Source organism: Peromyscus leucopus, chromosome 8b (genome assembly GCF_004664715.2).
Source record: "Peromyscus leucopus breed LL Stock chromosome 8b, UCI_PerLeu_2.1, whole genome shotgun sequence".
Taxonomy (NCBI): Eukaryota; Metazoa; Chordata; class Mammalia; order Rodentia; family Cricetidae; genus Peromyscus; species Peromyscus leucopus.
This window is the reverse complement of record NC_051086.1, coordinates 89,686,880-89,757,993: the sequence shown is the minus strand read 5'-3', so window position 1 is coordinate 89,757,993 and position 71,114 is coordinate 89,686,880. Positions and strand designations below refer to the sequence as shown.

Here is a 71,114-nt window from a genome sequence, read left to right as displayed (position 1 = left end):
AAACTCTGTCTTGAAAAACAAAAACAAACACCCAATGACTGGGCATGCTTTAGTGAAACATTTCACTATTAGGATAAGAATCAGTACCATATCAAGCTGATGAAAGAAAATGCTGGTACTTTCAGGAGGGGAGGCTAAAATCTTTTTAGATTATGGATTAGCCTATAGAAAAATGTCTGCCATGAATCAGTGAAGGGGAAGATGAATAGGAATCTCATACAACTTAAGTAAAACATAGCTCTCTGAACATACGAAGATAGGTTTCTTCTGTATCCCAGAATCTAATCAATATTTATATGTATAATCCAGCTATCATTTGGCTTAAAAGGGTTTATTGGGAAATGTTATCAATTATACTATTTTCTACAGAGAAAATATTTTATTGTTTAAAATAACCCTGGACTTTTAAATTATAACCTGTTTTTATGTTAAAAAAATATAATTAAAAAAAAAAAATAGTATCTTAAGTGAATAACCTAACCAAAGCCCAATGAGCTGATTGTTTTTTATTTAAGCATTAGTTGGATGTACACTATAACATAGAGTCCCATGACACATGCCTATAATCCCTGCAGTTGGAAGGCTGAAGCAAGGTCAGGAATTCAAGGGAAACCTAGGTTACAAAGCAGGAGGCAGCCTAGGCCTCCTCAAAAACAAACAAAAAACTAGCGAATTGAAACAAATACCTTAAGGGATGGATATAATCTTGAATCCTTCAGAAGCCAAAATCAAGGTGAGAAGGAGGTCCTAAAATAAGAATTACTAAATTAAAACAGGTTCTCGAATATACTCTTCAGAGCTGTGGCTCACTGCTTCCATCACATAAATTCCAAAGCCAACTTACTCAAGCTCCAAAAAACAATCCTCTGAGCTAATCTTTCCTTCACAGGAAACTTGGAAACAAATTTAAGAGAGAAGACATTTCACTTGCAGAGTATATCTTTTTTTTTTTTAAGATTTATTTATTATGTAGACAGTGTTCTGCCAGCATGCCAGAAGAGGGGACCAGATCTCATTACAGACGGTTGTGAGCCACCATGTGGTTGCTGGAAATTGAACTCAGGATCTCTGCAACAACAGCCAGTGCTCTTAACCTCTGAGCCATCTCTCCAGCCCCACAGGGTATATCTTACAGGGCTGACCAGACAATAAAGACCATTCCCAAGGGACTAGCCACATATACCTTCCCATCAGCAGCCAGAAAAAACAAGGCAGACAACACTGACTTAAATAAAGTTTATTTAAAAAAGAAAAAGGTGGTTATTTTTGCAATGTCATGGTTGTAGGATAAAGAGGCAGCATTATCTCCTTAACCATGTTTTTTTTTTTTTTTGCTTCTGCACAAAGGTAGCTAATTATACAAAAACAAGTCAGAAGACTTTCTCCAAATACTAGTAAATATTAGGTTTTATAGGCCACATATGGTCTCAGTCATGAAAGTCTTTCTTTTATAACCTTTTAAAAATGTAAAAAACCATTTTAGTTTGCCCCATACAAAAAAAGACTGGGCCAAACATGGCCTGTGAGTGGTAGTCTTCTAACCCCTGGTATAAAATATCTATTGTATCTTGTCAGAGAAATTGTTCTCTTGAGGCTTTTGATAGCTGTTGCCCAAAGTCAAGTACAGGAGGACTGTGTTTACAACTGGACGTGGCTGTAGAGGCAGAACTGGAGTTTCTGCTCACCCTTGACTCCACTCACTCATTCCATAAGTTTGTTAACCACCAACTATATATACACTTAAGTATCTGTGTTAGCAAAATTTCCAGTGTTTTTCTCTAAAAAAGTAATTCCTTCAGTTTCTCTAAACCAGGAATTATTAGGTCTTAACACTCATGTTGCAGGTGTGTCCAACCTGTGGCCTAGGATAGCGTAAATCCAGTCTAACACAAAATCATAAACTTACTTTTAAAACATGATTTTTTTTTCCGAGTTTTAAAAAAAGTCATGTCACAATGTCAAAAGGTTGGACATGCCTGCAGAATAAATCAAGATTAAAATCAAAAGGGGATTCAAGGGAACTCATGATTTATCTTGCTAACAATGATAACCTTAAACCCCAAACTGACATATCCTTCTTAAGGTCACAGACTACATGAAAAGTATGTAGCTCTCTATTTTAAAAGATACTTGACTCTCCCATAGGTTAAGTTCTCCTTCACTGCTGGGGATCGATCCCAGGGCCTTTTATGCTAAGTAGACAGTCAACACAACCGCAGCTTGAGCCCAAGCTGACACATTTTAAAAAAAAATGACTGGATCTATCACACCCCAAATGCCATCTTGCGCTTTCCTAATTTGATGCCTTATAAAACCTGGATTTATGTAGGGCTCTTCATTAGCTACTTCAGTCATAAACACTGCTACCACAAGTTAGGTGTAGCCGTTTATGCTCATAATCCTAAGGCTTAGAAACTTAGGCAAGGACACTGCACCGAGTTCAAGGCCAGCCTAGACTACAGAATGAAAGAAACCCCGTTTCAAAGCAGAAACCACTACATTTTGAGGCAAATATTGCCAAGGGAGCAATTTATACTTTTTTTTTTTTTTTTTTAAATCTCAGAAGGAATGGTCATGTTTCCTTCAGGATGTTAGCTTTCTGAATCTGGCTAATTATACAAAGTGAGGGAAGACCTTTTTTAAAAAAAAAACAAGCCAGAAGAGCACAGGATTTCAGTACTAAAACAGAAAAGTTACCCTAATTCCAGATCTTTGGTAAAGATACTAACTATAATTGATTGCTCACACCACCAAAACATGGCACATTTTGTAGTTACAAGTGATTGTGATTTTTCCTTTTGAACATGTAAACAAAGGGGGAAAACCTTAGGAAATTTGGGGAAATGCATTAGTCTCAGTTCTCTTAAATACACAGACGCACAATCAGTTCGTGGGCGGGAGGAAGGGAGTGGGCCGAGGTTATCGCTTGCGTTCCCCCTTCTGGGTCCTTTTCCTCTCCTTCTCCTTTCGCTCCTGCTTGGCTAGTTTATCCTTCTCCCTCTGCAGCTTGTCCTGTTCCTTCTTCCTTTGGGACTCATCCCGAAGCGAGTCTCGCTCCAATTTCCGAGCGTTGAGAACATCTTCCACATTGGTGTTTCGGAAGAGAGCTACTAGAGAGTTAAGAGATGAGTACACATTCCTCAGTCTTGATGCCCCTTCTCCACACACTGAACCCTAAAGGCACTCTAAGGCTCCTAGGATGAAGAAAGGGTCTTTGGTTTGGGCTAGAGATGGCTGCTCAGTGGTCATAAAACTTGCTCTAGCAGAGGTTGAGGCCCAGACAATGGCTCACTCCCATGTAGAACTCTAGTTCCAGGGGATCCAGTGCCCTCTTCTGGCCTCTGGGGGCACCAGACATTAGGGGCGCGAGCACGCGTGTGTATGTGTGTGTGTGTGTGTGTGTGTGTGTGTGTGTGTGTGTGTGTGTGTGTGTGCAGCAAACACTCATATATTAAAAAAAAAAAAAGAATCCTTGGTCTGATGGGAACTCCTAAAGTTACAAGTACAGACCTAAAATGTTCCTTGGATTAAAAGAAAAAATCTCATTTGGGCTGGGCAGTGGTGGTACAAACTTTTAATCCCGGCACTCCAAAGATTTTTTTCTTTTTAAATGTATGAGTGTTTTGCTGCGCGCACGCGCGCGCGCGCGCGCGCGCACACACACACACACACACACACAGAGAGACAGAGAGAGAGACAGAGAGAGAGAGAGACAGAGAGACAGAGAGACAGAGAGACAGAGAAACTGTCTCCAAAAACAATAAAAAACCTCATTTGGACAACTAAACCTGAACTTTGAAATATTTTATAAAAATGAATTTCATTAACAAGGACATCCAAAAAAGTACAAATAAAGTTTATACTTATAAATAAAGTTGATCCAATTAAAAAAGTAAAATCTCGCTCCAAACTAAGTCCAAACAGTATTCTATAGAATGCTGGGCTGAGTCTAGGTTAAGTCAATAAAGAGAGCATCACTGTGGCAGAAAAAATGCTTATGCACTTGGCACTATTAAAATGCTTTCAAGTAATTAAGGTTTATTCTTATTGAATTTTGTTAATTTGGGCTTTTTTTCTAGACTAGCGTTTAAGTGAAAAGCAATGTTATTTTGTCAACACTGAACTTATAAGACATGGAATAAGTTTAACAAAAGTTAGAAAACAGTCAAAAACTTTATTCCTTATTTCTTTCACCTTTAAAAATAAAATATCAGGGGCTGGAGAGATGGCTCAGCAGTTAAGAGCACTGGCTGCTCTTCCAGAGGACCTGAGTTCAATTCCCAGAATCGACATAGTGGCTCACAACCCTCTGTAACTCCAGTTCTGGGGGATCTGATGCTCTCTTCTGGCCTCCGGGGCATCAGCACACACATGGTACATAGACACACACAGGCACTAAAAAGGTAGAATGTATCAGGCAATCTCCTCTACATTCTTGAAATGTGACGTTTTTCTACATTAGGCTAGAAGATAAATGAGTTTCAGGCTGAGGAGAGAGCTCAGCAACAGCACTACCTAAGCATACCCAAGGCCCTGGGGTCAATCCCTCACACCAAAAATGAAGTCCTGAGATACTGATAACCCACTATAAGCCCTCACCTAGGAGGTGAATTTCTAGATTTACCTTCTTAGGAGTATCTCAGAGTAACCTGTTAGTGGAGACTTTCCTCAACACACATTTCAATACTGATTGTATTTTCAGCTTCAAGCATTTAGTATCTGTATTCTCTTTGCAATTACAAGGTTTTGAGAATAAAGATAAAACTTTAACATTTTAATTTTCCCCCCAGTCCTGGGTAAATCAGAGTTCCAAGGATTAGAACTTTTTATTTTCTCTTAGGCATCCTTCTAGCTGGGTGTGGTGGCTCATGCCTTACAGGAGGTAAAGGCAATTCAAGGACAGCCTCCAATATAGCCATTTTAAGTTTATCCTGGGCTAAAAGAGACTGTTGTCTTAAAAAACAAAAACCAGCTGGGCGGTGGTGGTGCACACCTTTAGTCCTGGCATTCGGGAGGCAGAGCCAGGCGGATCTCTGTGAGTTCGAGGCCAGCCTGGACTTCGAAGCTACACAGAGAAACCCTGTCTCTAAAAAACAAAAAACAAAAAACCAAACCAGGTGAAGTCCAGTGTGGTGGCCCATGACTTTAATTCCAGCACTCGGGGAGGCAGAGGCAGGCAATCTCTGAGAGTTCACGGCCAGCCTGGTCTACAGAACAAGTTCTAGATCATTCAGGACTACATAGAGAAACCGTGTTTCAAAAATCAAAATCAAAAAGCAACCAGCCAGGTGTGGTGGTGCATTCCTTTAAGCCTAGCACTCAAGAGACAGAGGCAGGCAGATCTCTGAGATCCAGGCAAGCCTGGTCTATATATAGAGATTTCCAGGCAAGCCAGGACTACATCATTAAGATTCTGTCTCCCAAACAACAAACAAACAAACAAGTAGAACAAAACTCCCCACCCCCTTTGTTAGGGATGGCATATGCTTTTAATCACAGCACTTGGAAGTGGAGGCAGATTAGGAATTCAAAGTCACCCTAGCAAGTTGGAGGCTAGCACCAAGTATGTGTCAACTTGTTTTCTTTGGGTAGTGTATGCTAAGCTGACTATCCAGGCTATGCTAGGCATGGGCTCCCAGTACTGGCATGACATGACATCGTGGAGATAAGAGGGAACAGTGAGACCAAAATGACAACTGATTTCTAGAAGGGCCTTGGAGAACAACAAGGGATGGACAACGAGAAGGATACATTTGTCAGAACCGGCGTTTGCTGTCGAAGCACCCAGGTCGTCTTTCTCATCTGCGTCGGTGAGTGATGTTAAGGAAAACCAGGTGGAAAAAAGGCCACACACATCTCAAATTGAGTTTGAAAAACAGTCGGTAGACATGGTTAGGAGAAGCAAGCTGAATGCAGTGAGGACAGGGTCATGGGTGTGACGGTAAACCCGGGAGACTCATTTCTGAAAATCTTAATTTAGGGGAAATGCCTCAAGCTTCTCTAAGATCCACTTCTAGCTGGGTGGTGGCGCACGCCTTTAGTCCCAGCACTCAGGAGGCAGATCTCTGAGTTCAAGGCCAGCCTGGTCTACAGAGTGCGTTCTAGGAAAGGTGCAAAGCTACACAGAAAAACCAAAAAAAAAAAAAAAAAAAAAAAAAAAAGTTATTTACGGAAGAGAGGAAGTATGGTACTACACTGTCTATAAAAGTATTCATGATGTTCACCTCGACTGTCGGCTTGATGGGACTTAGAGTCACCATGGACACAAACATCTGGGATGTCTGTGTCGGAGTTTCTAGATGGGTTTAGCCTGAATATGGGAGGCAACCCTTCCTTGGGCTGCAGTCCTGGACTGAACAAAAGGAAAGGATGATTGACAGCAGCTCTGATTCCTCTCCGCCTCCTGACTGTGGATGCAATGTGACCAGTGGGCGCCTGCTCTGCCGCCATGCCTTACCTGCCATGATGGAGGGGATCAGTTCAAACTGTAAGCCAAATAACCATCCCCTCGTTTCTTCTTTGTATTTGGTGATAGCAGTAAGAAAAGTAAGTAATATAGTGTCACACAAGTACAAGGAATCACAGCAATTTCTTATTCTCGAAATAGTATCAACAGTCCATTAAAGGCATTATTTGTTTTACACTGAACTGTTCTGGAGTATACCAATTATGTGTTGAAGATTTAAGTCCCATGTCAACTATTTTAACATCATTGTTGTTGTTGTTGTTTTGTTTTTTGTTTTTCAACACAGGGTTTCTTTGTGTAGCTCTGGCTGTCCTGGAACTCACTGTGTATACCAGGCTAGCCTCAAACTCAGAGATCCACCTGCCTCTGCCTCCAGAGTGCTAGGATTAAAGGCGTGCGCTGACATTGCCTGGCCTGACATCATTTCTTAAATCCACAAAGGCCCAGGATCACTGTCATTTTGAAGGAGAAAATGAAGCTAGAGAGAGGGATTGCAACTTCTTGGGGGCGTGTAGACTGTCCAACATTCCTAGCCTGAGCCTTGGGAAATGGTGCTGAGCCTCTAAAAAGGATATTCCTCTTCGTCTGTCACATCAGCATACTGGGCCAGCAGGGCGGCTTTCCTCTGCCTCTCCTCTTCAGAAACCATCCTGGGCTTCACCACGATCTGTGCCTGCTTCTCAATCAAGGTGGCGATGGCCTGAACCTCATCTGCCAGGCAGATGGAGGGAGTAGGGGGACACAAGGAGAGCATGAAGGTGAAAACAAGGCCCCAAATCACTAACCCACCCGGTCAGTGCTGGTCCCTGAGGACTCAGGAGTCATCCGGGAGACAAGGTAAAGCTAAGCAGGCTTTAGGTCTTCTTGAAAATGGTTTCGATTATGTTTACTTATTGGGATGTGTGTGCACTGAAGTCCAGAGGACAACTCAGGAGAGCTGGAGTCAGCTCTCTCCTTTAGGGGGTTCCAGGGATGGAACTGGGGACCCCAGGCTTGCGCTACACTTGGTGGGCCATCTCACTGTTCTAGAGGAACTTTTTTTAAAACACCAGTACCGCAGCTAAAGAAGGCTCAGTGTTTGAAAGCACAGACTTCTCGCAAAGGACCTCAGTTCAGTTCCTATCACCCACAGAGGGTGTGTCACAGCAACCTGTAACTGCAGCTTGAGGAGATCCAATGCCTCTGTGAGCACCTCCACTTACATGCACAAACCCACACACAGACAAACAAATACACATTAAAATAAAAAAGTTGATCTTAAAAAGACAGTTTTTAATTCCATGACCTTAAAAAATTACTTATTTCATGTGCATTGGTGTTTTGCCTGCATGTATGTCTGTATGAGGGTGCCAGATCCCTTGGAACTGGAGTTACAGACAGTTGTGAGCTGACATGTGGGTGCTGGGAATTGAACCTGGGTCCTCTGGAGGACCAGCCAGTGCTCTTAACCACTGAGCCATCTCCCCAGCCTTTAATTCCATGCCTTTAATTACAGCAAAACAAACCAAAGACAAACAAATACAAATGCCTGGGCCCCAAACCCAGTAAATCATGTGATTCTATTGTATATACTCAAGACTGAGAACTAACAGTGTATACTTTTTTTCCCGAGACAGGGTTTCTCTGTGTAGTCCTGGCTGTCCTAGAACTTGCTCTGAAGACCAGGCTGGCCTCGAACTCACGGCGATCTGCCTGCCTCAATAGTGTCTAGTTTAGGTTAGATTCTTCACAAGTTTGACTTCTTTGTTTTGAGTTTTCTGTAGCTAATTCACCATCCTAATTCACAGACAAGCGCATGCCTCTCTCATGTTGGGGCGGGGGAGGATTCAGTCAAATGGAGCAGAACCTCTACCATAATTATGCTCTGCGATGAGACCGTGAGAGAGGCGGCTGAGCCGGTGACACAGCTCAGTGGGCGAAGGCTCCTGCCTTCCGGACTGTTGTCAGCGTGAGTTTAGAAGACAATCGCTGCCCCTGTGTGTGTGACGCAACTCTACCAGGGACACAGGATGGCAGCAAAGCACAAACAACGATGAAGCCGGTGTCTGCAGCGCACGGGGGCTGAGGCCAAGGGTCAGGAATTCAAGAGAGAGAGAGTCCCAGGCAGGCTGGGCAGTGCTGGCGCTCGCCTTTGGTCTTAGTACTCAGGAGGCAGAGGCAGGCGGATCTCTGAGTTCGAGGCCAGCCTGGTCTACAGAGAGTTCCAGGGCAGCTAGGCTACATACACAGATAAACCCCGTCTCAAAAACCAAAAAAAGGGGTTGGGGACTTAGCTCAGTGGTAGAGTGCTCGCCTAGCAAGCCCTGGGTTCAGGCCACAGCTCCGGGAAAATAAAAAGTTCCAGGCAAGCCTGGGCTATATACAATGAGACTTTGTTTCAAAGAAACACACACCTACACCACAATGAACATGACTGTGGTCAGGGTAGTAGACTAGAAAGACACAAAAGGAAATCCATGGTTAGTAAAATCTTAAAGTGAGCCTCTGGGTGTTTGCTGATGCAAATCATCTTAGGGAGAGTGAGTACCCAAAGGAGAAAATGAAACTCTCGCTCCCTAACAGCTGTACAGGAAAAAGCCCTGGAGGTTGAACCTGAAACAGTAACTGAGACCAGGGAGATGCTCAGTGAGTCGAGGCACTCTCCACCATCCTCATGGCCTGAATTTGATCCCTATGCACCACAAGGTGGAAAGACAGATCCAAATCCTGAAAGTTGACCTGACCCTAATACACCTCAGGAACATTCACGAATGCACGCATGCGCACACACACAACATGCATACTACACACTCACACTGCATACAGATGCACGCTACATACACACAAGCATACTACACATACACACACACACACACACACACCACAGCTTACATAGAAGAATAAATGTTTTTCAAAAAGAAAGGCCAACTGTACCTTCTTTTTTTACTTTGGTGGTGACATTTTGTGTTTCTGACCATCGTTCCACAATTTCCTTACAGATATCAAGGAGAGAATCTTCTTCCTAGTTAGAAAAGCACACCAGTTAATTTCCTAAAAAGCCTTCAAAAATAACAGCTAGCCAAGAAAGGCATGTGCAGAACACCGCTCTCCCCTCTGGAAAAGAGAAGAAACCCTGGAGGGCCTAGGCCACAGCAGAGTGTGCTTCTCATCTGAGTAATCCCAGAACTCACACCTGCTGGGTCCAGAGTGCCTGCTCTGCCCTGCCGCTGACTTAGGGTAACCCTCCCCTCCTCAGGCTTCACTTTTTTTTTTTTTTTTTTTGAGACTGGGTTTCTCTTGTAGTTTTGGTGCCTGTCCTGGATCTCGCTCTATAGACCAGGCTGGCCTCAAACTCACAGAGATCCCCTGGCTCTACCTCCTGAGCACTGGGATTAAAGGTGTACACCACCACCACCACCACCACCACCACCACCACCACCACCACCAGTCTTCACTTTTAAAGGAGGAAATATTTAATTTTTTTAATTGATAATTGTATATATTGTCTACTCTTAGGATACATTATATTATGTTTAGTTTATACATAGTTTAGCACACAACTTGAGTATGTGTATGTGTGTGTTTTTGTGCTTATGGCGTGTGTGTGTGATGTGTGAACACAGTGTGTACGTGCTGTGACTCCTGTGGAGTTAGAAGACAGCTGTGGGAGTTGGTTCCCTCCTACCACATGGGTCTCAGGAATCCAACTACGGTGACAAGCGTGGCGGAAAGCACCTTTGCCGCTGACCCACGTCACTGGCCTGATACTATCTATGTACAGAAATGGTTAAATCAATCTAACTCATAATTCCTTAATCCACTACTTACCAGTTTCTTGTAGGGAAACACTTAAAATCTAGTCTTTGAAACACACAATATGTTATTACATTGTTATTCATGACAGCTTCCATTCCATGCTACAGATTGCTAAAGTGTCTCTCCTCTTCCTTTGCCTAAATCTTTCTTTCTTTCTCCCTTTCTTTCTTCCTTCCTTCCTTCCTTCCTTTTTGGAGGAAAACTTTTTGACTAAATCAAAACTTTCGCCTTGTTTTGTTTCATGGGTTTTGTATTTTTTAAGATTTTATAGCCCAGGCTAGCCTCCAACTTGTTAAAAAGCTGAGATTAGCCATGAACTCTTGATTCTCTTAGTTCCATCTTCCAAGTGCTGGGATCAAAGGCATGTGTCATCACACGCACTGTGTTTTGCTGGTATTTAGACAGGGTCACACTCTGTAGCCCAGGCTGGCCTTGATCTGGTAGCAATCTTCCTCCCCTTGCCTCCCAGTAAGATATCCTAATTATCCTACTTCAAACTGCAACCTATCCCTACACACCCGGCCATTCTACAATGCCCCCCTTTCAAACCTAGATCGGAGTCATCTCACTGGGCCTGCGACTGTGTTTATACTGTGGGACCATTAAATCGATCTTAATCACTACCTATCATACTAACACAGGACGATAACTTAGTGGTAAAGTCTCTCCTCTCTGGAATAATACTCCACAATGGCAGCTGTTTTTATGTAGCTCCTCCAAGCACTTCAATCAGTGTCAGGAAGAAAGTAATTCCATGGATTAAGTATATATATATATATATATATATATATATATATATATATATATATATATGATAAATCAGTCAATCATCCAGTACAAGCACCAGGTGAGAGGGGAAAAAAGAAGAGTGGGGGAGCTTTTATTTATACCATCTTATATTGTATACTACCTTGAATCTTACCTCAAATTCTCACTAACAAACTCCCTAATCCCTAACAGTAAATTCATTTTGTTTCTCCAAGAATGAGATTTCTGCAAAAGTCAAGGGCCTCTGGCATTACAGTCAAACAGAACTATGACTCTGAAATATCCTCTGCAGAGACTACATTCTCTGTAGAGATGCTCTTGGTTGCTTCATGACAGGACTCCTGCCCACTACAATCGCCGGCAGTTCTTCCCAGGGACAGTAAACCACATACAAATGGGGTTCAGAAAACTATGAGAAAGTTAAACATGACATGTGAATTTGACAGACAGGGAAATCATCCTTAAAATGATTTCTGTCTCCTGCAGTTTATACACGAGGCAGCTAAGAACCTAATGTGTCTTGATAGCGTGGCCTCTTCTACCGAGAGTCTGAACGAGCACTTGCTTCTCCTTAGCAACAGACACAGACTCCATTACCGTCACCAGGGAAAATACTAAGTATGAAACTCAACCTCTTCCCAGAGTCCTTAGAAACCTCACAACTGCAAATAATACCCCCAAATCCTCACTTTCCATCCTTATTCCTTCTAATCTGCAATTCAGGGTCGAAGGGAAGAACTTACCGCGCTGTGTTCTCACTGAACCTCCAAGCTGCACTAGCTCTTTCCCTTTACAGACAGACCACGGCTTCTTGCCAGTGGGAGCGGAGACAGCTGCAGTGTTCTATGTCCAGCATGTTCTCATCAACGAACTGAGCCCTAGTGTATGTGTGTCTCTAGCATGTGCCCCATAGCCAATAATTATTTTTAGACTGGAAAAGCCTTCTGTCTGTCTATAAAAATGTACATGTATATTTATATCTGTGCTCACCATACCTTTTGATTCTTAGTAGTCCTTGAATATTGGCTTCTTTAAAAAGATTTATTTATTATGCAGTGTTCCGCCTGCGTGTATGCCTGTGTGCCAGAAGAGGGCACCAGATCTCATTATGGATGGTTGTGAGTCACCATGTGGGTGCTGGGAATTGAACTCAGGACCTCTTAACTGCTGAGCCATCTCTCCAGCCCTGTATATTGGCTTTAAGGACAACAGATGAACCCATTCTCCAAACCTGATCATTGTGACAGACATCAAAGAACAAAGCCTTTGAGGAGCTGGAGACTTTCATAGCAAGAGCTCCCCTAAACCTTGTGTGAGGACATCGAGTTCTATGGTACTTAGTGAAGACACAGCAAACTTTACTTTTGAGCTGATTGTATTTATTCACTTATGAGATTTTTATTTTATGTATTTATGTGTTTTGCCTGAATGTGTATGTCTGTGTACCACATGCATGCCTGCTACCCATGGAGGTCAGAAGAGGGCGTCTGATCCTCTGAAACTAGAATTACAGATGATTGTGATGGCCACTGTGTGGGTGGGTGTTGGTAAAGGAACTCAAGTCCTTTGTAAGAGTGTCAAGTGCTCTTAACCACTGAGCCATCTCTCCAGCCACGGAGTTGATTATTATATTAAAAAGAAAGACTGCAGGAGAGTCACAACCAACACATGCAGGGGAATCTAATCTATGCATCCAATCTAGTTGACGTCTCTGTTGGGAGTGGTAAAGCTGGGATGAACTCCATACAAATGATCAGATTAGAAAAGTGAGCATCTTGGTCACGCGATACATAAATACAGCTTTAAAGTACAAATTTCTGAATTAGCGATTCTGCCTGTTTTGTTTTTCTAGGCCCTCGCTTTGTAAGACCAAAGTTGGCCTCCAGCTTGCTGTCCTCCCCAGAGCCGGGACAAGAGACATGCACCATGGCACACCTGGCATGAATCTGCTTTTAGGTTTTCGAGACAGGGTTTCTCTGTGTCCTGGCTGTCCTGAACTCACTACGCAGACCACAAAGATCGCCTGCCTCGGCCTCCTGAGAGCTGGGATTAAAGGCGTGCACCACTACGCCCTGCCCATGAACCTGCTTCTAAGAGGCTAAATACCTTACTTGTTTTCCCAATCTGTCTCATCACACCGCCCCACCCAACACCATCAATAATTACTGAATTTCCAAATACTGCTACCATGAAAAGATCTTCACCACCAGCTTACCTTTTGAAGACTCATCTCTGAACTAGGAGCCAAGAGGGAACTTCCTACTGGCTTTTGTCGTGGGACAGTCCTAAGACTATTCCCCCCTAATGGGCAGACATCTCAAGAACATTTTATTCCCCCCTCTGAACACTGCAAACTGATGGGAATGGAATTGTTATACGTTTATGACCAAACTGCCGTTCACACATCTCAATGGCTTCAGAACACTATCGAGAACATCCAAAGGCACCCCAGGAAGCCTTGTTGCCAGGAACACGGGGATCGCACTCCTCTCTACGCACCTGCAACCTTCAGGCTTCCCCAAATCTGTCTGGGGAGCAGCAACCCCCTCCCCCTCAGAGCAGGCTTCTTCCCGATAAACCCACTAAGACTTCGTGCCGGCACCAGGAGGAGAGAGACGTGAAGTGCGGCAGGGGTTCCCAGACGTCTCCGTGAGACTGATGGAATGTGTCCGGACCACTCTACTCACCAGGAAAGCAGAGAGGATACCCTGCAGGGCGTCCAGCTTCTCTTCCTCCTCCTCCTCCTGTAGAACACCAAGGATGTAAGCGCCATAAACGGCCCGGTCCACTCCCAGCGCCTCCAACCGTCCGTCCAGCCAGGATCCAAAGCCCGCGCCATCGCCTTCACTGAGCACTGCCGCCGCCACTTCGCTGGGCGCCGCCATGCTGGGGACAGGGTCCTGCCGGACCCGGAGGCGCCTACCGCAGTGCCTGACGGGCCGCGCCACCAGCCCAGCGCGCATGCCTGGAGAGGCAGCCTCCACCCCCGCGCGCCGGGCTGGGACGGAGATCAGGGAGGTGCGCGCCTGCCAATGAGGCTCTTGGTTTACCCGTGGCCGCGTGGTCCTCCCGGAGCTCCGGCAGGTGAGTTTTTAACGGACTGGTTATAGTTGGCAACGATCAGATTCAGTGTCATGGTCAGCCACGGGACGGAGAGCTCAGAGGACTGGCGCTCACCACGACGGATTCCAGCGCTTCGGCAAGCACTTGTGGGGTGTTCTGAAGCCAGGGTGCCCCTCGAGTCTTGTGCCCCCAATACCACCGTCGTTACCATGCCAAGGCTCCCTCCCTGAAAACCCACATTCCAGAAGACGTTCTCTGACTCATCACCGTACGGAGACACACAGTAGATGCTCAACAGTTGAACTGCTTAGCAGCCTCAAGAGTCATTGCTTGCACTCATTGCCCCCCATGTTTCCACATTGAGTATCTTTGAAGAGTGCCTTAGTTACAGTTTCCATTGTTGTGATAAGACACCGTGACTGACAGCCTTGGGGCGAAAAGGATTTATTTCAGCTTCCACTCTTAGGCCACACTCCCATCACTGAGGAACTCAAGGCAGGAACCTGGAAGGAGGAGTCATGGGCACTGCTTAGTGGTTTGTTCCACGTGCTTTGCTCAGCTCGCTTTTTTTTTTTTTTTTTTTTTTCCTCGAGACAGTGTTTCTCTGTGTTGTTTTGGAGCCTGCCCTGGATCTCGCTCTGTAGAGCAGGCTGGCCTTGAACTCACAGAGATCCGCCTGTCTCTGCCTCCCGAGTGCTGGGATTAAGGGTGTGTGCCACCACCGCCTGGCTCAGCTTGCTTTCTTATACCATCCAGGAGACACCTTCCCAGGAGTGACACCACCCACAATAGGTTGCGCCCCCCATGTCAATCACTAATTAAGAAAATGCCCTACAGGCCAATCTTATAGGGGGCATTTTCTCAATTGAGGTTCCCTCTTCACAAATGACTCTAGCATGTGTCAAGTTGACAGACATCAGCCAGCACAAGGAATGTATTTTGCCCTCTGTCAGGCACTGTTCTAAGAGGTTTTCATGAAGTATCTGTTGCGATCTTCCCAACAACCCTGCAAGGAGAGACTTTTATATTTGATTAAAAGATAAGGAAATGTCGGCAGTGGTGGCACATGACTTTAATCTCAGCACTCAGGGGATAGAGGCAGGCAGATCTCTGAGTTCGAAGCCAGCCTGATCTACAGAGCAAGTTCCAGGACAACCAGGACTACCCAGAGAAACTCTGTCTCAAAAAGAAACCCAAAACAAAAACAAAAAAAGGTAATGAAACTATACAAAGCCAGAGAGAACCTAACCAGGGGACAGAACTCTACCAGCAGAATCACCAAATGTTTCGTCTTACTGCAGAATTCCATCTCTGGCCTGAAATGAATTACTTGGATCCACTGTACCCAAACTACAGAGGCTATGCAGAGGCCTTAGTCCAACTGCTTCCTTCACTGGATACTTACTGAATATAGTCACGTGACATTGTTGCAAGAATGAAAATTCAAAGATGATTGTCACAAAAGTCTGTGTTCTCAGGAGCCAATCAGATCAATGGGAATAGGTGTTAATTAGAAATAATGACAATTTTAGTGTCATAATTCTTATTTTATGTGTATGGGTGTTTTGCCTGTATGTATGGCTGCATATCTTTTGTGCCTGATGCCCTTGTGGAGGCCAGATGTGGGCAGATCCCGGGAAACAGATGTTTGTGAGCCACCATGTGAATGCTGCAAATCAAATATGGTCCTCTGGAAGAGCAGCAAGTGCCAGCCCAGAAATAAATATTTATTCATTATTTATTTGTTTGTTTATTTATTTATCTATCTATCTACCTATCTATCTGTTAATTAGTTGGTGTGGGTGGTTGATTGTGTGGTGGTAGTGGTTTTGAGACAGGGTCTTGCTATGTGTCCAGACATGCCTGGGTCTCCATCTATTTTTTTGTCTTGAACTTGTAAACTTCATGTCTCTGCCTCCCAAGTGCTGGGATTATAGGCCAGCACCACCACACTGTAGTTGAGAGAAATGTTTTGATGGAGGCTATGAAAGGATCTCTAAGCCATGAGGTTAATTTTGCCTGTTGAAGTGTGTTGGAAGCTGGGGTGGGAGAATTGAAGAATCCAGGAATACTTCTCAGCAATGGTGGAACTTTAACATTCTTGGAAAATGAGTAAGAGAGCCAGGCATGGTAGCATCTCTAATCCAAGGATCACGAGGCCAGACCAGCCTGACTAAGGTACAGTACGCCATGAAAAGACTTACTAGGATGCCTCTAGATCCCTGTAGCCGGAACAACAGGGCTTAAACAGGTGATATCCAGGAGAGATGGGAGAGAGGGTAGCGGGAATGTAAAGGATCTCTTCAAAGAATTCTGTGCTCTTCTTATTAGTATTGAGATAAACGAATAGGCACTAAATGGAATGCCACAAATACAAGTGTAGAAATGCAAAATTTTATAAGTTTTAGTCTCATGGTTTCTGAATGCTAGTAAGAATATGGCATTAAAGCTGGATGTAGTAGTGCATGAATTTAATCTCAGCATATGGGGGGCAAATGCAGGCGGATCTCTGTGAGTTCCAGGCCAGCCTGGTCTACATAATGAGTTCCAGGAGAGCCAGGACTACATAGTGAGACTCTCTTTCAGGATAAAAAAACAAAACAAAAAAGTGTATGGCATTAAAGATGTTGGGCTGGAGAGATGGCTCATCGGTTAAGAGCACTGACTGCTCTTCCAGTGGACCCGGGTTCAATTCCCAACACCCACATGGCAGCTCACAACTGTTGTAGCTCCAGTTGTAGAGGATGTGACACCTTCGTACAGACATACATGCAGGCAAAACACCAGTGCACTTAAAAAAAAAAAAAAAAGGTGTTGGTCCCAAAGAACTTACCTATTTTTTTTATCCATCATGATTTATTTTCTACAATACTTCATTCAAGACTTTGATGACTTGTGCTCAGAAGTTATATAGCCAAGAGGAAACCAAGTGTAATACAAATAATTGGTCTGAAGTCTTTGCAGTGAAGTACCACATACAAACATTTTATTTTCAAGAAACAGAAGTTGGGGGACTGGAGAGATGGCTCAAGGGTTAAGAGCACTGACTGTTCTTCCAGAGGACCCGAGTTCAATTCCAAGCACCCACATGGCAGCTCACACTTGTCTGTAACTCCAGTTTCAGGGGACCCTGACATCCATAGCAAAAACACAAATGCACATAAAAATAAAATAAAATATATTGGGCTGGAGAGGTGGCTCAGAGGTTAAGAGCACAGGCTGATTGTTCAGAGGTCCTGAGTTCAATTCCCAGCACCCACATGGTGGCTCACAACCATCTGTAATGAGATCTGGTGCAGACAGAACACTGTATATATAATAAATAAATACATCTAAAAAAAAAAAAAAGAAAGAAAGAAAGAAACAGAAGCTGGGGATGATGATACCTGCCTACAATCGCAGTACTTGGCAGGTGATCTGAGAATCAGTTCAAGGACAGCCTGAGCTACCTAAGACTTCAAAAAAAAAAAAAAAAAAAAAAAAAAAAAAAAAAAAAAAAAAAGGAAAATAAACCTCACAGAGTCAGGTGTAGTTTCAAAAAGCAAACATTTAATTTTAGCTTTTTTTGTTGGTATGTGTGTGTGGTGCACGAGTGTGCTAGAGCAACTGAGGAATCTAGAGGCTTTGGATCTCTTGAAGCTGGAGTTCCCATTGTGAGCCAGTTAATGTAGGTACTGGGACCTGACATCATCTGGAAGAGCAGCAATACACACTCATAACCACTGAGTCGTCAGCCCCAAACACAGACTCTTGAGTACCTTGTCTGGTTTCCCCAAAGAGTAGCATCTTTCATAACTGTGATACAGTATCCAAACCAACAGGTTGAGTTTGGGTAAGCTGTCACCTAGAGTCCAGGATGCTGAGTTGGCTGAGGCAAGGGAGTCCGTGCCCCAATGCTATAGGTCAGCATGAACAATCAGGACCCCATCTCAGGAAAAGAAGCAGGGCCGCCAGGGAGCTGGGGAAAGGCTCAAAGCCTGATGAGCAGAGTTGGATCCCCGGAATCCACGTGATAGGACGAGGGAATCAACCCCTGAAAGTTGTCTTCTGGTCTCCACACTCGGACCTTGGTACACATTCAAGATAAAAGTGAAAAAAAGTAAAAATTGTGAAGTTGTTATTGCTCCAATGCATAGACTTATTATTCATTTTAATTTAAAAAAAAAATCTGCCAGGCGGCAGTGGCAAACGCCTTTAATCCTAGCACTGGGGAGGCAGAGGCAGGTAGATCTATGTGAGTTCAAGGCCAGCCTGGTCTTCAGAATGAGCTCCAGGACAGGCACCAAAACTACACAGAGAAACCCTGTCTTGAAAAAACAAAAAACCAAACCAAACAAACAAAATTACTCGTGCTGGTGAGGTGAGTCAGGGGTTAAGAGCACTGACTGCTCTTCCAGAGGACCCAGGTTCAATTCCCAGCATCCACATGGAAGTTCACAACTGTCTGTAACTCCAAGATTTGACACCGTCACACAGACATACTTGCAGGCAAAACATCAGTGCACATAAAATAAAAGTGAATGATTTTTAAAAATGTTTTACTTATTTTATGTGTATAGGCATTTCACCTGCATTTATATCTGTATACCATATGTGTACCTGGTACCCATGGAGACCAGAAGAGGTCAACAGATTCTCTGGAATTGGAGTTACAGATAACTGTAAGCTGTCATATGGTCTTGAGAATTGAACACCAACCAGGTCCTCTGGAACAGCAGCCAGTGTTCCTAACTGCTGAGCCATCTCTCTAGCCATATATTATAATTTTTATTTTTGTGGTAGGATTTGAACCCAGGACCTCACTTATTCTAAGTACATACATTACCACTTGCAAAGGTCTTTTTTTTTTTTTTTTTAAAACAAGCTTACATATGTTAAATATTAAGGTTAACATTTCCATGTGTTAAATATTAAAAATATCCTATATATTGCCGGGCGTTGGTGGCGCACGCCTTTAATCCCAGCACTCGGGAGGCAGAGGCAGGCAGATCTCTGTGAGTTCGAGGCCAGCCTAGGCTACCAAGTGAGTCCCAGGAAAGGCACAAAGCTACACAGAGAAACCCTGTCTCAAAAAAACAATATCTATCTATCTATATATATATATATATATATATATATATATATATATATCTATATGGTGATATTTTATTTGTGTTGAAATGTGATTTTATTTGTATGTTAATAAAGTTGCCTGGAGATCAGAAGTCACAGCAAGCCATAAGCAGGAGTCAGGTGGTGGTAGCACATGCCCTTAATCCGATCATATGGCAGGCCGAGTCTCTGTGATCAAGGACACATCCAAGCAAGGTGACCTGAACTTTTAATCCCAATACCAACCATAGAGACCTGGAGGTCTGTATAGATAGGCAGTGACAAGGAAATCATGTGGTTGGGTTTAGAGCCAATGAGAAGGCAGAAAAGAAAGGCAATAAAATCACAGGACACAGGAAGAAGGTCTCTCTCTCAGGGAAGGCAGCAGCGAGTGTAAAGATAAGGTGGTCTTAGCTCTTGGCTACTGGTAGATCTCTGGGCTTTTAACTCTGCATTTGACTCTGTGTTTCTTATTTAATAAGACCGTTTAGAATTTCATCTACAATCCTCTTTGACTGGTTCACCGAAGAAGTATCAATGGTGCCTGTCAGAAAATATTCATATAAGCAGACAAATAACAAACAGAAGTTTATAGGAGAAAAATCAAGGCTGAAAGTGTAGTTCAGTGGTAGAGTGCTTGCCTAGATCTAGACTCTAGATGTGATCTCCAGCATTGTAAAAATAAAATTTAAAAAAAGCTGTGCTTAGTGTGTGGATAGCTGTGGAGGCCAGAGAGGGAGTTGGATCTCCTGAAGGAATTCCAGGTCCTTCTGAACCTGCCAGGATGAGTGCTGGGAGATGAACTCTGGAACATCAGCCAGGAGAATTAGTTCTGTGCCTTAGTAGACTGCCCCAGAAGACCCACCAGGACGTGAAAAGGTCAGGAACAGAAATACTTTTGAGGAAAGTTCTATTTCTTTACTTTGTATCTTTTTTAAAAGTCCTACTGGGGACCTAGGGATGTAGAGCAAGTAGCTCATTGTACTTAGAATGCATCAAGACCTGCGTTCTACCCAGACATCAAAATTAAACACAACTGTTCCAAAGCCATCTTCCAGTGTTTCTGAATTTGGTACTTTCTCCTGAGAGTTTCTGAACAGTTTGTTACTGTATACATAATGCCTATTATAGCTATAGATCCATAAACACTGTATCACATTGTTTAATGGGATACACTTCTTCAATGTAGTTTTTTTCCATGTGAGTTTATTTAAAATATCTATATTGATAACACGTCACCCTTCTCCACTCAGTTAAACCACTACATTAGCATTTTCTCGCTTGGATATACACTAGTTGATTCAATCCATGGATGGATGAACATTATTTTCTAATTTTCCAAACAGTGCTTCAGTTCATTTTTTATGGGTTTGAAAGCACATACATGCACACTCGTGTGTGTGTGTGTGTGTGTGTGTGTGTGTGTGTGTGTGTGTGTGTGTGTGAAGGCCAAGGACCTGGAGCTCACCAATTGGGCAGACTGGCTGGCCAGCAAGCCCTGGAATCCTCCTGCCTCCACTTTCCCAGCTCTGGTATCACAGGCATGAGCTTCCACACAGTTTATTTCTTACGTGGGTGCTCGGGGTCCAAACTCAGATCCTCATGTTTGCACAACAAACACTTTAATGACTGAGCCATCTCCCCAGCACCCCAATTCATTGTCATTGTGTGTGTACATGTGTATAGGAAGAGGAGCATATATGTGTGAATACATGTCAAGGCTGGAGGACAGCCTCAGTGTACTCTGGGATGCCATCCACCTGCTTTGAGACAGGGTCTCTCATTGACATGGAGCTCCAGAGTGCTTTATTATAGATGTGTACACCACGTGTGTGTGTGTGTGTGTGTGTGTGTGTGTGTGTGTGTGTGTGTGTGTGTGTGCCTGCCCACACACATACACTTAAGAAGAAGTGCAGGGGCTGGAGATATGACTCAGAGGCTATGAGCACTGGCTGCTCTTCCAGAGGACCCAAGTTTGATTCCCAGAACCCACATGGCAGCTCACAACTGTCCCTAATTTCATCTAGGAATCTGATACCTTCTTCTGACTTCCATGGGCACCAAGCATGCATGCATGTGGTGCACAGACATGCATGAAGGCAAAACACCCATACACATACAATAATAACAAATAAAAACATTTTAAGATAAGCAGGGAATCCAGGCATTGTGGCATACACATATGTTCCCAGCATTTAAGAGTCTGAGAGGAGAATCTTGATTTCGAGATGAGCCCAATCTATACAGCCAGGGTACCCACAAAATAACAAAAAGGTGAAATGCGTAATGCAGGATAAATCTTTATGTACTTATTTGTGGTACCAAAACTCAGTAAAAATTACACTGTAGCCACCAAGGTAACGCTGAAAGTGAAGAAGATTGCCATGGTACCACCCCAGCCTGGGTTCAGGTCCTGAGACAGGGAAGGGGCACCTGCGTGAAGAAATGAATTGTTTCACATAAGCGACCAGCCCTGAATAGCTTGAGCCACCTTTATTTATACTTCAAAAACAAGTACATTTTTCCCTCCGTCCAACATTAACCTCCAGCAAAAACACATTATGTCAAATATATTTTTCCCAACTTTCACATCAAAACATCTTTAACATCATATACATAAAACATCAAAAACAGCCTGGCGGCGGAGGCACATGCCTTTAATCCCAGCACTCAGGAGGCAGAGTCAGGTGGATCTCTGTGAGTTCGAGGCCAGCCTGGACTACAGAATGAGTTCCAGGAAAAGGCGCCAAAGCTACACAGAGAAACCCTGTCTCGAAAAAAAACAAAACAAAATGTAAAGATGTTTATCACTTCTCTCCCTTTATTTATTTTTTTTGAAGGTGTATGTGTGTATGTCTTTCTCTATGGGTTTCCACCTTGTTTCGCTTTTTAGGATTTATTTTGAATTATATGTATCTCTGTGTGGGTATATGTCTGTGTGTGCAGGTGCCCCCAGAGCCATTGGAGCCCTGGGGCTGGAGTTACATGCAGTTATGAGCCTCTCAGTGTGGATGCTGAGAATCAAATGTGGGTTCTCTGCGAGAGTAGTGCATGCTCTTAACCACTGAGCCATCTCTTCGCCTCCCCATTTATTTCTCCCTGATCCCAGTGCACACCAGTTGGCCAGGCTGGCTGGCTATTTGGGATCACCCTGTCTCTGTCGCCTCATTCCACATCAGTGGCTTTTTATGTGAATTCTGGAGTTCCAAGCTCAGGTTCTCATGTTTGCCTGACGGACTCTTCACCAGCTGAGCTCCATCCTTAGCCTCCTCCTTTATTACTATTATTGTTCTTTATTTCTTTATGAGTATGGGTGTTTTGTCTCCATGTATATATCTGTGCACCATGTGTGTGCCTGGTACCTTTGGAGGGCAGAAGAGGGCATCAGATCATTGAAACTGGACTTACAGATAGTAGGGAGACACTGTATGGGCTCTGGGAATCCAACTCAAGCCATCTTTCCATCTCCAGCCTTTATTTTTAAATTTTGATTGATGTGATAATGTTTACCAACTCAACCATTTTTAAGTGTGCAGTTTATTCATGCTAAAGATTCACTACTTTCTTTTAAAAATTGATTTTACATTTTATATAGCAGCCATTTAGTCCTTGGCTCTAAATTATATATTTTTTTTACCTCTTGTGTTTGGGGACTGTCGTGACGGGTGATTTTTCAGTGGGTGACATGTGGATGGGACCAAATGATGGACACACAGGGGTTTATTACAATCTGTCAACTTTTATGAATATTTGTTATCTCCATTTAAAAAATCTATGTCTTTGCACTCAATAGAACTAGTCATTTTTCAGTTCTATATTTGAAGGCTTCTTACTGAAGTTAGGTGAATAAGTGTCTATCTCCCCTGATGTTTATCAGTTGTTTTTGCAAAATAATCACAGAGTATTGTGTTTTATATTTTTGCCAGAAGAATCTAAACCCACTGGAATACTTTTTTGGAACATTTTTTAATGGTTTAGGAAATTCTGTTTCATAGATGGTTTAAAAATTAGATTTACTTATTTTATTTTGTGTGTGAGTGTCTTATCTGCACCATGTGCATGCTTGATGCTAGCAGAGTTCAGAAGAGGGCATCTGATCCCCTGGAACCGTAGTCATGGATGGTTATAAAAACTATGTGGGTGCTGGGAATCAAACCCAGGACTTGTGAAAGAGCAGCCCGTGCTCTTAATCACTGAACCATCTCTCCTGCAGATGTTTTGTAGTGTTGTGGAATATTATTTTAATTAGGCAAAGATGTGTTACATTTGTTTATGCTGCAGAATATTACTTAAACTATGTGAAGATGTGTTACATTTGTTTATGCTACATTCGTTTAATTACGTAAAGATGTGTTGCTGCTTCACCTTGCCTGCCCAAGGCACCTGATTGGCCTAATAAAAAGCTGAATGGCCAATAGCTAGGCAGGAGAGGGATCAGCAGAGTTGGTTGGCAGAAAGAATACATAGGAGAGGGGAGAAGAAGGAAAAGAAAATGAGGGAGAAAGAAAGGGAGATGCCTGGGGCCAGAGGCCAGGCAGCCGCCAGGTAGACAGCCATAGAGACAGCAGGAAAGGAAGATGTACAGAAGGGAAGAAAGGTAAAAAGCCCTGGGGCAAAATGCAGATGAAGAGAAACAGGGTAAGTTATAAGAGCGAGCAAAAAATGAGCCTAAGCTAGGCCAAGCATTCATCACTAATAACAAGTCTCTATGTCATGATTTGGGAGCTGGTTGGTGGCCCAAAAGAAAGCCTGGTACATTGTAGATTTTGTTTGTTTGTTTGTTTTGATTTTTCAAGACAGGGTTTCTCTGTGTAGTTTTGGTGCCTGTCCTGGATCTTACTCTTTTTTTTTTTTTGTTTGTTTTGGTTTTTTTTTTTTTTTTTTTTTTTTTTTTTTTTTTTTTTTTTTTTTTTTTTTTTGGTTTTTCGAGACAGGGTTTCTCTGTGTAGCTTTGCGACCTTCCTGGAACTCACTTGGTAGCCCAGGCTGGCCTCGAACTCACAGAGATCCGCCTGCCTCTGTCTCCCAAGTGCTGGGAATAAAGGCATGCACCACGGGTCGGCTTACATTGTAGATTTTTAAGTGTAAAACTAAAGATCTTGTTTTTGTGTTTTGTTCATTCTGTTGAGATAGAGTCTCATAACCGGTTGCCTTACCAGGCTGTCCTTGAGCTCCCTCTGTAGCTAAGAATGACCTCAAATTCCTGACCCTTTCGCCTCTGTCTCCTAAATGCTAGGATTACAGACATGTACCACCATGTCTGCCAGGGGGTTTTGTTTTTGTTTTGGAGCTGAGGACTGAACCCAGGGCCTTGCGTTTGCTAGGCAATTGCTCTACCACTGAGCTAAATCTCCAACCCTGAGTTTTTGTTTTTAAAGATGGCACATGTTCTGCATTTGGAGTGAACCCCCTGAAGCTGTGAGTCAAAATGGACCTTTCTTCCCTCAAATTACTTTTCCTAGGTGTTTGGTCCCAGGAACATTTCTTTCTTCCAGAGCCATCCATGTTCCTGCACCCATCTGGGGTGATTATCCTTTAAGTTGTCCTCATCATCTTTTGGAAGTTTCCCTTGTCACCCTACTATCTAATTCATAATCTTTTTCTGTAGAAGGGGCATGCAATAAAAGAATGTATTCACACCTTTTTTTAAAGCCTCATCTTTGGATTGCCTGTTCATGGTTTCTGTTGGGTTGCTGTTTGATTACGCCTGAGTTGTTTCTACTAGTTCATCGGTACCTGTCCCATTATTCCCAAGCATCTACAGTCTCCGAGGTCACTCTGTTGTTCATCTCCTGACTCCTGACATTGAATACTAAGCTGATGTATTTCTTTATTCTGACATAACAAAAGCTGGTTTCCCATGCACTCTTTGGGGTTTTTGTTGTTGTTGTTGTTGTTGTTGTTGTCTTTTGAGACAGATCTTGTGTAACTCCGGGAGTACTGTTGCTGCTGTTTGGTGTGTGTGTGTGTGTGTGTGTGTGTGTGTGTGTGTGTGTGTGTGTACAGGCCAGAGGTCAGCGTCAGGTGTCTTCCTCCTTAGCTTTCCACAGGATTTATTTGTATTTATTATTACTGTGCGGGTGGGTGCACACATGCCATGACACACGTGTGGACGTCAGCAGACAACTCTGTGGAGTTGGTTCTCTCCTCCCAGCTTTACAGGGGCTCCAGAGATTAAACTCAGGTCACCAGGCTTGTGCAACAAGCACATTGTTCCACTGAGTCACCTTGCCAGGCTCTCCACCTTAACTTTTTGAGACAGGGTCTCTTGTTGAAACCTGGAGCGTTCCCCTCAATGTGGATAGACTGGTTGGCCAACAGAGATACTCCTGCCTCTACTTCCCCGGTACTGGGACTACAGATGGCAGCCATGTTCATCTCTTGTATGTGGGTGCTAAGGGTTGAACTCACGTCCTCGGGCTTGTGTGGGGAGCCCTTCACTGCCTGAGGTACAGCTCCCACCCAAGGAGTAGGTATTGTTTTGTGGTTGTGCTGGGGTTTGAACCCAGGGCTTTACAGCTTCTAGGCATGCATTCTGCCCCTGAGCTGCATCTCCAGCCACTTGGGTTTTTCTCTGTGGCAGCTCCAGGTACGTTATTGTTTTCATAGTTTTTGTCTTTGTTTGGTGCTGCTGGAGAAAGAACTTAGGGCCTCAGACGTCAAGGCAAGGGTCTTTCCACCGAGCTACATCACCAGCCCAGAAACCTGTTTTCTATTTTATTCATTTGGGATGTACGTGTGGAATGGACTCCAGGACCTGGTGCATGCTAAGCGTGTGCTGGACCACTGAGATACACTGCAGTTTTACAGCTCTCTCTCTCTCTCTGTCTCTCTCTCTCTCTCTCTCTCTCTCTCTCTCCCTCCCTCCCTCCCTTCCTCCCTCCCCTTTTCCCTCTTTGCCCCTCTCCCTCTCCACTACTCTATCCTCCTCCCTCTCCTTTTTTTCTTTTTTCAAGACAGGGTTTCTCTGTGTATCCCTGTCTGTCCTGGAACTCACTCAGTAGACCAGGCTGGCCTTGAATTTAAGTGATCTGCCTGCCTCTACTAGGATTAAAGGTGGGCGCCACCATTGCCCAACTATTGTTTTTTAATTGTTTTCTTCCAAAAGTAATGTAATCGTGTTCTGGGTTATTCTTGGCTACATAGCAAATGTGAAGCCAGCCTGGGATGCACAAAAAATTGTCTAAAAAAATAAAAGTCGGGGGCTGGAGAGATGGTTCAGAGGTTAAGAGCACTGACTGCTCTTCCAGAGGTCCTGAGTTCAATTCCCAGCAACCACATGGTGGCTCACAACCATCTGTAACGAGATCTGATGTCCTCTTCTGGCCTGCAGTCATACATGCTGTATACATAATAAATAAATAAATAAATAAATAAATAAATAAATAAATAAATTAAAAAAAAATAAAAGTCTACCAGGCAGTGGTGGTGCACATCTTTAATCCCAACACTTAAGGTAGAGGCAGGCAGATCTCTGTGAGTTCAAGGCCAGCCTGGTCTACAGAGCGAGTTCTAGGATAGCCAGGGCCTCACAGAGAAACCCTGTCTTGAGAAACCAAAAAACAAAAACAAAAAGTCCAATTTGAGGACTTGGTAATATATTCATATTTTGAGGTATTGTCTTTTTTATAGCACTGTATAATGAAATAACTTAATATGTATCTTGTTTGTATTTCAGTTGCTTTTGATCTTTTGCTATTCTGGACAATGTAGCCATAGATACCCTTGTTCTATAAAGTCTGGGGTTTTTGTTTGTTTTTTTCAAGACAGGGTTTCTCTGTGTAGTTTTGGAACCTGTCCTGGATCTCACTCTGTAGACCAGGCTGGCCTCGAACTCACAGAGATCCGCCTGCCTCTGCCTCCCGAGTGCTGAGATTAAAGGTGCATGCCACCACCGCCTGACTATAAATTCTGTTTTATGTGTGAATGTATATGCAGGGAACTCCTAGAAATGGGATCGCTGGGTGGGAAGACATGTGTAATTGTGACTGTGCAAGCCAGTGCCAAATTGCCTTTGAGAGGAATCTGATACAACCCCTGAGTGAGGCAACTTGGCACTCGAAAGCAAAAGTGATCTTTGTCAGTCTGCTAAGTGAAAAATGGTATTTCAGTATAGACTTAATTTGCATTTATCTTTAAGTAAAGTTTAGTACATTTGAGTGCTGTTTGTATTCATTTTCTATAAATATTGCCATGTCTATTTTGACTGAATTCTTGGTCTTTTCTGTATCTGTTTGAATAAAATTGGTATTGGGAAAATCAGTTCTTGCTTTGTGATGTGAGCTAGAACTGAAAAAAAAAAATTCTCCACCTTTTCTCCTTAGGAATTAAGGAAAATGGTGGGAGGGAAATTATTTACTTAGTTGTTTATTGAGGCTGGTCTGGAACTCACTATGTATTGCCCAAACTAATTTCAACTCAGGGATCAGCCTGCCTCTGCCTCCTGAGTGCTGAGATTAAAGGTATTGTGCCACCATGCCAAGCAGGAAAAAAATTCTTTCATGCAATATTATCTTGACCATGTTCCCCCTCCCCCAGATCCTCCCAGAAAAATATTTTTAATTATCTCACAATTTTTTTTTTCTACCAAGTAGTAAATGCTACCTATTTTCTTCCTTTCTTTGGTTTGTCACTGACTAATCTTCAGTCTTTAAAACATCTGGGGCTGGAGAGGACCCTGGTTAGTAGCACCACGTAGCGCCTCACAACCATCCATAGCTCCACTTCCAGGAGATCCAAAGCCTTCTTCCGACCTCCAAGGGTACCAGGCACACACGGGGTACACATACATACATGCAGGAAAAACACTAAAACATACAAGTCATTAAATAAATTAATAGAAAACCTTACTGCCGGCTGGGTGTGGTGTCGCATGCCTTTAATCTTGGTACTCAGGAGGTAAAGGCAGGCAGATCTCTGTGAGTCTGAGGCCAGCCTGGTCTACATAGCAAAATAACAAAATAGAAAGAGAAAGATGGAGGGAGTATTGGGAACTGTAGAAATAAATGAGTAAAATAAGATACTTTTGGGGAGGGGTCAGGTATGGTGATTCGTGCTTTTAGTCTCAGCACTCAGGAGGCAAAGGTGGGCTGATCTCTGAATTTGAGGTTAGCCTGGTCTACCAAGCTAGTTCCAGGACAGCCAGGACTAGATAGAGAAACCCTGTCTCAAAAAAACCAAAAATATGGGTTTTTTCTTTCTTTCTTTCTTTCTTTTTTTTTTTTTTTTTAGTTTTTCGAGACAGGATTTCTCCGTGTAGCTTTGGTGCCTGCTTTAGATCTCGCTCTGTAGACCAGGCTGGCCTCGAACTCATAGAGATCTGCCTAGCTCTGCCTCCTGAGTGCTGGGACTAAAGGCGTGCGCCACCACTGCCCAGCTTCTTTCTTTCTTTCTTTCTTTTTTTAACATGTATCTGTGTGTGTACCCACATGGTACCCACGAGTGCCATGGCACTTGTGTAGAGGACAGAACACAACTTTCCCATCTCTCCCACTGCACTAGTACTAAGGGTTAAACTCAGGCTTGGTGTCAAACACCTTTACCCACTGAGCCATCTCATCTTATTTATTTATTTATTTTTATTTATTTTTTTTATTTTACAACACCATTCAGTTCCACATAATAGCCACAGATTCCCCTGTTCTCCCCCTCTCGCCCCCTCCCCTTCCCTCATCTTATTTTTTAAAGCTATTTTGTTTTTGTTTTGTTTTGTTGGGTTTTTTTTTATAATTTTTTTAAGAGTCACATTTTTTTTATTATATATGCAGTGTTCTGCCTGCATGTGTCCCTGCAGGCCAGAAGAGGGCACCAGATCTCATTACAGATGGTTGTGAGCCACCATGTGGTTGCTGGAATTGAACTCAGACCCTCTGGAAGAGCAGCCAGTGCTCTTAACCGCTGAGCCACCTCTCCAGCCCCCGCTATTTTGTTTTTTAAATTATGTGTGTGCATGTGTGTAGGAAAAGGTACGCGTACCTCTCTGCAGGTGCCTTTAGCACCACATGTCAAAGCCCTTCGGAGCTGGGATTAAAGGTGGTTTGCTCAGTCTGGGTGCTGGACCACAGCTCAGTAACAAATCACTCCTCTCCACAGGGTTTGCTGAATACAACTCTGTCGTCCAGCAAACTCCTCCCAAAGTCTGGATCTCCCCATTCCTGAAAGGTCACTAACTGTGACTCTCATACAGTTGCCCTTAAGGACCCCGATTCTGTTCCCTGAAGGCCTCCATACCCCTTAAAGCCTGAAGGAGAGCTTCCAGTAGCTTTCTGGCTACTGGGCTACGGCACCCATGTAACCCTTCCTGCCACAGCCCTGTCTTGGCAATGAGGAGATCAGATTCATCCTAAAGGACACCCGAAGGTTTGGAGGCCAAAAGTGAGGCTGTGGGCCCAGTCCAGCCAAGGGTCCCCAGTCCTGACATCTTTTGGGGGTGGGTGTCCTCCCATGCCACCTGGTTCTCCAGGTGAGATATTAAGGATGCTCTGCTTGCTTCCTATCCACCCAGACTTGCGTCCCTATTTGTCTTTGTATAGCAGGCCGTGTCCACCCCAGCACTGACAACTCACCCAGACTGCCTTACCTCAGGGCTCTCAGGGGTCCCTGCCTTTTTAGACAGGCCCTAGCCTGAGACCTGTCTCCCCTAGAAATCCCCTCCCTGGATGTTAGCCTCTTTCAGTATGTAAATGGTTTATTAATCTGTAGCCTAAATGGACCCACTTCGGGTCAATATACTGCCCTAATCCTCAAAACCTGACCTCAAATGAATTTAGAATCTCACTTTCAAAAAGGCCCAAATATCCCTATAAAAAGTCCAGTTCCTGCCGGGCGGTGGTGGCACACGCCTTTAATCCCAGCACTCGGGAGGCAGAGGCAGGCGGATCTCTGTGAGTTCGAGGCCAGCCTGGGCTACAGAGTAAGTTCCAGGAAAGGCGCAAAGCTACACAGAGAAACCCTGACTCGGAAAACCAGAAAAAAAAAAAAAAAAAAGTCCAGTTCCTAGAACTCACCCTAACCTAGGCACAGGAGCCTCTGAGCCACAGCAGAGTCTCTTTACCTGCGGCAACCCCACTACAAGAAACAACTGAGGACATTCCTGAACATAGCAGGGTTTTTCATATTGATTTCCAAGTTCAGCCTGATAGCTAAATCTCATGAGGCCTTGGGAAACTCAGAGAGAAGTTGCTAGTTTACTGGACTCTGCAGCACCAGAATGTTTGCCCTCCCTGACCTTAATAAACCTTTTTTTCTCTGTATGTATGTGAGCAAAAGGTAATAGCACTGCAGCATTAACCCAAGCCTTGGGGTCCTCCCAGCACCCAGTTATTATCTTTCACTAGGCATGTGTATGGGCTGGGCCCCTTGACTCAAGGCACTGGCAGCTTTGATGGAGAAGTCTCTAAATTAACCCTGGGACAGAGTATGGTGGCTCACACACCTCTCCAGGCCCTTGAACTTCTCAGCTTGAGGGTCTCCCACTGGGTCTCATTCAACAAATACCAGCCTCTCCTCTCACAAATGCCACAGCTTACTGTAAAAGATTGCCAGAATTTAAATCCTGCTACCCTACTACCAGTTCCTTCCCCGAGGGTACAGAACATTTTAGAATACAAAGTGTTGACCTTCCTGCAACTCTAGACCATATCTACAAGATTTCTAACCTGTGGTTGGCTACTGGCCTGGCTCATGATTTATAGCATAGGAAACAGGAAGTGTCACAGAGATCATCAACTCTGGACCTTCCAGACAATTTCATGACAGTTTGGTAAGTATAACTAATAATCCACTAGGGCACTGCAGTTGGAAGCAACAATGAGCCCCAACATTTACACAGATTTGGCCTACGCTTACCTGTGACCCACATCCCTACAGCCATCTGGAGACAAAGGGCCTCCATCACCGCCCATTGTATTCCTATGCCCTGAGATTCTGGCCTACAAAAACTATTGTGAGAGCCAAAGTTACATTTTAAGTTTTAATTACTATGCCTTAGAGAGCCATGAAACAAAAACGTCTCTGGTCTGCAAGCCCCTTGCCCAAGGACAGATAGCTCCTGAAATGCTCGAGGCTATTGTGTATGGGAGATAACAAGCCACAGGTTTTCACTCCCTTAAAGAAGTTTGTTTGACCCATCTGTACTGGGTATGCTTGATCACAGGTGGGCGGGAGGTTCAGAGGCAGGAAATACGTCAGGATGTACGCTTGCCCATGATTGGATGTAGGCTGGATGTACATCACGATATATGCTTGCCCCTGATTGAATCTGATGGGAAATGCAATGAATTATGGGTTTTCCTTCAGCTGTAGCAAACTGTGACTCAAGGCCATTTTCTGGGAACCTGGTTATGGACCTGGGCAGAGCCCATCCACATGGCCAGCATTTAATTAAAATTTGCTTCAAATTTGGCTTCAAATGTGGTAGCGGTCTTATTTATTTAATTGAAGTTTGCTTTATTTAATTAAAGTTTGCTTCAAATTTGGCTTCAAATGTGGTAGTGGTCTTATTCTCGCCATTGGGATTAACACTATCTGGCCTTTACACATTGCAAGGCCCATTGATAGAAACATTCTAACATCTCTCAGGGGAACAACTGAGCAGATTAGCAGGCTAAACAGACCCTCAGCTTCCGCTCCTGGGGCCTTTAGTGCCTGAATACACTCTCCACATCCAGAGTGTACCTGAGGATACCCAAAAGGCTTCGATCGAGCCTTTGCAACTCCTCCAGATAGGGGTGGGGTGGGTTCCAGAGCCCTAAGAAGAAGCTTCTGCCCCGTGTCCTTGACCAGTTCTCATAAAGGTACACATCTGAGATCTGATGCCCACCAAATTCCAACTGAGCGTCTTCACAGACATTCCTCAGACCCTGTGATCCATTTCTCTCTCTATCCCTCTCTCTCTCTCTCTCTCTCTCTCTCTCTCTCTCTCTCTCTCTCTGTCTCTCTCTGTGTGTGTGTGTGTGTGTGTGTTCCATTTCTAAGCTTATCCCGTATAATTGAGGGCCATCCTAGGGTGGGGGTGGGTCTCATGCCCTTTCCCTTTCTACAGCCAGACCAGTGTGGCGGACCTCTGTCAGGGGGATACTGGCAAATAGATTTTACTCATGATGCTTCCAAGCAAGAGACTCAGATATTCCTGTAGCTGTTCCTGTAGACACCTTCACCAGGTGGATGGAGGAATTCCTTAGTAAAAGAGCAAAGGCCTCATTGGTAAACACCACCCTCATAGAATACATTACTCATCGTTTGGGGCTTCCCCATCCCTACAGCCTGATTATAGTCCAGCTTTCATTTCCGATATCACTCAGGGATTAAGTGAAGCTCTCAAAATAAAGCTTAGCACCTTCTTTTCCTTCCTCCCTCCCTCCCTCTTCCTCCCTCCCTCCCTCCCTTCCTTCCTTTTTTGGTTTTTAGAGACAGGATGTGTGTGTGTGTGTGTGTGTGTGTGTGTGTGTGTGTGTGTGTGTAGAGAGAGAGAGATCCTAAGTCTTAATGAATCTGTCCATGCTGCCTTATCCCAAATTCCCAATCTCAAGAAAAACAACTGGTGCTGTGAAAAGGTCTTGTCAACAAGACAGTGAGATGGCCACTTGCATATCCAGCTAAGACGTCCCACCAATGACACACACATCAAATGAGGCTGTTAGAAAAGAACTCCTGCGACCTTCCAGGAGGCTCTTCTTCATGTGATGTCATCTGCTGTGTCTCTGTCTCACTTTGCAACTATTTTCTTTGTTGTTGTTTTAATTCTATTTTAGTGTTATTACTGTGTGTCTGTGTTTTGCCTGCATGTATATTTGCGGGCCATGTGCATGCAGTGCTCACGGAGGCCAGAAGAGGGCATCGGATGCCCTGGAACTGGAGTTACGGATGATTGTGAGCTGCCCTGTTCTAGGAATTGAATCGGGACCTCTGCAAGGGCAGCAAGTACCCTTAACCACTGAGCAATCTCTCAAGAGCCTTTATTTATTTTTTTCAAGGTCTATTCCCTTATTTGGCCACTTCCCTCCTATCAAAAGCCCCCTTTGGTTGCCCTAATTAACATGCCCAAATGGCATTAAACATCTCATCCTATCACAGGCTTTCCCTTTTTACCTCTATAAACTGCCATTTTCTCATGGGCCATGTCTGTCTCCTCTCTATCCAGAGGCAGTCCTTTGCCCCTCAGGGACACCCCTGCCCCCTCTCCCTTGTCCCCTTCCCCTCTCCTTCATCCTCTACCTCCTGTCTTTGTTCCTTATTCCCTGCTCTTTGTCCCTCTGAGGCAAATAAATCTCCTTTGTGCTGAGAACTTGGTCTTGGGGACCCTGAGCCGCTACCGATTCTTTCAGCCTGGAAAACTGGGCAGGTGCAGATGAACCAGAGGGGTGAGGACCTCTGTGAGTGTAAGTAGATGGGTCCAAGAGAAGTTAGTCTGGTAGTGGTGTCACACAGCCCTAATCCCACAGATGGATCTACACAGAGATCCAGGACAGCCAGCGCCGCATAAGTGACTGCCAGGAAGCGTGTATCTGAACTGGGATGGTAGGTGCGGGACGCTGGGGCTCTAACTCAGCTTCATGCGCGCTAGACAAGCATGCTACCAACTCTAGCCCACCGACTTCCTAGGCACTTCCAACAGATTCAACGTGAGGAGTCACTGCTGGGTATTACTTTCCAGCAAAGAGCAGTGAATAAACAAAAAATGAAAACCCGGCTAGAGAAGCCGGAGCCGAACGCGACGGAACGTCCGTGGGCACGGAAAGAGGCGTTGCTGATTAATCTTGTCCTTCCAGGGACACCATAGGGCGGAGCCCCCGGGAAATTTAAATCAAAGCCTCGAAATGAGGGGAGACTCGGAAGAGCTCCCGGGACCTGCGAAGGCCTCGCGGAGGCTTTGAGGAGGGAGTACGGAGGTCGGGAAGGAGCCGAAGTGTGATGAGCAAGCCCGGAAAAGGAGCGGATGCCCGGAAGGGATAAGGTGGCGGGGTTCCCGAGGCTGAGGGCAGCTCGGGGCTGGGAAGAGGGTGTAGGAGGTGAGGGAGAGGCTGGGGGTGCGGGGGTGTCGTGATGAGGCAGGTGATCGCCAGCGTTGAGGGAACGGAGGTGGGAAGGAGCAGCGAAGACTTCTCAGCAAGGTCCGTGAGGTGGCTCAAGCAGGTAAAGGTGCTAGCAGCCAAGCCTGAGGACCCGAGTTCGATCCCTGAGCGCACACACGTGTACACACACACACACACACACACACACACGCACACACGGTGGAAGGCGAGAACCGACTCCCCCAAGTTGTCTTCTTAGTGAGCACACATACATAAATGAATGTCATAAAAAAAACAAAAGAAGTCACAGAAGTTGAGGGAGCAAAGATAGAGAGACCTAGGGACTAAGGAACCTGAAAGAAGGCGTGGCGTGGCCTCGCTGACCGCCTGAGCCTCATTTTCCAGCCATCTGGGAGGTTGGGAGGTGATTGAGATGGTTGGTGGGCGGGGAGGGTGGGAAGTCCAAGGCTGATGGAGGTGGCCGGGCTGCCGATTTGCCCCTCCTCTCCTAGGCAACCATCACCTGGCTCTGGAGGGCTCGTGGCTGAGAATAGGCTTTGGACTCAGGTGGGCGGCAGGTCAGAACCAGGGACTGTTTGTTTTGTTGGTGGTGGTTAATTTTTTGTTTGTCTGACACAGTCTCATGTAGCCGAGGCTGGCAAGGATGACCTCGAACCTCTGACTCTCCTGCCTCCCCACTCCCTGTGCTGGGGTCACAGGTGTGCACCCTTGTTTTCACTAGGGGATGTGAAGGTCAGCTGCTCCCCTTGCCTCAGGGTCTCTTGAGAACCATGAAGAACACATCTTACCAGTGCTTTTAGTGGGTACGTGTGCAGAGGGGTGTCTAGGCAATTTTGGAATTTATGGTAAATGGCAAACGTGTAATACAGATAAGATTAGTAAACAGGATGAGGTTTAAAAAAACATCCACTTGGGCTGGAGAGATGGCTCAGAGGTTAAGGACACCGGCTGCTCTTCCAGAGGTCCTGAGTTCAATTCCCAGCATTCACATGGTGGCTCACAACCATCTGTAATGAGATCTGGTGCCCTCTTCTGTATACATAATAAGTAAATACATCTTAACAAAAACAAACCAGCCACTCATATTCATGGTTATTTTACCAGAATGCTTGAACAGCTATACATGGATAATTGAACCATTTCTTTCTTTCTTTTTTTTCTTTTTGGGTTTTTTTTTTTGTTTTGTTTTGTTTTTTGTTTTTGTTTTTGTTTTTGGAGACAGGGTTTCTCTGTAGTTTTGGTGCCTGTCCTGGATCTCGCTCTGTAGACCAGGCTGGCTTCGAACTCACAGAGATCTGCCTGCCTCTGCCTCCCGAGTGCTGGGATTAAAGGTGCGTGCCACCACCGCTCGAACCATTTTTGTGTGCCCTCCCCCCATTTTTTGAGATGGTCTCATTATGTAGTTTTACATTGGTCTTTGACTCACAGCCATCCTCCTGCATCAGCCTTAAGTACTAGGATTACAGGCATGTCACAGTGTCCCTTACTATTTCATTTTGTTTGCTGGATTTGAACTTTGCCTCTGCCTCCCAAGTAATGGGATTCCAGGCATGCCCTACTGTGGTGGTTTGAAAGAAAATGCCCCCCAAAGGGAGTGGCACCATCTGGAGGTGTGGCTTTGTTGGGGTAGGTGCGGTCTTGTTGGAGGCCGAGTGTCACTGTGGAGGCGGGCTTCGAGGTCTCCTGTATGCTCAAGCCACGCCCAGTGAGACAGTTCACTTCCTGTTGCCTGCATATCGACCTGTAGCAGCTACCCCTCCAGCACCACGTCTGCCTGCAGGCGCTGCCATGTCCCGCCGCGATGATAATGGGCTGAACCTCTGAACTGTAAGCGAGCCATCCCAATTAAATATTTCCTTCGTAAGAGTTGCCGTGGTCATGGTGTCTCTTCACAGCAATGGAAACCCTAACCAAGACAGCCTCCGTGCTCAGCTCTCCATTCTTACCTCTTTTATTTAAAACTTGACTGAATTTGTTACTATTGTATGTGTGTGATGGGGTGGAGTTGGAGACGCGATCGCTAGAGCGCACGTGGAGGTCAGAGGAGAACTTTGGAGTCAGTTCCCTCCTTCCACCTCTCCGTGGATTCCGGGGATCAGACAGACTCAGGCCTGTGCAGCTTCAGAGGAGAGTAGTGATGCTCTGTTCTGGAGCGCTTTTCTGCTGGCCTACACCTTTCTTCTATCCCAGGCTGGCCTTGTAGGACAGTGGTATTGAGACAGGGTGCTATGTAGAACAGGCTGGGCTTGAACTCGGATGTCCCCCTGCCTCTGCCTCCTAAGTGCTGGGGTGGAAAGTGTGTGCCACCATGCCTGACTCCCCACTCTCTTTCTTAAATAACTGGTACTGGGATATCAGATTCTAAGCTGACATTTATTTTCCCAGAACTATTATTGTACTGGTTTCTTTCTTTCTTTCTCTTTTTCTCTTATTTCTCTCTCTCTCTCTCTCTCTCTCTCTCTCTCTCTCTCTCTCTCTCTCTCTTTTTTTTTTTTCCCCGCAAGACAGGATTTCTCTGTGTAGCCCTGGCTGTCCTGGAACTCACTCTGTAGACCAGGCTGACCTTGAATGCAAGAGATAGGCCTGCCTCTGCCTCCCAGTGCTGGGATGAAAGGCGTGCGCCACCACGGCTGGCCTTGAACTGGTTTCTGTCTGGATTGTATTGTTGCTGTTGGAATATCTGCTGAGAGTCTAATAGATGCTATATATGATGTTTGGTGGTCTCATTTTTTTCCTCTGTGGGTTGGTTTGGTGTTGTATCTGGGGGGGTTTCCATTACTTAGGTGTGAACCCGCGGCCTGGAGCATCACTAAGCATTCTGCCATTGAGCTACACCCCGTCTGTGCTGGCTGGTTTCATCTTAACCTGGCATAAGCGATAGTCATCTGAGGCTGTTCTTGAACTCATAGAGATCCATCTGTCTCTGCTTCGAGTGCTGGAATTAATGGTGCAAAACCAACATGCCCGGCCCATAAATAATAAGACCAGGGACAGTAGCCTGGCTGGCCGTCCAGTGAGCTCTCGGGATCCGCCGGTCTCTGCACCCCCAGTGCTCACATACCAGGTGCCCAAGCAACACCTAGCTTGTTATGTGGACTCCAGGATTAGAACTCACCATCTGCCCTCCTCGGCCATTCTCCTGCTTCAGCTTCCCCAGCGATGAGATTATAGATGTGCGCCACCGTGCCCATGACCAAATCTTGAGATTTGCTGGTGATCATAGGGACAGTGATGGTTGCGCAAGCCTGACAACCTGGGTTTGATCCCCAGAACCCCTGAGAGGAGAGAACCGACTCACAGTCCTCACCCACCTTTGCGTGCACACTGTGGCATGCACACTGCCAACACTCACAGATACCCATCACACAGCAACAACAATAAAAACTAACAAAAGAGAAAGCAATAAAATGCTAATTGAAAGTCCCAGGGAGAGGGGGTTGTCAGCCAGTGGCTTTTGTTGTGGTGAAGAGGCTGGGTCCTGGCAGTTTCATAAGGGAGGATTCTCCAATATGACTAATTTGTGTGTTTTTGTCTTGGCCTGCTCCATTCTCTAGAGAGCAATCTTCTAGTCCTTTCTTTGCTTATTAAATATAAGCTTGATTGTTAGCATTCTGAGAGCTCATTATGCCTCTGATTTCAGGGCCTTTCAGCTCTAAGCATCTTGTTTATTGTGTTAGCCAGAGTTTTGTTACAGTGAAAAACACCTGAGACAACTGGTTAAAAGAGGGACAGACCTTGGCTGATGACATCACAGGCTGTAGCCCATGGTTGCCTGGCTGTGGTTTGTGGGCCTGTGGCAAGGTAGAGCATCATGATGGAACGGCATGTCGGAGCAGAGCTGCTCATCTCATGGCGGCCCGAAGTGGACAGACAGGAAGGGGCTGTGAAGAAGGTAGATCCTTCCAGGGTATCCCCCAGTGACTTACCTCCTCCAGATAGGCTCTGCCTCCTCAGTCTGTATCACCTCCCCACGCAGCACCACGCCCTGGGAAATAAGCCTTCAACATGGGAGCCTATGGGGGTATTGCATATTCACGCAACAGCTTGTTTCTTGCTGGCTTAGAATTTGGCTCTCTGGCCTATCTGTACTTTCCAAATTTCATTGATTGATTGATTGATTGGGTCTCACTATGTAGCCCAACTGGCCTAGAACTTGCTATGTAGCCCAGACCAGCCTTGAACTCGTAGAGATCCACCTGCCTCTGCCTTCTGAGTCTGGGACTAAAGGTATGCACCACCTCGGCTGACTCAACCTTCCTATTTTTTTATAGCATCTCTTGTGTGTTCTCATCTTCTTGCCAGTGTCTTAGTCCATTGTTCTGTCATTTTAGTGACGTTTGGGGAGAGAACAGTTCTTGTAGTCTTCCTTCACAGGTACTGCCAAGTCTGGATCATTATTTCTTCAAGAGTTTTCTACTCTCCATTGTTCCTTTTGCTCTATTGTTGGGCCTCTGCATTTAAGTTTTGTGTTTTTCTGATTCTATTTTTCAAGACACTCTCATTCTGGAACTCACTATGTAGCCCATGCTAGGCCTGAACTCATGGCAGCCCTCCTGCCTCAGTTTCCTAAGTGCTAGCATCATAGGTGTAGGCCACCACACTTGGCTTTTGCTGCTTATCTCTTAGTTGCTGTGTGGGGACCAAACCCAGCACCTCATGCATGCTAGGAAATCGGTCCACATTGACCTATATGCCCTGTCTAGAAATATATTTCTCTTGGGCATTCCATATTAATGCACTCATATAATACGGAGTCTTTCATATATGAGTTTCCACTTTTTGTGTATTACTGCTCATTCACAAGTTATCTTATGTAAATATATACATACATTTAATGTTGTTGTTATATTTTATTTAGTATATATATTATATATATATTGTTTTTTCGAGACAGGGTTTCTCTGTGTAGCTTTGGAGCCTGTCCTGGAACTCACTTTGTAGACCAGGCTGGCCTCGAACTCACAGAGATCCACCTGGCTCTGCCTCCGACTGCTGGGATTAAAGGCGTGTGCCACCACTGCCCAGCTTAGTATGTATATTTAGCTTTTGTTGTAGAATATTTTTTAAGGTGTGTTACTTTGTTGATGTTGCATTTGTTAACTCTGTGCAGCTGTGTTACTATGGCTTATCTAAAACACCTGATGGTCTGATAAAGAACTGAATGGCTGCCGGGCGGTGGTGGCACACACCTTTATTCCAGCACTCGGGAGGCAGAGCCAGGCAGATCTCTGTGAGTTTGACACCAGTCTGGACTACCGAGTGAGTTCCAGGACAGCCAGGGCCACACAGAGAAACTCTGTCTCGAAAAAAAAACAAAAAAACAAAAAAGAAACTAATTGTGGATGTAACCAACTGTCTTATTAAATAAGAAACACAGAACCAATGCAAAGAAGAAAGCCAAGAGGTCAGAGCTAAGAGCTAAAACCTTACCCTTCCTCCTGCGGTGGTCCTACCTCTCCGAACCAGAGCTACTTCCTGTGTTAAAGTCTTTATATAGACTTTCTGTTCTGCCTTCTCATTGGTTGTAAACCCAACCACATGACCGCCTCCTCACGGCCTGTCTGTTTAGACCTCCAAGTTTTCTATGGTTGGTATTGAGATTAAAGGCATGTGTATCCAATACTGGCTGTATCCCTGAACACACAGAGACTTACCTAGCCCTGCCTACCAAGTGCTGGGATCACAAGTGTACGCCACCACTGCCCTGCTTTCCTATGGCTTGCTAATAGCTCTGACCCCCAGGCAACTTTATTTATTAACATACAAATAACATTTTAATACAAATAAAATATCACCATAGCCAATAGCAAGGCAGGAGAAAGGATAGGTGGGGCTGGCAGGCAGAGAGAATATATAGAAGGAGAAATCTGGGAGGAGAAAAGAAGGAGTCAGAGAAGGAGGAGGACACAAGGGCCAGCCATCCAGATACACAGCAAGCCACAGAGTAAGAAATAATGAAAGGTACACAGAAATAGAGAAAGGTAAAATCCCAAAAGCAAAAGCTAGTTAAGTAAATCTGGCTAGCAGCAAGCCAAGCTAAGGCTGGATGCTTACAATTAAGAATAAAACTCTGGCCGAGCGGTGGTGGTGCACCCCTTTAATCCCAGCACTCGGGAGGCAGAGCCAGGCAGATTTCTGTGAGTTCGAGCCCAGCCTGGTCTACATAGCTAGTTCCAGGATAGCCAGGGCTATGCAGAGAAACCCTGTCTCAAAAAAACCAAAAAAAAAAAAAGAATAAACCCCTCTGTATGATTTATTTGGGAGCTGGGTGGTAGGCCCCCCAAAAGACCAAAGACCAATCAACAACAAACTTTTCTTTATTTCTTTCTTTCTTTCTTTCTTTCTTTCTTTCTTTTTTTTTTTTTTTTTTTTTTTTTTTTTTAAGACAGGGTTTCTCTGGGTAACAGCCCTGGCTGTCCTGGAATTTGCTCTGTAGACCAGGCTGACCTCGAACTCACAGAGATCCGCCTGCCTGTCTCTCACGTGCTAGGATTAAAGGCGTGCGCCATCACCATCCCGCAACATTTGTTATTACGTTTACTAGTGTATGAGCTGTTCGTGTGCCTTGGTGCATACATAGAGGTCAGAGCACATCCTGCAGAAGTCGGTTATTTCTTTACACTATGTGGGTCTCAGGGATGGAACTCAGGTTGTTGTTCTTAAGTGTGTAACTAGAACTGTCAAGTCTTAGGATAGTTCTGCATTTCACTTGTAAAGTCACCAAGTGGTTCTCACTGTGGCTGCACCGGTTTCCACTCCCTCCAGAAGTACTGAGTACTCAGATTTCTCTAAACTCTCATCAGCTCCCACTAATGTCAATTTTTAAAGAATATTTTCTTTATTATTTGTGTGTGAGAGAGAGAGAATGTATGCGTGAGAGAGAGTGTAGGTATGCGTGTGTATGTCAGAGGACCACTTTTAGAGTCAGTTCTCTCTTTCCAGTGTGGGACTCTATGACCAACTCAAGTCATCAGGCTTCTTCAACAGGCACTTTTGCCCACTGAGTCATCTGGTAGACCAGTATCAATTCTTTTGATGGTAGCCATCCTAGTGGATATGAAGTGATTATCTCTTATGCTCCCTCCCCCGGAAGTGAAACAATTTTATTTTATGGTCATCTTTAAAACAAAGATAGCCAGAGGCTGGAGAGATGATTCAGTAATTTAGAGCATTTATTGCTCTCTCAATAAACATGTAGGTTTAATTCCCGACACACACACACACACCACAAATGCATACACATACATGATTTTTTTTAAAGACAGTATTTTTTTTTTCATATAAAAACCTCAGTCTAGGAGTTGGGGTCCTCGCTCAGTGGTAGAGCACTTGCTGTGCTTTTTCTAAGATTCTGGGTTTGAGCCCAGCACTGGGAGAGAGAGATGGGAGGGAGGGAGGCGAATTGGTTGACAAGTAAAAATACTTCGTAGAAATTTTAATGAAAGCTGGGCGGTGGTGGCACACGCCTTTAATTCCAGCGCTCGGGAGGCAGAGACACGCAGATCTCTGTGAGTTTGAGGCCAGGCTGGTCTACAAAGTGAGTTCCAGGACTGTTACAAGGGAAACCCTGTCTCAAAAAAAAAAAAAAAAAAATTACATAGAGCTCCTCAAAGAACCCCTTTTGTATAGTTTAGTGAGGTTGCTTGTAAAATACATGTATACTGATTCCTAAAGTATACAGTCCATCACTCGGTACCTTCCAGTTCACCGTAGATGGTCATCACCAGAAAGTTCAGCATGCTTACATATTTGATACTCTGTATAGCGACTGGTTTATCACTTCCTGTTCCAGTGGTTCATCAGCGAACTGTGTGGCTGTTCCTTTCCCTGTGGCCTTCCCGTAACTGTCAAGTCTCCCCCAGCAGTCCCAGTGGGAGCATCCTTTGTAGCTAGCGTTGGTTCTGCACTAAGTTTCTCTTTCAAGGCCTGCAGACCGAAGTTTACCAGTTCGTTTAAATTGCATTCCATAAATTTAGACATATGTTTTTCTAAGTACGTGCAAGCTGGTTGAAAATGAGCTCCAGTGGACATAATTGCAGTTGAAATAGCAGATGGACAGGTTTGGAAAATGTGAGGACTCATATCGTCCTAACCAGCAGGAAGCCCCCCACACCATATGGTCTCTGGCCATACTCTTGTGTTGGTGTCTGGGTCTTGTTTCCAATTAGAGATACAAGCAAGACATGATATAGGAAATGGTCTGTCAAATGCAGCTCTGAGATGCAAACACTTATTGGTGTGTGAGATTACGTAACAGTCTAGTAGCAACAGTAAGTCTCAGCTGAGACACCAACAAGGTTGTCAACATGAAGGGTTTTTTCTGCTGAGCTGTGATCTCTGGCTGCCTTCTTCAGTGCAAACGACTGCATGGGGTTTTGATTTCAGAGCAGGCTAAGCCTTGCTCGACAGCGTCACCTGCGCATGTGCGTCCCAAGCTGCACCCCAATACTGCTGCTACCTGACGCTTTTGATAGCTGCTAGGGTGTCTCGTCCCTCTAATCCCTCCTCCCCTAGAAGAAGAAATTACCAAACTTTTAGGGTATAAACACACCATTTCCTAGTTCCACCCTCAGCGTGCGAGAACTCTAGATTTTCCACATCCTGTGTTGGTGGCGGTGAAAGCTGGAGCTTCACGGGTGTCTGGGAGTGCCGGGCCGAGCACGCAGCCTGAGCCTGTCGGGAGGGGAGCCTGGCTCACAGGAGCCTCTCTGCTCCCACTTGCTCCTCTCCCTCTCTCTTACTGTTCTCCAGGGGCACAGCTCCGACTTTGCATTTGTCCAGGAAGGTACCAGAAGAGTTCACCAAGGGATGGGAGGCAGCCCTTTTCTGGAAAATCCTTTGATTTGGATCTGCCTGCTGCCAGAATCTGCAGTGTTTAACAAGGGCCATCCACCAACTAAGTGGGCTATTTCCTCCTGTGAGTGCGCGTGCCTTTGAAGATTGTCAGCGGGGGCCAGTGGGGTGAGACCTGTGGTTTCCGGGTATTTCCAACAATGTATGAAGTTACTACTTCCTACTAGGAAAATAATTTGTTTATTCCTGGAATTTAAAGAATGCAGAGCTACTCTAAATGACTGCCAGCATTTTTAGGAACTTTTCTTTGTCCCCCCACCTTTCCTCTTATAATGGCACTATTAAAATATAATTCACAAGCCATAAAATTCTTAAAATGTTAAACACAGTGTTAATATATGAGCCAGCAAGTTTACTTATGGGCACCTATTCAGGAGGAATGAAAACAGATTCACACAAAAACGTGCACACAGATGTTCATAGCAGCATTACTCATATTAGTGAGAAAAAAAATCATTTAAATATAAGGGATAAACAGAATTTGGTATATACATATAGTAGAATACTGTTTGACAATACAACAGATAAACTGGTACATGATTAGGCCTTATGCACATGCTATGTGAGGATAAACAGCACAAAAGACCACAGATTTTAATGACTCTAGTATGAAATGTTCAGAAAAGGCAAATATCTAGAGATAGAAAGTAGGCTAGAAGCCGGCGGTGGTGGCGCACGCCTTTAATCCCAGCACTCAGGAGGCAGAGGAAGGCAGATCTCTGTGAGTTCGAGGCCAGTCTGGTCTACAGAGTGTGTTCCAGGACAGCCAGGACTGTTTCACAGAGAAACCCTGCCTTGAAAAACCAAAAGAAAGAAAGAGAGGGGGGGTGGGGCTAGAGGTTGCAAATGACACGAGGTTCTTTTTAGGGTGATCAACTCTGTAAATGAACTAAAAAGCCATAGAAAGCGGACCCTTCACACACACACACACACACACACACACACACACACACACACACACACGGTCCCACACGTGTGGGCTCCTCACCTGTTGCCATGTAGTGCCCTGTAGTGCCCTGTATTGCTTTACAGACTCGACCAGGGAAAAGGCTATCATCGTATGTGTCTCCTTGACTTTGGACCAAAACCATGAGCCAAGATAAATGTCTGCTCTTTTTTGTGTTCTGAGGATTGAACCCAGGCCGATTTCATGTCAAGCAAGCACTCTGCCAACTAAGCTATACCCCCACATGTCTTCAAAACTTAAAAAAAAAAAAAAAATGAAAAGAAAAGGTATATACTTTTAAATGAAGTCGGTAGACTTTGTTTATCTTGTTCGGAACTGGAAGTCAAAAGGACTGATTCTGGGGAAGACTTTCTGGAGAGTTTGACATTAGGAAAGGACTTAAAGTAGCTATGTCCAGCCCAGCCTGGTGCCAGCACACCTTCAGTCCCAGCACTCGGGAGGCAGAGGCAATGAATCACTATGAGTTCAAGGCCAGCCTGGTCTACAGAGTGAGTTCCAGGCCATTCAAGGCTGCTACCCTGTCTCAAACAAACAAACAAAACAAAGGAAAAAGAAACAAAGCTATAACTGTGACTCTCAGGCCAGCATTCGACAGCTACTCAGATTATTACCATAACAGGTTCTTCTTCTTCCTTTTAATTTCTTTTCAGTATATGTACTTTACCTGTGCGCATGCACGCGTGTGCACACCATGCCTTGTGTTTATTATTAATTGCTACATCGGAAGGGAGGAAATGAGGTACTGAGACTGACTTGCCCAGGGTCACACAACTAGGAAGAGAGAGAATATTTTATTATCTAGATACTTATTTACCTAAGAAGATTTATTATCTAGTTTTGAGACAGTGTGCACTGTGTAACCCTGGCTGACCTGGAACTCACTCTGTAGCCCAGGCTGGCCTCAGACTCACAGAGATCCACCTGCCTCTGCCCCCTGAGTGCTGGGATTAAAGGTGTGCGCGGCTCTTCTCAGCTAAGCTGACTTTCTAGTGACATTCTGTCTTTATCCCCATGACTTACAGAGAGGCTTACAGGACAGGACTTACTAATCAGGAGCCGGCTACAGGTGGGTGGGTGAGTTCTGTTTTAAGTGTTTATGGGAAGGACTATACACCTGACACTACGTGAGTTTCTATACATTGTATGAGAAACTTCTAACATATGTTACATATGTGTATTGTGTCTCGGGTAAGCTAGACCAGCTGATTATGCTGTAGTCATACACATCCTTCCAAAGGGAAGCTGTCAGGCCTAGGCTGTAAACACATATCTTACTTCCACTATTCTCTGTGAATGGAAATAGGTTAGATTTAAGATATGGGAATGTGGGCTCTGTCTCCTGATGGGAGAAACAGCAGCAGATATGTTGCAAAAGGTGTGGGCGGGCTGGTATGGGAGGAATGTGTGGCGGTTGAACAGTCTGCCACATTATATAAGATGATTGCTACCCCACCACTACCTTCGAGCGCTTACTTCTGAAGAAGGTAGATGTGTCCTTTGAGCTGGAGTTTCAGGGACCAGAGAGCTGGCTCAGCAGTTAAGAGCTGTGCGCTCAGCAGTTAAGAGCACTCGTACTGGCTTCGTAACACACACACACACACACACACACACAATGTAAAAAGAACACAGGTCCTGGAGAGGTGGCTCTGCAGTGAAGGGAATGGGCTTTTGTAGAGGGTCCAGGTTTCATTCCCAGCACCCAAATGGTAGCTCACAACCAGTTTTAACTGCAGTCCCAGGGAATCTGATGCCTCTTCTGGCCCCCATGCGTACTTCACACACAGTACACATACATGCAAGCAAAATACCCGCACACATTAAGTAAATAAAAAAAATTTTTAAGAAAATAAAGAAATCCTAAGCTATAACATTAAGGGTTTTACATTTTTATTTATTTTTTATTTTTTTATTGTATGTGTGGGGGTGTGTAGGAGCACTGGGATTTTAGGTGCTGCTTACATGAATTTTGAGAATTTGAACTCAGTGTCTCATGTTCGTGGGGCAAATGTTTTACCCACTGAGCAATCTCTCCATCCTCTAAAGATTTTTAAAAACACAACAAAATATACCAACTTAGCTCTTTTTGTTGGTGGTGGTTTTTTGTTTTTTGAGTCAGGGTCTTTTTATGTAGTCCTGTCTGTCCTGGAACTCACTCTATAGGCCAGACTGGCCTCAGACTCACAGAGATCCGCCTGTCTCTCCCTCCCCAGTGCTGGGATTAAAGGCGTGGACTACCACACCCAGCCTTTTTTGGCTTTTTGAGACAAAGTCTCTCCATGAAGACCATGTGCTACTGTGTCATGCTCATTTAGGCATTTCCCTGTGTACATTAATTAAAGTTTACAACACTATGAAACCATCAACATTGTTTCAAAACTTCCTGAGCACCTGAACAGAATCTGTAGATATTGCCTAATAACTCCTATGTTTCCTGTCCATGGCCCTGATCATTTATCATCTGCTTTCCAGCTCCCTGAGTTTGTTTAGATCCTTCATATCAGACCTGACACTTGTCCTTCTGTGTCCGGCTTATTCTCCATAGTTTAAAACTATTCATTTGCTTATTTGTAGAGACAAGAGTCTCACTTTACAGGCCAGCCTGGCTTAGAACTTGTGTCCTGCCTCAGCCTCTTGGGTGCAGGAACCATAGTCATGTTCCACAGTGCCCGGCCTTAGTGTGATGTTTAAGGATCATCCATGTTGCAGTGCCTATCACAACTTCATTTCTTTTGAATAATATAGCCATTGTAGGGATATATACATTTTAAAGATTTTGTTTGTTTGTTTTTGTTTTGTTTTTTTTTTTTTTTTTTTTTTTTGGTTTTTCGAGACAGGGTTTCTCTGTGTAGCTTTGCGCCTTTCCTGGAACTCACTTGGTAGCCCAGGCTGGCCTCGAACTCACAGAGATTCGCCTGGCTCTGCCTCCCGAGTGCTGGGATTAAAGGCGTGCGCCACCACCGCCCGGCTTTGTTTGTTTGTTTTGAGGCAGGGTTTCTCTATGTAGCCTTGGCTGTCCGGGAACTCGCTCTCTAGACTAGGCTGACCTCGAACTCACAGAGATCTGCCTGCCTCTGCCTCCTGAGTGCTGTGATTAAAGGCATGAGCCACCACCATGCGGCCAAGATTTATTTTTAATTATGTGTATGTATCTCTGTGTGGGTTTGTGCATCTGAGTGCAGGTGTCCTCGGGAGCCAGAGGCTTCAGCTCCTCTGGTACTGGGAACCAGATTCAGGTCTGCTAGAAGAGCAGTACCTGTCCTTCCTTCCTTCCTTCCTTCCTTCCTTCCTTCCTTCCTTCCTTCCTTCCTTCCTTAGTTTTTTGTTTATTTTGTTTTGTTTTTAAGATTTATTTATTTATTATGTATACAGTGTTCTGTCTGCACGTATCGCAGAAGAGGGCACCAGGTCTCATTACAGATGGTTGTGAACCACCGTGTGGTTGCTGGGAACTGAACTCAGGACCTTTGGAAGAGCAAGCAGTGCTCTTAACCTCTAAGCCATCTCTCCAGCTCCTCTTTCTTAGTTTTTTTGAGCCAGGCTTTCTTTGTATCCCTGACTATCCTGGAACTTGTTCTCTAGACCAGGCTGGCCTCGAACTCAGAGATCCACCTGCTTCTACATCCCAAGTGCTGGGATTAACCACTATCACCCTGCAATGTATTCTTAACCATTGAGACATCTCTCCAGTCCTGTATATATTACATTTTGCTTATTCACTCATCTGTTTGGATTTTTCTACATTTTGGCTGTTGTGGACAATCCTATAGGGAACATTACGTGAATATCTGTCTGAATGCCTGTTTTCAGTTCTCTGGTAACAAATACTTAGGAGTGGAATTGTTGGCCCGACGATAACTCTTTGTTTAGCGTTTCAAGGAATCTAATAACCTAAGTGCCAGGTGTCCCATCAAGTCACACTTCTGGAGCATCCTCATCTTGTATTTTCATGGTGTCAGTAGCTTCAGATCGGCACAGGAGTCTTACTCCCCTGAACTGAACAGATGTGTGAAGCAGGGCTTTTCATTTTCCAGACAGCCAGCTGTTTCTCGCCTGCCACCACACCTTGTTGATGTCCGTCTTTTCTCCCACACGAACTTGTGCTGGACAAATTTATTATTACCAGTTAGGATTTGTGCTGGACAGAGAGGGGTTGAGGCAGAGAGAGTGAGTGAGTGAGTGTCTGACTGAGACTGACTGTCTACACTAACTGGCATACAACTCACTATGTAGACATGGGATCTGAGTGCTGGATTAAAGGCGTAGTCGCCATGTCTCGCTCATTGTATAACACAGAAAAACAATGGCCCAGCCAACCACTCTTGATGTCCTTTCTTCATGTAATCTCACATTGTCAAAGGACTCAAAGCATATGGCCTTCTGCTGCTGGGTCAGGGACAGCAGTTCCTGGAGGCAAAACCTGAATTGTATATATAAACCCTATCCCATTTCAGGATGACGTCTTCTTGAGGGCTTCAGTTCAGAACTGCATTTAGTCTATTTAAAGACATTGATTCTGGAACTTCTGGCAGCAAAGATTTCCTTTCCCAGCCTCCTGATATTGACAATTCTACATCTGCTTTTTGGTTTTCAGCCATCCCTGTGATCTGGTTTCAGGTAATTGAGGGTTTTCTAAGCGAAGAAGTAAGTTACATTGTGTCCAGCCACAGAGAAACAAAGGCAGAGTGATGGGACAAGGTGCAGACCGCCCCAGCCCCAGGGAGGTCGGAACTACCCTGGACGGTCTAAAAGACCTCACATCAGGACTTCACAGAAACCCCCAGAGTGGGGAAGACCTCTGCGGGGTAGGAAAGCATGGTCAGCAAGCAAAGGAAGTAGGCTTTGGTGAATACTCTGGCAGCCTCTGGGTTGATTTTATCCCGTTTGCATTCAGGGATCGAGACTGATCATAGCCCTGGGTCTAAGCTGCTCAGCATCCTGCTATCCTTGCTCTGTTTCTTCTATACTGTGCCCCTCCTTGCCCTCCCCTCCTCCTCCCTGTACCCCTTCTCCTCCTTCACTTTTACCACTGCCTGTCCACTATGTCACTTTTTATGGGGACTTCAGAGTTAAAGGTTTAGAAATATAGAAGAATCCTTTGCAAAGCCGAAAAGCTAGTTAGAATTGTTCTGGGCTTGGACAGGAGTGTCCTGAAGCCACAGCAGTTTCCTTCTCCCTTTTCTCTTGAAGGGAGGACCTAGAGTTGATATAATACACACATCCCTTTTCTTTATTTTTGTTTTTTGAAGCAAGTGTTTTATACAGCCTTGAACTGCTATGTAGCCAAAGGTGACCTTTGAACTTCTGATCTTTCTATCTCTGTCTTCGAGTGTTGAGATTTACAAGCACATGCCACCACACCTGGTTTTATACCAGACTGGGGTCTGAACCCAGGACTTGGTGCCTGACAGGCAAGCGCTCTGCCACCTGAGCTCCATGTCTTGCTTTTGTTGTTGTTATGTTTAAATTCTTACTTTTATGTGTGTAAGTGTTTGCCTGCATGTGTATCTGTGCACCAATGTGTGTGCAGTGCCCAAAGAGACCAGCAGAGGGCATCAGATCCCCTGGAGCTGGAGTTACAGACAGCTGTGAGCCACCACATTCTGGGAACCAAACCCCTGGCCTCTACAAGAGCAGCCAGTGCTCTTAACTGCTGAGCCATCTCTCCAGTGCTGTGGGATGGTCTGTATGTCAAATTGTTCTGATTGGTCAATAAATAAAACACTGATTGGCCAGTGGCCAGGCAGGAAGTAGGTGGGACAAGGAGAGAGGAGAATTCTGGGAAGCGGAAGGCTGAGGCAGAGACACTACAGCCACCGCCAGGACAAGCAGCACGTAAAGACACCGGTAAGCCACCAGCCATGTGGCAAGGTATAGATTTATAGAAATGGGTTAATTTAAGATATAAGAACAGTTAGCAAGAAGCCTGCCACGGCCATACAGTTTGTATGCAATATAAGTCTCTGTGTTTACTTGGTTGGGTCTGAGCGGCTGTGGGACTGGCGGGTGACAAAGATTTGTCCTGACTGTGGGCCAGGCAGGAAAACTCTAGCTACACTCCAGCCCATGTCTCATTTTCAACTTAGAGTCTACTCTGGCTCTCTTCCTCTAAGGCTTACATTCTTATTTGTTGTTTAATTTAGGCTAATAATAAAACTTCTATGAAGATACACTATTGCCATCACATTAGGACAAGACTTCCAAAACACAAAATTAAAAAAACTCTGGGAGGGTGTGGAGGGTTGGGGGGACACACCAAGCAGATCTCTGTAAGTTCAAAGCCACTGATCTACACAGCTCGTTTTGAGACAGCCAATGCTATACAAACAAACTGTCTCAAAAACCAAAAGGAAAAAAAGAAAAACCTCAAATGAAGCATTTACTATATTGCTTACAGAGGAATGCTGAGACACTTAAGGGGTCTTCAAATGTCTGTGATGGGTTGACCGCAGATGAATCACAGTGGCTTTCTCTACCAGGGTAGAGTGTAGCTCCCTTTGGGAGCTTCAACTTACATGTAGCTTTATCGTTTCCTCCTAAAGATTCTCTGACTCCGATTTGTGCCTGTCCTCAGCTGTCACTGCTCCAGGTTTCTGAGGGACATAACCCACGGTATCACTTCACTGTACACATCCGTGTGTGTGTTGTGATTCCATGGCATGCCTCAACGCTCTTTCCCTGTCCGATGTCTTTGGGCAGAGGGAAGGAGCTACTGCAGAAGGCCATGAGAGGCCAGGTGAACTGGGGCAAGGGGGGACCAAGTGGACAGTACCAGGCAATGTGTGGTTACCCAGTACTACAGTACAGATAAGCCATACACATGGTCCAAATGAACACATGCCATTAAAGAGAAGACTCATTAAAGTAAAACCAGGATGCCTGAAACTAGGCCCAGTGGCCATGGGCCTGAAGTCTCAGCTACTCAAGAGGCTAAGGTAGGAGGACTGTTTCAGCCCACAAGTTCATGGCCAGCCTCAGCATCATAGTACGAACCCGCGTGTGTGTGTGTGTGTGTGTGTGTGTGTGTGTGTGTGTGCGCGCGCGCGCACATATATGAAGCCGTCAGGCCCCTGATAGAGTGAGGGAGATGGTGCTGCCAGCATAGCTTCCTGGTATCCACGTATGTGCTCGTGGTGTGCAGACAGCCTTCCTCACAGAGGCCCTCCTTAGAGCCAAGTCACAAAGTAGCCAGATCCAAACAGTCGCCAGTCCATCCCATCATCCTGGCCCGCCTGTGTGGAGGCTAGAGTGGGCCTTCCTAGGGGTTGAGGTGGGGTCTCCGGGCACTGTGCTCTCTCCTGTGCCTCCCCAGGGCGCCCCCCTCACATGACCAAGGGCTCTCAAAGCAACATGTACCCATCCCCATCATGCCCCAGCCTCAATCTCTGCTGTGTCGTGTCGGGGAAGAAACAGTGGAGGTGGCTCTGGGAGCAGCCGCCTCCTGACCAGTTCCCGCTCCTGGGGAGTGAGGCTCCTGCATGGGGATGCACTACGAACCCCTCAGATACCCGTGGAGGGGAGCTTGGTGGCTGTGACTAGGAATGTCACCGTTTAGGGGAGGGGTGGGCCTCTGAGAGCTGGACGACAGAAATGCCCAGTTACTGTGGCTCCACGGGGTGGGAGGGTTTGGAGAGGCTGGGTAGCAGAGAGCCCAAGTGTGGGCTGTGGTTTGAAGCATTAGACAAGGACCTGGGACATTTTAATTAATATAGCTGTCCTCCAGCTAATTCGATGGTTGTTCTGGTCCCATCTTAAAAGTAAGGAAGTAGGGGCTGGAGAGATGGCTCAGAGGTTAAGCGCACTGGCTGCTCTTCCAGAGGTCCTGAGTTCAATTCCCAGCAACCACATGGTGGCTCACAGCCATCTAGAATGAGATCTGGTGCCCTCTTCTGGCCTGCAGGCGTACATGTAGACAGAATACTCTATACATACATACATAAATAAATAAATAAATAAATAAATAAATAAATAAATAAATAGGCTGGAGAGATGGCTCAGAGGTTAAGAGCACTGACTGCTCTTCCAGAGGTCCTGAGTTTAATTCCCAGCAACCACATGGTGGCTCACAACCATCTGTAATGAGATCTGGTGCTCTCTTCTGGCCTGCAGAGATATATGCAGACAGGACACTGTATACATAATAAATAAATAAATCTTTTTAAAAATTTAAATAAATAAATAAATAAATCTTTAAAAAAAAAAGTAAGAAAGTAATCCTGAAACTGGTGGCCACTCTTCATTTGCTTATTCTGTGCTAGGAATCACCAACTTAATACCCACATAGTTGTGCTCTGTTGGACAAATGAGGAAGAGTTGTGTAAACTCCACAGTCTACATCAGAATGAACATCGAGGCCCATAGTCCAGACCAGTGTAGCCTGTCAGTTCCATGTCCTCACATCTAAAAGATCTGTCTGCTGTGGGATAAGTGGACCCTGAATACTTGTCTAGAAGAGCTGGCAGTGAGCGATCTTGTCCCCTGCTCCACTCTGAACCAGGTTTCCCTGATCTATTTTAGGGGCTTGGTCCAGATAGCCCAAGATCTTCCAGGGACCCGAGGGTTGTGGAAGACTTTCCTGGTCTGGCACAAGGAGACTTCATCTCACTGACATGCCAGCCCTCTCTGACTCGACCCCAGTGCCCGCTGGGTCTTCCACCTGAGGACACACCTGTGTGAATCAGGCCTCTCCCACAGGCACCACCGTGGTTATAGTTTACAGCCCCTGGTGAATCAGGAAGCACCTCAGTCCAAACTGGAAATGCATCCGTCACTCTACAAAAGCATGAGACATCTTTCCACAGGGTAGAGACCGAGGTCCTTACCTGTTGTCACTAAATGCAGAGGTGACATCTAGCCACAAGATGGCAGACAAGGCTGGTGTGGTCTAGCAGGCCAGGCTGGAGTCCATACAGGAAAGGTTCTGTACTGGGTAGATGGTGGAAGCCTTGCCCGTAGCCCGTGTCTTCTCCAGAGACACGCAGGTGCACACGCAGAGCCGTCCTTCCGGTCTCTGTGGACAGAGAGACAAGAACAAAAGGCGAAGGTAGGTCATCCTGCTCCAGAGGACAACTGGTCATATTCCACCACCCAGGTTGGTGTTTCCTGTCCATGCAGCGCTGCAGTCACAGGACTGCTTCGTGTCTATAGCTCTTTCTCCCTGCTGTGGTTCCTGTTCAGTGCTGAAACATTCACTGTGGCCTGGGCCAGGGGCTGCCTCCAGGTTGTCCTGGCCCAGATAAAACGTGCAAACGCACCTGCCCTGCTGGCCAGGAACAGCTCTTGGCCCGGGAATGAGCCTACAGACTGCATGGGTGGGGGAGGGGCGCTGTAGCTCCACTCTGGCATCTTCCGAACGCTTCTTTGGCTTTTCCTTCTCTGGGGTTAGAGCCATGTATACCCCCATAGAGAGCCCAAGCTTTGGCTGGGTATGTGGCTCAGTGATGGAGTGCTTGCCTGGCAGGCACAAGGGCCCAGGTTCAGTAGGCAGCAAAAAAATTAAATGGCTAATTAAATAAAAATACTTAGAGAGCCGGCGATGGCGGCGCACGCCTTTAATCCCAGCACTCGGGAGGCAGAGGCAGGTGAATCTCTGTGAGTTCGAGGCCAACCTGGTCTACAGAGTGAGTTCCAGGACAACCAGGGCTACACAGAGAAACCCTGTCTTCAAAAGCAAAAATTACTAAGAGAGCCCAGGCTCACATAAGGTCACAGTGTCTTTATCAAGGGTAACTCAGGAAGAATTCAACCTTCAGACCCGTGTGTTGTCCAGAGCAGAACTAGCAATCCCAGACCACATCCAGACCAACGGAGGGTTCAGCCTGGCTCTGCCCTTTCCACAGGCCAAGTCGAGGAGTCTGAGTGTGTGAGTGTGTGTGTGTGTGTGTGTGTGTGTGTGTGTGTGTGTGTGTGGTAGGGGTGGCTTGCTTCTGTTTAATAGGTTTGTATTCAAAATTAGAAAAGATATACGAGAAAGTCTCCACCTCCAACTCCTGTTCCTTAGCCGCAGGACTCTCCCTGATATAAGCAGTATGAACAGATTATCAGGCCTCTAGGCCTTCATGCACAAAGAACCAATATGTCAGAAATCCTCCCCTGCTGGGCTAAGGGTTTTACTCAGAGAGAACACTTGCCTACCACATACCAAACCCTGGGTTTGAACTCAGAAACAACAGACCAAAAAAAAAAAAAAAAAAAAATCCTTTGTGAGAATACATGGTATTTTACTTTGCTTTAACGTAATCGTTTTGGAGTCTTTTGGAATGAGTTTTGGATATTATCTGTACTCCCCAGCTCTTTGGCTTTTTTTGTTTCCATCTATGTTTTTTTTTTCAATTATTTTTATTTTATATGCATTGGTGTTTTGCCTGCATGCATCTCTGTGTGAGGGTGTCAGACCTTGGAGTTACAGACAGTTGTGAGCTGCCATGTGGGTGCTGGGAATTGAACCTGGGTCCTCTAGAAGAGCAGTCAGTACGCTTAACTGCTGAGCCATCTCTCCAGCCCCCTCCACCTATGTTTTTTGAGATTTATTTTTAATTTTTAATGATGTGTCTGTGTAGGTATGTGCACATGAGTACAGGTGCTGTAGGGGCCGGAGGCCACAGAGCCCTGAGCTGGAGGTCCAGGCAGTTGTGAGATGCCCGGTGTGAGTTCTGGGAACCGAGTCTGCAAGAGTAGTTAGCACACACATAACAGCTGAGCCATCTCTCCAGCACCGCCCCCCATTCAGTTTTAAATATCAGCCCAAATTGACCTTGATTTTAATATTGGTTTTGACTTACAAAACAGGCACTGGGAAGCGAATGTCCAATGTCTTTGCCCTGGTCCTAGAAAGCAGTCTGGGAGGGCAGCAGCTTCTAGAAAATAAAAGCTGTCGTGAGCGCCCACTCTGTGGGGCCTTGATGTCTTTAGTTTCACTGGGGTCACACTCCTCACAGTAGGGCAGCTCCAGTTCCCACCTGGGCCTGAGGAATCTCAAAGCTTTGCTCCACTCTGTTCACCTTCTATCATCGCGTGAGCCACCAGCAGGGAGGGATCCGCAGAGGCCTCCTGTTCATGGTGGCCCTGGGAGGCTCGGCCCAGGTCCACTCCAGCTCACAGCCTGAGACTGTCTGCAGCCCCCAGCAGCAGGGGGCAAAGGGCAGCAACTCACCCTACAGGCCCAGAGCCTCGACCCCCCCCCATAGCTCCCTTACATCCTTAACCTATTTTCCCTTCCCTTTTAGGGAACACGTCCAGGAACAGAGTCAAGAACACAGAAAGGTCAGTGTGGTAGCTTCCCTGTCTAATTGCGATCCCTCCCTCTATAAACACTTCCCCACGGCTCCCTCTGCGGCGGCATCTGCTCACTTTTCTGTGGCAGGAAGCAAGTCCAGCTTGCGTTACCCCCTCATGTTTCCAGGGCTCAAGCCTTGGATCTCTGGGGCGACAGAAGTCCATCCAAGTGCAAGTGCAAAGCTGCCTGGCCCCGGCTTCTCCTCGAGAGCCAGGACCCCATGCAGGAGCTCTGGCTCCCGCAGCTCCGGGCTGTTCCGCACTGAAGTTCAGCATCCTTTTCCTTCTGATTCAGTAGCAGTTTGGGGTGGGCAGTTTGACAGCTGCCTACCGTTTTCAGAAATGCCAAACTCTCTGGAACTGACAAACAGGCAGATTGATGGACTCTGTCTCCCGGCTCCTCTTGGACAGCGGGAGCTTTCTCCCCTGGATGCGGCTCCCAAAGCTGCTCTTTAGGTGGCATTTATCCGTGAACAAGCAGGAGCTAAGAAAAGTTGCTTGGCACTTCCTTATGCTCTAAATTCAAGGAATTCTAGGGGGGACTTGATTTTAATCACTGTCTCAGTTAATTAGAGAGACGAGAAATTATCCCCTGAAAGTAATTAATGGAGCCGTTAACCGAGGAGAAAAGGCCGCCTTTTGCTTGGGTGTTCGGATGGCCCCCAGTGGGGCGGGGCCTGCGGGTCACCGGCTTCTCTGGGGGATATGTGGCTGTCAGTTCTGGCTTCCAGCCCGCCAGCTTTGACTTCAGGCCTGCCAGCTTTGACTTCAGCAGCACTCCTGGTTATTGAGGAGATGGAGCGGTCCTGATGGCCGTGAGCTTCTGTAAACTGCAAACACCTAGCTGGGAGCGGGGAGTCTCATGGTTGGTTGATCCGGTTTGTCTCTTCCGCCCCCTTTGCCTTTGCCCTGATTATCTGGAAGCAGCGTTCACCTGCGGTGGTTTTCTATCACCCACCCTGCTCTTAAAATCACAAACACTGCTTTTTCCTGGTTTTGTTTGCTTTATGGAGTCTCAGTGTATAGCCCTGACTGGCTTCAGACATGTGGTGGTCCGCCTGCCTGGCTGCCTCAGTGCTGGGGTTTCAACTGTGACACCTCCCTGGCACCTCACTTTCTTCATTCTCTGTCATCTCTGTTTCCCCCACAAACAAACAAACAAACAAACAAACAACACAAACAAAAGTCTTCATGGAGACTTCTGCCTGGACAATGTTCTCAGGTCCCTCGGGATTCTGAGGCACCTGGATCCAAGGTCTAGGAAGGACCTGGCACATTGTAGGACTTCAACCTTGCTTTTACTAGAAACTGCCAGGGCCTGGTGACTCCCATCAGCCAACTTTCTCACAGAGATGGCATCCTTGGAGGTTGGCAGGCTGAGAACCCCACACAAGTCCCGCGTCCGACTGAGGGAGGGCATGTCTAGGGTTATAGAGCAACCCTGTGGCCTGTCCCTCAGTAATGTGACTCTGTCTCCCTGGGCTAGAGGCTGAGGAGGTGGGGGAGGGGAGTGCTTCGTCTCTGCCAAATGGACCGGCATGGGCTCTTAAGCTTTGGCAGGGACATGCCTCTCCGAGAATTTCCGGTGTGTGGTGCAGCCTGATCTGGGACAGACGGGCAGCTAATGGCTGCATTCTTCCCTTTACAGTGGCCAGAGTGAAGGCACCATTCCTCAGAGATGAAGGTGGGAGCTGGCGAGTGAGACCTCCCTGCTCTCTGCTTGTCCCCGCAGGAAGGAGGGAAAGGTACCCATGGGACCCCAGCTGACACAGAACATGTTCCTGCACCTTGGTGTTCCTGGGAAGCCGCTCTTTCCCACTGTCAGAAGACTCAGACTAGGGGAGGTAACATCTGATACTCCTCGAGATGAGTCAGAGGTTAACGAGCCTGTATGAATTACCTCCATTTAATACTCTGTTTTTATGAGCCAGGCAGGTTCATTATTGCTGCTGCGTTCTGCCAGGGTATATGCCGATGCTTACTGTTGAATTATTACTGGGGTGGTCATAGCAGTAGGGACACTGTACCCTTCTGACTGAAGGTGTGGGATGTGGCACTGGGGTTTGTTTACCTTACACTCAGTGAAGCCTTGCTGGGTGAAAACATGAGACCCCATCCTTGGCCTAGTAGGGAAAACTGATGTCGGGAAAAACAAGGGGTAGGTTACTGCCATTTTCCTAGCCAATTGTGGTATAAGAATCGAAGTTGGGATCCCTAACTGCCCTGCCCAGTGTTCTCTCCACCTTGACCTCTCTGTCCTCCATAATGGCCTGTCTTGTCAAAAACAGGACGGCTACTGATTGGTGATATTAACCTGATAAGCTCTTAGGAGCCATATTGCTTATTGAGTCTTCAGAAAGTACTAGGTCAAAAGTATGTGCAAATCTATAATTTTTTTTTTATAGTTTACTGAAGGAACTAAGTCCATGTTTACCTGGGATAAGAATTTTCTGTGCCCTTCAGTCTCAGGGATGGCAGCTAATGACGGCCCTGAGCTTGCATGGTGCTCACTCCCCCAAAGGGCCCAGGCTCCCTCAGAGTCTGAAGACCATGCAGAGCAGCTTTGTACATGGAAAGAACACAGGGAGGGTATTGGGACACTGCCTTTCCAGTGAGACTGAGCACATGTCCTTCAGCCCCCACCCCCTTTCCAACCAGGATGGCCACAGGAAACCGGTTCTGGGGCTGCAGCTGAAAGGGTAGGCGGTCACAAGTAGCATTGCCGACGGAGGGGAGGCCTCGCTTGTCTGCCCCTGGATCGTAGGCCAGAGAGGAGACGGTGCAGCTCTAAGGTTTCATATGATTCTTCTCGTGTGCTCTTCTGTAGCATGTGCTCAGCAAAGCTCGTTAGCCTGACCAACCTCAAGTCTGTAAAAGCAGAGACAAAATGTCACTCAGAAAGAAGACGGAAGGGTGCTAGAGCTGTGGGTACTCGTTTCTCCTTGATGTCCAAGAAGACTCATTTCTTAATTCCCTCCTGAGGCCACAGACTTTCGTCTTACCCACAGGAGCCCATGGGACTGCACTCTGCCCCTCCAGAGCACAGGCTGATATAACCAAATGGTGTGCCTGGCATTGACCTCAGTCAGTAGGTTTGCCAAATACACACAAATCATTTCTGGCCCTAGAAGTGTCTTGAATGCTTGCAAGTTAAGGCAAACTGCCAGAACCGCTCGGTCTAGCTATCCAGAACCTTCGCCATGCCTCTCCTCTCAACAGCCCCAACTGGGTGTGGTGGCATATACTTATAATCCCTGTTCTTGGGAGGTGAGGGTAAAAAGGATCAAGTGTTTGAGGCCAGTCTCAGACACAGTGAATTCAAGGCCAGCCTGGGCTACATAATGAGACTCTTATCTCAAAAAAAAAAAAAAATTATTTTTAGAAGCCACCTACCAAGGTGGTTATAATAAATAAAAGGACATGGAAATCACTGCTGTCGCTTAAACCTTCCGTTTAGGTTCTGCCAGACTAGAACCTTCAGAAGTCGGTGTGGGTCAAGGGACAAAGTGGGAGGAGCTAAGGCGGGAGGCGGAGCTAAGGCCAGAGGCGCCAGGTCTAGACACTGTGCCCGCCTCAGCCTCTTCCCTCCCCAGCACTGGAGTCAAACGGAAGGTTTTCGTGTGTTTCAGGAAGCTTTATCCTTGCCACCCTCTGTCTAAATCCTTTCCTAAAGTTTCTTTTCCGGGACCCAGAGGCTCCAGCACCCCCAGATAGCTCACACTGTATCAGATAGGTCCTTCTGATTCCTGAGTGCCACGGATGGTTACATGCCAAGGTCCACCCTCAGGGGCCTGCTGGTCAGATTTGGCACTGGCCATCTGTTTGCTCCATTGGCAAAGTCTCTTCTGGGAACTTAGCCCAGAGAAGAGACACACTAGGACTCTTTATTTATTTAACCCTACTGAAGAATTTGATTTGTTTGTTTGTTTTGAGACAGGGTTTCTCTGTGTAGCTTTTGGGGCCTGTCCTGGAACTCACTCAGTAGACCAGGCTGACCTCCAACTCACAGAGATCCGCCTGCCTCTGCCTCCTGAGCACTGGGATTAAAGGCTTGTGCCACCACCACCTGGCATGAAGAATTTGCTTTAAGTGTCCAGAGAGCAATAGGCTGTTTTCTGAAATTCAGATTTATAAAACCACCATCATCAGAGTGCCCTGGGTTTCCCTGAAAATGCAGGTCCCAGGGGCAGAGGAGATGGCTCAGTGGTAAGAACACTTTCTGGACAAGCGTGAGGACCTGAGTTTGAATCCCCAGCACCGGTAAGAAAAGCCTGGCATGACTGTGCACACATGAACCCCAGCACTGTGGGGGTGGAAACAGGAGAATCGCCTGGGTGTTCTGACTGCCAGCTTGTTTCCAGGTTCAGTAGTAGACTCTGCCTCAGGGGGATGGGGTGGAGAGTGGAGGAGTAAGCCAGCCAGTGGCCGCCCCGGGCTCTCCGTGTCTCTGTGCACACACATCACACACAGACACAAAGTGGGTCCCCCAGCTATCTTTAATAAATGCAGGTTCTGGACTCTTGCTGTACCTGCAGAATCAGAATCTGCAATGGTAAGAGTCAGGCATGATGGTGCACACCTATAACCTCAGCAAAGGCTGGAGAATAATAACGAGTTCAAGGCCAACCTGAGCTACAAGGTGGGACATTGTCTGAACCAAGGGCTGAGCACTGGGGCTGTAGCTCAGAGCAGGACACTTTCCTGCCATCTACAAAGCCATGGGTTTGATCCCTGCATCATGGACTCACACACGTGCTTAGACTCTCTGGTATTAGAACCCCAAAGACGCGGTCTTAAAAGCTCACGGGGGATTTCAGTTCACACCAAAGCTTGACACTTGTTGGGCTAAAAATGAGGACTGACAAAGGGCTTTGGGGGGGCGTCACTTGCTGGACTGTGTGACCATGGTGGGGGGGTCACTTGCTGGACTGTGTGACCATGGTGACGCACAGGCTTGTCCGTCTTCCCACTCTGCAGGTCCTGAGAATTTGAACTTTCACTGACCAAGTAAAGAAGGAATTCAGGCCGGGCAGTGGTGGCACACACCTTTGATGCCAGCACTTGAGAGGCAGAGGCAGGCAGATCTCTGTGAGTTCAAGGCCAGCCTGGTCTACAGAGCAAGTTCCAGGACAGCCAAGGCTACACAGAGACACCCAGTCTTGAAAAAAAAAAAAAAAAAAAAAAAAAAAAAAAAAAAGAGGGAATTCAGCTCAGGTGATGATTAGGCATCCTCTAGGGCCCTTTCTTTAATTCATACTGTCTGTGTGTGTCCCTGTATCTCTGTCTGTCTGTCTCTGTTTCTCCACAGAGTCTCTCTATATGTGTCTCTTTCTCTCTGTCTCTGTCTCTGTCTCTCTCTCTCTCTCACACACACACACACACATACAACACACAGTCTTTCTGTGTAACCCAGGCTGGCCCTGACCTCATTGCCCTGGGGCTCTCAGCTTCCCAAGTTTGGGGTTACAGGACATGCCTGGCATATTTTCAGGCCCTTCCTTCCTTCCTTCCTTCCTTCCTTCCTTCCTTCCTTCCTTCCTCCCTCCTCCTCCCTCCCTCCTTCCCTCCCTCCCTTCCTTCCTTCGTGTATTTTTTCCCCCAAGACAGGGTTTCTCTGTGTAGCTCTGGCTGTCCTGGAACTCGCTCTGTAGACCACACTGGCCTCGAACTCACAGAGATCCGCCTACCTTTGCCTCCCCCCCCCCCCCCCCCCCCCCCGGCTTTTCAGACCCTTCCTAACTTGGGTCATAAGGTTAGTTCATGGACTCCAACAGCAGAACAAGGGAAGCTCAGCCGAGGTGCCCGAAAAGCCGAGAAGAGACGGAAGCTGTGGGTCAGGAAATAGTGCAGTGAGAGAGCGGAAGGACACAGTGGCCGTAGGTGAAGGGTGAGTCGGCAGCCAGGAGCTGAGGCTGAGTCCAAACGCTCCCATCCTTTCCCAGCAGGTGCCAAAGGGACCAGACACCGGGAGACCTAAGTGCCGCAGCAGAGCTGGGCCTGGGATGGCCGAGTTCACAGCGGACTTGCAGAAGCTGTACGAGGGAGGTGGCCTAATGAGGCAATGCGGGTTTGGGGGTTGACTGTGAGGAGCCTAGCGGGGGGTTGGCCCAAAGCAGGGTGCTCTGTGTGTATAGCACCCCACAATGTGTGTATAAGAATTATTGGAAGAAATGGATAATTTTTACATTTTTAAAATAATTAAGCTGGGCATGGTGCACATGTAACCTAGCACTCCTGAAGCGGAAAGATGAGGGCTACTTAGTGGGACTCTCCTCTCTCTCCTTCCATAGATAGAGATATGTATGTGTACATAGATGTATATATAGCATACGTATATATTTAGCACACATATGCACTCAAAATTCGAGAATTCTGAAAGGCTTAAAGTAAAAGTGTGTTCTGCATCCGTCCTCCGCTTCTGCATGAGTGCATGCCTCTCCGACCGCTTTCCTGCGCCGTGGGACAAGTGGCGCCCGCCACGTGTGCTGCTTCTTCAATAATTTATAACTGCTACTAAAAAGTGTCCTTATCCCCCCCACACACACACCCTTTTTTTTTTTGACTGCAGAATATGCCATTGCCTGAATCTTCTGTCCTTTTTTTAACCAGTTTCTTGCTGATGGACACAGATTAGCTGCAGCAAATACGTACTTAAGAGAAATGTGTCGTTGTGTAATGAAGTCCTGAGGTAGCGATGTTGGATCAGAGGGCGCCTGCGTTCGTACTTTTCATCAGTGTGGCCAAATGGCTTTTCACACACACACACACACACACACACACACACACACACACACACACAATCACTGTTTCCACTTCCCCTTGCTAAAGCCTGTACATTGTCAGACTTGTTGGCCCCCGGCAATCTGATATATTGGAGTGTGTCGGGACGGTTGTCGGGACAGATCTAATCTTTAGTTTTCCTTACAATGACCTTGTTAGACGGATCCTCCTGTTTGCTCCTTTGAATTTTCTGTGTGAACCCTGCTCATACTCTGCTCATTTTCCTGGGCTATTGATCACTCCCTTTGTGATTTGTAAGGAGCCCTCTGTGCATTAGGGCGCCCAGCCCCGTTTTATTAACTTGTGAGTATCTTTGTAATTGGTGGCTTCGCTTTTAACTGTGCTTGTGATTTCTGCTGCGTATATACCTGTGTGCAGTCAAATTTATCAGCTTTTCTGTGTGTTTCTTCAGTTTGAGTTGTACTTAGGAAGTCCTTAAAAGGGAATGTTTTGGACTTGCTGAATTTGCTAGGACACCAAACAGCAAGGCCTTTATGCTATTTGCAATACGGAGCTGAAACTCCAGAGAGCAGTTTGTAGAAGAGATTTGCCTTATTTATTTCCTTTGGGAGAGTGTCCCATCTTTTAGACCAGACTAGCCTCGAACTCTCGACCTTCCTGCCCGGCCTCCCCAATGCTGGAATTACAGATGTGAGCCACTGTGCCAGGCTTTGAGGAGGAGGTTTGAAAGTCCTGAGTAAAAAGCGGCAGCTATGAGAGGACCAAGCTAGCACCAGAGAAGGGAGGCTTGAACCGGAAGAAGTTGAGGCCAGGACAGCCCCTTCCTGCTCAGAGCCTCCCTCTGTCCTGCAGGCCAATGGCTGCAGATGTGGAGGAACTCCTTACAAGGGTCCTCGGCTCCCGCTCACAGTCACCTGTGGTGTCAGACACACGAGTGAGGTGAGCACAGATGAGAACCCACAGGGAGGCCTCTTCCGGGGCTTCTCGGATCCCCTGGGCCATGTGGTATCAGATGTAGGTCAGGCCTGCCCACTGTGCCATCTGGGTCTTCCCCTCCCTAGTCTGAGCTCCAGGTCCTATGCAGCAGCCCTTCCTTGAGGGCCCCAGCAGTGACCACGTGACCCCACCCTCTACCCTCCCCAGGGAACTCAAGTGTGGGGAACCAAACCTGTGGCCAGCTGCATGCACCATGGCCAGGAGAAGAAGGGGTTCTGTGAATACTGCCAGGAGGCCTTTGCTCCCTGTGGTGAGCCCCTTCCCTACGAGGCAGTCACTGCCCACACTCTCTGAGGGAGCCCTGTGAGAAGAGGAGTCAAGGAGCCTCGCCTGCCCAGTCTCCTCTGTGGCATGTCTAACACCAGAAGCACTGGCATCTGGGTTTGTCCCACCCCAGCCTTATCTAATGCCCTGCGCCTCCCCCTGGCCAGCATCCTCCGAGTTTCCAGCACCACGGCTTTGCCACCGCTTTGTGGACATAGCTTTTTGGGGTCAGACTCCCCAAATGAGCAGAACCAGCCACACCCAGAACCCCGAGTGAGGTGAGCGGCGTCAGGAGCCAGGCTGTACTGTTCTAACTTTCTTTCCACTGTCCTCTGTCCAGGTCACATAAGAGGTGGCCGTGGGCGTGGTGGGGAAAGGGCAACTCTGGCTACCTAAAAATGGGTGTACGGGTCCTGCGTCCCTCCAAGATGGGTGACAAGCAAGGTCTTTCTCACTTTCTGGAAGTTATCCACCCCAGAAAGGATTGCAATGTGAGGACCTCGGGGTCTTCTGACCCCAGCTCTCCCCTGTGTCCGCCAAGGACAGACACTCTCCCCCAGAGCTGGGGCTTCCCCTGCCGCCTGCCTGTATCACTGCCTCTGGATTCAGCTTGGACAGCAAGCTCTGTGCTGCCTTGTGCAGCGACCAAAGGGCACAGCCGCCAAGTGGAACATCCTCTGATCCATTCTGTGACCAACCCCAACCACAGATCTTAGAGCCAGAAGAAGCACACAGCCCTGGCTGCCCTGGCGTGGCAAACTCAAACCAAGCCCTCCACCTTCACCACGCAAAACCCCCCCCGCAGAGGTGCCCTGCACAGGCCACTTCCCTGTCCCCAGCCCAACCCAGCAGACTCCCTTCCTCTTACAGGATGTGTGTCTACCCCCACAGGCTGTCAGGTCCCTGGCTCTGATTGTGACCCACTCTGTCTTGAGAGTCCACCCCCTGGCCAGCCATCCCATCTTAGGGCGGCATCTCCTGGGATGAAGAAGGAAAGTGGCGGCCAGACTCCGGGTGTCCCAGAGCAGAAGGGGACAGTGCACAGCACAAAGGCACCAGCTGACCCTGCAGTGGCTTGGTGAGGTGCCAGGACCAGAAGCAAGATGTCTGGGGGACCAGCTGGTTTGCTTGTGCCCCCCCCTCCCAAGGTACCTTCTGACCAGCTCTTATGAACCCCCGCTCTGACCTAGACCTGGCACTCGCCGGCCACCAGCACAAGATTCAGTTCCCTGGTGGCAGGGCTGAGAAGAAGCCAGGGACCATCTGGCCACACACCTCATCTTTTGTCCCAAGAGCCTCTAGTCTCTGTGGTGCCAAGACAAATGGTCGCAGACGTGGTTTCTCCTCTCCTCTTCCATGTCCTGAGTCAAGACCCCAAGCCTCCTGCCCGTCCTTGGCCACTCACAGAACTGCCTCTCCTTTCCAGAGCCCATTCTCTGGCAGGCCCTCAGAGAGACCAGCAAGGTCTTGGACCATCCAGTCTCCCGGGCCTGTGGGAAGATGGCCCCTGGAATCTGAGGATTCTGAGTGTGCGGCCCTCGGCGCTCTTTGCCGGCAGGCTGACCAGCTCCCCGGCTGCTCCCCCAGTCTCCAGCCGGCTGTCAGCCTACTGGTACCCAACAGCAGGCGGGCCTGCCGACGCCCAGCCCCCATCGCTCTCCCCCTTGCTTCCCCAGCCGGTGTAGGATCCCATTGCTCCGGTAACTTTGGGGGCCCCAGCCTCTCCAAGTGTCTTGTCTCCTGGGCCCGGCCCCTGCTGGGTGCTGGCAGACTGCTGCTCCTATGAATCCCGGAGACAGCTCCTAACTGCAGGGTCAGAGTCGGGGAGGGGGGGGCACCTGTGCTGGTGCTGCCCACTGACCAGGGCTCGCTGGGGCAGCAGGAGGACCAAAGCCCGAGACCACCCCGGAAGAGCCAGGGGGCGCAGGCCTTTGGGGGGTCGGTAAAGCGGCTGTGGTACTCAGCTCTGTGGTGCAAAAGCACTGCCAGGCTGCCGGGTCTTTGCCTAGAGGAGTCTGGACTGGGAATGCCCTCTGCCTCCAGCCACGGATGAGACCGGACAGAACTCTGCAGGAGGCTTGCCCAGCCACAGCCAGCAGCCCACAGGGACAAGGTTGGCGTGAGAGGGACCACAGAGGAGCTGGAGCAGTGGCCCAGCTTCCTGCCTCCACCACCCCACCCCACCCCCACCGAGCACTTGCCTCTTTTCAGAGCCAAGGGTTAGCTGGTGTTGCCCACCCCCACGGCAGCCTCCTTTCCCACAAGCATGTGGTCTCTCCTGCGTTCTGAAATGGCTGTTTGTGTCCCCTCCCCCACCCCCCCACGCTCACTCGGATCCTCGGGGAAACATGAAGCAGAGGAGGGCTTGGGCTGTGATGCCTCCCAGCCTTGGCTCCCCCATGCACTTAGCCGGAACCCAGCACCGACCTCCCCCGGCCCAGGATGAGGCTGGAGGCCCTCTGGGGAGCCCTCTCGGCTCTTCCCTGCACCCCAGTTAGGCTGAGCTTCCCACCAAGAACACTGCTGTTCAGGGTCAGTGTCTCACCTGCCAAGTGTGTGTCTCCCTCTTCCCCCGCTCCCCCAGGACCTCCTCCCACTTCTGACAGCCAAGCCATTAATCTGGAGACAGAAATGGGCTTGCTATCGATTCCTGGGCCACTGGTTTTTATTACAATTTGTTCCGTGGTCCTTCTCACCCTCTCTGCCTGTGTGCTTGTCTCTTTAAATGTTGAAGCTGCCAGGAGTCTGGTGCTATTCTGTCTCCTTTTGGAGGAAGAAAGGGGGGCCTAGCTGTGGGTGAGGACCTGAGTTGTTATCTTGGAAATAGAGCAACTGAGTACACTGAGCTCCTCGGAGACCCTGTTTGTCCTTTGAATGCCGTTCAGTTTTACAATCCTGATTCAGAGCATGTCAATACCTTTGTTAATAACTTAGAGCAAAGAGACCAGGCTGGAGTGCAGCGTGTTGGTCTCAGTCTGTCCTGAAGTAACCCACGACAGGGTAGGGCCCAGATGACCACCGTCCACAGTCACTGGAGAACTGCGTAGGTCCCTGCAAAAGGAGGCTGCCGTGTGAATGCCACTACCTCCTGCAGCCTGGCCTGGGACCAAGAGTGGTCGGGACACGTATCCCTGCCTTGTCCCCTCTTCCCTGTCCTGTCTGGCACTTTCAGCTCCGCTGTCCAGTGAGTAGTCACCTGTAGAGAGAAACTTGTCACCTGCTGTCAAAAAACTCCTGTCCAGTCAGGTGGTGGTGGCGAATGCCTTTAATCCCAGCACCTGGGAAGCAGAGGCAAGCAGATCTCCAAGTTCAAGGCCAGCCTGGTCTACATAGTGAGTTTCAGGACAGCCAGAGATACACAGTGAGATCCTATCTCAAAAAATTAAAAAAAAAAAAAAAAAAAGAAAGAAAAAAAGAAAAGGAAAAGAAAGAAAGAAAGAAAGAAAGAAAGAAAGAAAGAAAGAAAGAAAGAAAGAAAGAAAGAAAGAAACTAGGGGTGTGGGTGAGATGGTTTCTGAGTCCCTCCCCGAGGTAAAATACCTTGACCTCATCAAAGCTCACGTTTGGCCGTCCTACCTAGGAATCCACCCTCAAAACAAGGCCTGCCCCCCTTTGCCTTTTGTTCTTTTTTGTTTGTTTGTTTTTTGTTTTCGAGACAGGGTTTCTCTGTGTAGTTTTGGTGCCTGTCCTGGATCTCCCTCTGTAGACCAGGCTGGCCTCGAACTCACAGAGATCCGCCTGCCTCTGCCTCCCGAGTGCTGGGATTAAAGGTGTGCGCCGCCACTGTCTGGTGTCTTTTGTTCTTGAGTTGCTCTGTCACTCACTGTAGCCAGCTAGATTCAAGTCCCACACCGTCACCCTCTCCACCTTCCTGGCCTGTTTAATTCACCCACCTGCCTCCACCTCCACTCCTAAATCTCTGCCGTCCCTCCTCCACCCCCTATTCAGCCTTGTGAGGTCCTAGTCTTCTCACCAGGGGGAGGGCAGCCTCTGTGGCTGTCTCCTATTATTCCCTGGGGTTGCTCCTAGAGACTCTTGCACATGCTGGGCAGTTGATGTCTGTGAGCCGTTATGAACTTGGCAGCTGCATAGACCTAAGTTCGAGCCCAAACCTCGCTTCATAACTCCATAAGCTTTGAAAAATGAAGGTGGTGGTAGTTGCCGTCCACCAGGAAATGGCAAGCATCAAACTGTATGTGTGTGAGGTGCTTGGCACATTGTCTCAGCAGACTGGCGTGAACTCCCGGTGGTGTGCTCTCTCCCTCCACACACTTAGCCTGGCTCAGTCCCATAGTTCTTGTTATACAGCCTTTGTCCTTGTCTATAGTCTAAGTCATGGATGAACAGCTGAGGACAGAGCTCGGTCCTTAGAGTGTGTGCCTAGCAGGTACCAAACCATGGGTTCAAGCTCCAGCACTGTATAATCCAGGAGTGATGGTATACACCAGTAATTCCAGCCTTCAGAAGGTGGAGGTTCGGGGTCACCCTCAGCTACATAGCAAGTTTGAGGCCAGCCAAGGAGATTTGAGATGAGACTGTCTCAAAATAAAATATATAATAATAGTAATAATAATAATAATAATAATAAAGTGGATGGCACTGCTAAGGGGCCCTCTTGAAGCTAAGTCTCCAGTCTCCACGAAGATCTCTATGGGAAAGAGAAGGGGCCCTTGGGCCCTTGAGACAGACTTCTGTGTCCCATAAGTCCCTCAAAGGCCGGTGTGCCGGGGATCCTGGGACCCCAGGTAGAGCTTCCTTTTCCCTGGGCAAGGCCGGGGAGCTGCAGAGTTTCCTGGAGGACCACTTGAATGAGTGACAGCAGGTGTGGGAAAGTTTGGGGAGGTACTCAAAGGGGAAGAGCATCTGCCCTGGGCTGGGTCTGAGATGAAGCAAGATGGACTTCCTGTCCAAGAGCCACAGCACTTCCTTGTCCAAACCCTCAGAACCAGGCCACCCAAGCCGTACGCGCAGAGAGATCCCTGAGGCTTGCAAGCCTTTGGATCGTGGGTGCTTAACAAGGTCCAAAGAGCGGGCTCCTCCGCACCTTTATTGCCGGCTCAGTTGGCAGGACCTCAGAAGAGCGTGGGGCTCTGGAAATGCGTGAAGTTCAGCGCCATGGCTCCCTCTCTGCAGCCCGTGAGCCAGGCCTGGAGGTCGAAGGGTCAAATATGCAATAAATGAGGGAGCCAGGGTTGGGACCCAGTCTAGAGCCTCAAGACCTTTTTGTTTAAGACGGGGTCTCACTATGCCGCTTTGGATGGCCTGGAGCTTGCGTGTAGCGATCCAGCTGACTAAAGGCATCCCCATGCCTGGCTCCAATAATATTTTTGTCTGTTTGTTTGAGACAAGGTCTCACTATGTAGCCCTGTGAGGCTGGCCTTGAACTCACAGTATTTAAATAAATTAATTAAGTCTCAAGGCCTGTTCGTATCTACTTCTCCATTCATTCTGTCCCCTGGACAGACTGGGGACCAGGCCTGAGTAGCTCTACCAACAGCAGTCCCTGTCTGTGACGCGCCCAGGACAACCTCTGCTACCTGAAATTTCCAAAGCAAGATCTGGGCCCTTCACCCACCCAGCTTGGCCCTTTAGTAGGAAAACTTGAGGAGAGAATTGGCCTAAGGACAGAAAGAACTATGAGGAGAAGGAACCCAGGCCCCCTGGTTTGGAGTTCCTGAGGGAGGTAGAGCTCTCCCTCTGATGAAGGTAAATGGAACCCTAAGTACAGAAAAGGTACTAGCCAGGGAGACCCTGTGGCTGGGCAGCGGTCGAAGCGGCAGGCCATAGCGGTGGTGTCGGGGTAGGGATGCCATAGGCAACTCTAAGAGGGGCGCGGGCAATCCCCCACCCACAGGGAAGATGGCCACTTCTATCAGGAGCCCGTCTAATGAGGGAGACAGTCCCTCTTCTTCTGAAGTTCCCAACAGGAGGGCCACCAGTTTGAAGACAGAAATAACTCCTGACCCATGGGGGGTGGGGGCAGGAGAACCAAGCCAGCTTGGCTGGCCAGGCACCTTGTAGTGGAGCTGAAAGGGTTCAAGATGGGTGGTGGACCCTTGCCTTGGGAAGTGAGATGTAGTCATAAGACAGTCAAGACATTCACCTGGGGCCATACAGAGCCAGGAACCCAAAAACATAAGTGAACTGGGTGTCAAGGAGTCACATATTGAACCCAAACTGGCTTAGGGGGCTACCAGAAAAAAAAAAATGTTGCTCAGGGCCAGGAAAGTCTCCCCAGAAGCAAAGATATCACAGTCAGAAACCGCAGTGGTTCAAGTCCTGGACCTTGGATTCAGACTCCCATGGGGTCCTAGATGTGTGGAGAGACCCAGATTCCAGCCTCACGGCCCTCCACTGTGAAAAAGACCCACCTAACCTGTCTGATGGCATACCTCGTCAGGGCTTGCCAATGTACCATGGTACCCGACACAGCGACACAGCATGGTGGGGTGGATGGTCACTCTGTGGTCTGGAATGCCAAGTGGTTTAGAAGTTTAGGAATCAGATGTACCAGTCCCCTCTGAACCTACAGAGAGGCAGAGGTGGAGACAGGCTTAACCAGTGAGGAATGGGACCCTGGCCTGTGACACACACCTCTCATTAGCAGCTGGGGGACTTAGAGTTCTGTAAAATGGGGAGCACAATCTTGCCATGCCGGGAAGGACCCTCATCCCAGAAGCCCCTTCACCCAAGCATCCTGGAGGTTTTCAGGATGTTTCCAGAGTGAAGGAAGGATTTGCTCAGCTTTGCTGAGCATCTGGGGCTGGAATGGCAGGTGGCTGGGGAGGGGGAAGTCACCTCGTTCCCAGCATTGATGTCAATGCCTCCTGGGAAATCGCCTTCTCACCTCTCCTGGGCCTAAAATAGAGCTGGGGGGGGGGGTGCTGTCACAAGCTAGAGGCAGCTCCCCAGTCCCCAGCAGAGGCCCCGAGGGAGCAGAGGACCCAGGAAGGGGTTCCCTGCCTCGGCTCTTGTTCCTTGGTGACCTGTGGTTCCCAAGTATTGGTATAAAAATGCTGTGCTCTTGGGAGGTCAGGATGGGACCTAGCAGCGGCCACGCAACCATACCTACTCAGTCCCCAGGCCAGGCATTACTAATCGGAGCCAGGGACCAGTGTCATGCCCCACATACTCCTGGGATCTCAGTCAGGTATGGAGTTCTTAGGACCTCTCCGAGAGGTCGGAGATCCCAGCCCCTCACATTGCATCTGCCTTGCCCAAGAAGCCCAAGAACTGGGTTGAAAGGTTCAACCGGGTCATCTAAGGCTTGGGGACACAGCTGAGAAGGTGGGTCACCAGTATTTTACAGACAGGGCAGCCTATTCTGACCAGAGACATACATCGGAGGGCTCCAGGTAACTTCTGCTCCTTGAATAAGATTTGGCCATGGAAGACAAATGGAGCATGTGGCCTTATATCATCGACCTGGGTAGTTTGTGTTTTGTTTAGGGGAAAGGATGCCCTCACCTGAGGAACTCAGGACCTCTTTGTCAAGAGGTGGCAGCCTAGGACACAGATTTAGACAGTGTGTGTGGGAGGGCTGCAGGGACCACCCCTGCTATGGGTGATCTAGGGGTCCCGGAGGAGGCACTGAGGTGTGTGTGTGTTCAACAGGACCTCTGTCCCCTACGCCACCATACCCTACCTTCCCAAGTGTCACAGCCTTCTGTCAGTAGAGGCGTTGGGTTTGGGGTACCCCATTCAAGCGTGCTAAGTCCTAGAGGTGTGCCAGGACCATCAGCCACTCTCCGCACCCAGTTCCCCAGATGGGACATCACTGAGTCCGCGACCCTTTTCACCCTGCCAA

The 71,114-nt window shown here is 47.0% G+C and overlaps 2 protein-coding genes across 2 annotated transcripts; one reads left to right on the top strand and one right to left on the bottom strand.

The window, feature by feature from the left end:
* Positions 1–1,222: 1,222 nt before the first annotated feature.
* Positions 1,223–13,977, bottom strand: Ccdc43 (coiled-coil domain containing 43). Its single transcript, XM_028882622.2, has 5 exons — positions 13,717–13,977; positions 9,380–9,467; positions 7,042–7,177; positions 5,752–5,810; positions 1,223–3,107 (listed from the first exon to the last, which is right to left on the bottom strand). Exons 1-5 carry the CDS (start codon positions 13,912–13,914, stop codon positions 2,920–2,922), a joined length of 669 nt encoding a protein of 222 aa, XP_028738455.1. The 5' UTR covers positions 13,915–13,977; the 3' UTR covers positions 1,223–2,919.
* Positions 13,978–38,026: 24,049 nt separating this feature from the next.
* On the top strand, positions 38,027–66,153 carry Dbf4b (DBF4 zinc finger B). Its single transcript, XM_037201189.1, is given in 14 exon segments — positions 38,027–38,107; positions 42,789–43,071; positions 43,074–43,132; positions 48,650–48,712; positions 52,887–53,075; positions 55,258–55,294; positions 56,955–57,068; positions 61,081–61,139; positions 62,900–63,065; positions 63,115–63,243; positions 63,246–63,293; positions 63,441–63,585; positions 63,648–63,751; positions 64,199–66,153. Coding segments are annotated over 14 exon segments (1,668 nt in total). The 3' UTR covers positions 64,390–66,153.
* The last annotated feature ends 4,961 nt before the right edge of the window (positions 66,154–71,114 follow it).

Coding starts and splice junctions, on each gene's coding strand:
- Ccdc43 (XM_028882622.2), bottom strand. CDS start 13,914: ATGGCGGCGCCCAGCGAAGTGGCGGCGGCAGTGCTCAGTGAAGGCGAT. Junction 5,811..7,041: donor GATGTGACAGACGAAGAGGA/ATATCCTTTTTA, acceptor AACATCACTCAC/CGACGCAGATGAGAAAGACG. Junction 3,108..5,751: donor AAACGCCGGTTCTGACAAAT/GTATCCTTCTCG, acceptor ACTCTCTAGTAG/CTCTCTTCCGAAACACCAAT.